This window comes from Pantherophis guttatus, chromosome 1 (genome assembly GCF_059756535.1).
Source record: "Pantherophis guttatus breed Tessera chromosome 1, ASM5975653v1, whole genome shotgun sequence".
In the NCBI taxonomy this organism is placed as follows: Eukaryota; Metazoa; Chordata; class Lepidosauria; order Squamata; family Colubridae; genus Pantherophis; species Pantherophis guttatus.
The window spans coordinates 292,367,350-292,434,328 of record NC_142063.1 but is presented as its reverse complement, the minus strand read 5'-3'; the positions used below and the strand labels follow the sequence as shown (position 1 = coordinate 292,434,328).

The 66,979-nt window shown below is 39.6% G+C and overlaps 1 long non-coding RNA gene across 1 annotated transcript; it reads right to left on the bottom strand.

Moving 5' to 3' along the window:
- Positions 1-29,637: 29,637 nt before the first annotated feature.
- Positions 29,638-62,586, bottom strand: LOC148116885 (uncharacterized). The gene is made up of 3 exons (XR_015731486.1): positions 62,471-62,586; positions 57,037-57,159; positions 29,638-29,932 (listed from the first exon to the last, which is right to left on the bottom strand). It is a non-coding gene; the product is annotated as an uncharacterized LOC148116885 (long non-coding RNA).
- Between the last annotated feature and the right edge of the window lie 4,393 nt (positions 62,587-66,979).

The following is a 66,979-nucleotide window of genomic DNA, read 5'->3' as shown; positions in this document are numbered from 1 at the left end:
TGTGATTTAAATCCATAGGAATGTTTAAATCTGTATACAAACATGCAACAGGACAGGATTGGATAATTCATTATCTTTCAACCTTAACTTCAAGAGTTGTATTGCAGAAATACATTGGGAAAAGAAAAAATGGAAACTTGCCTAGAAAACCCAAGAGAAGGCAAGGATAAATTTGTGTATGTGTAATCTAAATAAAAATTAAAAGAAATACAGAAATATAAAGAATGGCACAATTTACATTTTCATAAACACTATTTGGTCCTGAAGATTGAAAGTTGAATAAATAACTTGACTGAACTCACTAGTATGATACACAAGGAACTTCTAGTGCTTCACGAATCAGTTCTAAACCAATACTTTCAGTCTCAAGTTTTCGTTGTAAGAGCTAATATAGAAACTGAACAAATATGGTTTTCCTAACCATAGCATGCTTTCTCCAGTTTATTGTTCATTGTATGATATCATTTCAGTTGCCTGGCTAGATGTTTGAAACTTAATGGGAGAAGAACAAATGACCCATAATCAATGGCAAAGAATCAACACATAAATAATTTTGTGGCTGAGTGATGAAACAGCTGCTCATGCACAGGCTCTCCTAAACTCAATGCAGAAATGTGGAAGGCTTTGCTGGCACAGCAAAAGGGATCAAGGCAGGGCAGCCCCTTTTTCACCTTCAACTTATCTGGGAGAAAACAGTGTAGAGTGAAAAATCCTTTCTTGATTAGGACTAGTTTCACAAATATTTAATTTGTGCCCTGAATCACCAGTGGTCTCTAAGTTATCGAGTCATGTTTTTTCACTATTTATTGGCTCCTATTTGCATTAAACAACTTCCTTGAATTGGTCTTGCAATTTTCATGGAACTCAAAAATATATGGTTCCTAATGTAAATTTATCTAATTCTGATTAGATAAATTCTGCCCTGAATCACCAGTGGTCTCTAAGTTATCGAGTCATGTTTTTTCACTATTTATTGGCTCCTATTTGCATTAAACAACTTCCTTGAATTGGACTTGCAATTTTCATTGAACTCAAAAATATATGGTTCCTAATGTAAATTTATCTAACTCCTTCACACTGTGATCAGTACACTGTCACAAAGAGGAAAGAAAATAACAAGAAGCAGCTTCTTACTGACCTCTAGCAAAATGGGATATATTATCATCAATAGCAACACAACGATGCCGTCATGTGGAGGTGTGTTTTCACTCTCTCTTTTAATGTTTGGAAAATTAATAGCCGAAACCCATTGTTCCTTTAATGTAGTGACAAGGTCATTAGTGGCTGAAAAGTAGTTACTTGGCAAAGCACTGGGTTATTTTTGTTTTCCTTTTAAGCTAATTAAACTGGATTTTTCTTCAGCTGTCAAAACAAGCTGGGAACATGAGGAAAACAGATACGAAAAACAGAATAGTGGAAAAGTTTTTGAAGATTAGTACCGGGCTTCAGAGATCTTGTCTAATATCTCTTGCACTGTGAATGATGCACTATGTTAAATATCACGGACATAATTTTTTTTTATCATCCTGATGGGAAACATTGTGCATTTGACTATTAGTAACATTGCAGGTATTCAGTTTGGTGCTAAGTACCGGTATGCTGTTTTTATCCTGAACAGCAAGATTTAGAATTCAGGTCTTGATGTCCAACTTTCCAGATCTCATGACTTTATGTTCGTTACGAATTATATAGAAAATCAAAAGCAAGCAGAGTTGTTTTCTTTATTTCCAGTGCTTATATACCACCTACTTACCAAGCTTTAGGTACTGCACAATAATAGCAAAAAACGTACAATAATAAATCAGCACAGTACTAAAACATCATTGAAATCTACCAAATTCAATCAAATTAAAACAGAGCAACATAAACATAAATTACAGTGGTCTTTTTGAGCAAGTTTTCATTCTGTTCCAACAGGTCTTTGAAAAATCCATGCATTCACTGATTTTTCTAAAGATGACAAGTGTCAGGGTGGTCCCTATATCTCTGCAAGCAGCTTATTGTAGAAAGTTGGGGTGCTACCAGAGTGAAAGTCTACCTTTGACCTCCTGCTTCCTGACCATATAAGGTGAGGATTCCCACAGCTTTCCTTCTGGGCTAAAGGAATACTTTGGACAGATTGTAACTAGAGGAGACAGTCCTGCAAGGAGTTTGGGTTTGAAGGCCATTAAGGCTGTGTACTTTAATATTAGGACTTTGATTTGTATCGAGAAACATACTGTTATATAATACAGTATCCATAATATAACTGTCACACTGAAATAGAGTGCAAGATTATGTCAATAGTTTCCAGGTGATCTTTGGAAACAGATCCAAATGAAGCTCATTGTAATCATAACCCAATTTAAAGGTGATATGAAATTGGATTATTGTCACAAGATCTCCAGGTCCAAGAAGGGCTGCAACTGGTGCACCAGTTAAAGCTAGGCAAACACACTATTTGGCCTCTACCTGCTGATCCAACTACGACCTTGTATTAAATTTGTGCTTTACAGGGATTCAGTTTGCTTCATCTCACGCAGCCCTTTTCAGCTTCCAATTTGAAAATGATCTCCAGATCTGAATGGACACTTATAACTGAGTATCATCAGCATATTGATAATATTTAAGTCCAAACTAGTATATGATCTTTCATAATAGCTTTGTGTAGATGTTAAATTTAAGAGCCTCGGTGGTGCAGCGGACTAAAGTGCTGTTAAGTGCTAGCACTTAGCTGCCAGCTGCCTGCAATTAGTGCAAGTTCGAATCTCACCAGGCTCAAGGTTGACTCAGCCTTCCATCCTTTTGAGGTAGGTAAATTGAGGACCCGGATTGTGGGGGCAATAAGTCAACTTTGTATAGAACAACACCGCTTGTGGGGGGGGGAAGCCCTAATAAGCAGGTATATACAAAAAAGTATGCAGGCTATTGCTATAATGCATTGTAAGCCACCCTGAGTCTACGGAGAAGGGCGGCATATAAATTAGACTAATTAATTAATTAATTAATATCATGTTGCTGAACCCTATTACAGCTAAGAGTTGGGATACTAATTTCCAAACTTGGGAAGTATTAAACCAGTGCAACATAGACCCCCCCCCACATTCTCAGTCCCCATAGAAGCTCCAGAAGGACACCATGGTCCATAGTATCCCATGTGGCAGAGAGAATTAATTGAATCTGAAAAGCTCTATTCTCCCACCCAGTATCCAACCCACAAAAATAACTAATCATTTCCATACCTGAGTCTGAACCCTGACTGAAAGGGGTTTCCATTCATTTGAATTCTAATGGACTCAGGATCATCCACTAATATGCAGGAAAAGATCTTGCCTGTTTGTCCAAATCTGGAATTAATAGACACTTGTCATAGGCATTCATTGGCTGGCTATGGACTGAGGAAAGAAAGTAGTAGTTAACAAGTAAAGACACATGTCTTAGAGGATCTGGAGCATAAAGTACCCAGATGTGACAGTGCTGTGTTTGTGGTTCTTCATGAAAGCGTACAGTGGGATGTTGACAGGGTGTTCCAGACACACATGTTTTAGATTATTTTGTTCCCCAACTCTATTGGCTTAAAATTATACTTCTACTCCCTAAAAACTCATAAAGCTTCCTTTAAAAGCTCATAACGTTTAACCTACATATGTTTACAGCCTCCAGGATATAAACAGAACTCATTTGATTTTAATATATTTATACTATTGCTTAGATGTCGGTTTCTATCCAACTGAACATTTTATTAAAGTAAAGGAATTTGTTTTGGTTTTACCTCATTGAATGAGATCAATTGTAAAAGTAACTGAAGATATTCTTCTAGCCAGAAGTCTGGCTCTGTTGCCAAGTGTGCTATTTTCGATTTGAACAAGGAAGCATGGAGAAAGTTGGATTCAAAAATTTATACTTTGCTATCTTCAAGATTCAGTACTTAAAAAGGCAGTGATGTTTAGGAATAATTTTAATGTAGTATTATTATGAATCACATTAATTGTTATGGCAATAGCTTCAGCGCTGAACAACTATAGAATAGACTCATAGTCAGAAAAGGTTGTTCAGTTGTCATGTCCAAACTTTTTCTTGGTTCAGGAATCTGAATTTACATACTCCTTTGACTAGTTTCTACTTGGACATATCTAATTTTGGTGAAGTCAGCAGTTTTCTCAGAACTGAGTAAATACTCAAAACTACTCTTACAATAAAGAGGTTTCCCTTCATACAGTATTCATTTTTCAACACAGGGCATTGTGCCTAATGGAGCAGAAGACAAGCCCTGTTAGCCTGAGGCTATCTTGCTCACCCATCCATCTAATTTGTATACCAGTGAATCAAGTATAGATGCATAGCTGTTTGTAACAATCAATAATAAAGCACGTATAATATGTAATCAACATTTAGAATGTCCATGGTAAAGATATAAATAAAAATAATATATGGCAACTGGAACAAAATTTGTGCCTTTGATGTTTGACTCAACAATGATTCATTTAACTGTCCATGTCCAAGTTTCCCAATTTGGTGTGATCCAGCTGTTCTTGGACTGTATGCAACTGTACCAGATAGTCCTGCCAATATTCAATGCAGATAAGCTCAAAAATTTTGGAGACGCCACACTGCTTACCCTTGACCTAGTTCTTAATTTTGCTATTCGTTTTGAAATATGCACACTCAACATATTTCAACAAATAACAAAAATAAATTCAGCTGGCTTTTTTGTTTTCCCTTGATATTTCTTGTTACAGTTTTTTTTTTCCTTTTAATTTTGTCCTTGGGTTTTTAAGTTGATTGTGTGCTCTAAGCTTATATAGGCATCTGGACAAAGATGTAACTGGAGTACAATTTGGGGGTTGCCACCACATGTGCCATCCATGTAAAAAAGGAGTTGATTGTACAGTCACAATTTACCTTCTTGAATTTTTGAAACTGTCCCCCACCCCAATGGATGCCCCAAAATTTGATGCAGTCATTCTAGGAGCAGAGGTTTTGTGAAATAGCTCCTCCCTTTTGTCTGTTCTTCAAATCTTTTTTCTGATCAACATGCTTCTTGAGAGGCATGTTTCATTAGATTCAGTTGTGCATATTTTTATATAGTCGTCCATAGAATTGGATTATTAATCTTTGATTTCTCCTGCTCCTATTTCCATTCTCATCCCCGAAACCCAACATGGGATTTTTAAGCCTATGATCATCTTTTGAATAAAGCATCTTTACTGATTATATGTTTTTTTAAAAAAAAAAATCCAGCCATTGCATTTCTTCCCCACGAGTTCAGATTTATAAACAGGATTTCAAGTGGAACAAACTGGGCAGCGACTGCATTTTTAACACACTCCTTTCATTTTTGTCCTTTCTTGCATGAATAGCTACCATTGTAACCTTAAATCAAAAGAGCTGCTAAAGACATGACTTGTGTGTTTTTCCATCAGTATTAAACTCCTGTCCATTATAATGCAACCCACACTTTGTGGCCGGTGCTTTCCAAAATTCAAAATAAATATCAGAGCAATTTTTTCTGGGAAAGCAATAATGGTAGCCCTTTCAACCATTTCCTTTGAAAAGAATTTTGCTTCATTCAACCACACTTGCCAGATATACAGTACATAAAGACAGACAATACAGCTAGTGGGAGTGGGTGATATTTTATTTGTTTGTTTGTTTATTTATTTATATCCCATGTTTATTATTTTTACAAATAACTCAAAGTAGTGAAGACTTCCAACACACCTTCCTCCTCCTATTTTCCCCACAACAATAATCTTGTGATGTGGGTTGGGCTGAGAGAGAATGACTGGCCCAAGGTCATCCAGCTGGTTTTCATTGCTAAGGCAGGACTTGAAATCACGTTCTCTTGCTTTCTAACCTGATGCCTTAACCACTAGACCAAACTGACCCTAGCTAACAATTTGTCTCAGGAATACTGTGGCAAGTTTAGTATCAAGAAAGCAAAAGATTTGTACGATCTGAAGTGTTGTGGAATGTAGTAGTCTAGATTCCCAGGAGGGAGGGGGTGCATTCTGGAGGAATAAGAGGCAGCTCAGTTCAGATAGTTTGTGTGAGAAAAAGCGGGTGAAGACAGCCTCTCCCTAATAGAGGATATGCTTGATATAGATGTAGAAGTGCTTTAGTTTGTCAAGCTTCTGTCTGTAGGTGTGGAACAATAACGAAATCTACTTGGAAGAATCTCCATGTGTCTTTCTTTATTTTTGAGCCTGAAGATGAGAAATCACAGTATGGATTCTTCTCAAATGGGTATGTGCCATCTCTTTTTTCTTTTTGGTTCTAATTCTGACATTTTGTTTGGCTTTCACCTTGGCCAGGTTGGATGCACTACAGTTCTGTGGGGTGATATAAAACTATCCCTTTTCAGTAGTGTTTACTATATGGCCATGTGGAGATGATTTTGTGGAATCCCTAATCCATATGTTTCCTTGTTGCTCTTTCTACAGGGAATCAAATAAGCTCTCTCTCTCTCCCCTTCCTCTCCCTCCCTCCCTCCCTCTCTCCCCCCCCCTCTCTCTTCCATTTTAAAGAACTACCCTGGTAGAGAGGACAACGTCTATCTGTCGCTGCTTCTATCTGACTAGAACCCTGACATATATTTTCAGATTTCCCAATTTTATGCTATCATGTGTTGTATCTATCCTTTCTATAGTTGACATTTAGCACAAATTTTGATGATTGCCACTACTATTTGTACTACAGTTTTCATAATAGGCATTTTATGTAAATTTATTGATTTTTACAGTTTTAGTAATAATTACAGGTTTGTGTATTTTATTGTTTTGCTACTTCAGTAGGGGTTTGAACCAATAGACTTGTTTGGTATTTGGAGACTGTATTATGGATGCCTCACAAAATTGCTGATAAAAGAGGGAGCTTGCCTGTCCATCAAATAGCTGTCATGATATTTTCTGCATTTTCCAGAATACAAATTGTGAGGTTTCTGTAGGAATTCAAATCTGTGAATCAGAGCCATTTCTCTTGACAAATAGGCACACTGGACTGTGGCCACCAGTTATTTTTATATTCCATGGACACTTCCATATCACCCACATTTGCAATCCTCAGTCTCCCCATTTCTTCAGATGCACTGGAACAAGGAAACCCAGAATTAACTGTAAACTGCCATAAAGACTTTGCACGGGAAAGTCCTAAGTATGCCTTCTGGTGTCTATGTGGGCCAAGAAGCATCTTGTAAATAAAGATGAGACTGTTGCTTTACCTGTTGCATGCAATTTTTAAATTAAAGGATTCTAAATAATCATGTTAAATGGATTAAGGAGATGAGTGAAACAAAGGAAACTATCTGTGCTTATATTGGGATCTGTGTGTACCATGTTGCCTGTATCAGTTCCAAACAAATGTAAAAATATACTGTACCTGTTTCTGTCAAGTACCCAGGAAATCAGGAAATCCAGCACTTCAAATGAGTATGAAGGTTTATTGCAAGCTTCAGCTCTTTACAAGAATCTGAACTACTAATGGTCAAAGCAAATTGGCGGTAGATAAGAGTGAATGGAATTCAAGGTGGGCTGGACTTAGATCTCTTTTAGGCATGAAGGGACTCGAGTCTGATGATGCACTTGTCCTCTCCCTCAGCTCAGCCTGGTCATCTACAGTTCCATTATTTTCTGTAAGTACAAAGATGGTTTGTTTTGGGTCCTCATTCTCTTCAAAAAATGGAGAACCCAACTGAATCAACTCCTTGTGTAACCCAGAACTGCTGTACTTTTCTCCCATCCTTTTCATCTCCTATTAACGCCATCCTCTCTCCTCCCTGTCTTCTGATCTGCATGTTGCCTTCTTTCACCCCTCATTTCCCTCTTATCCTCTGTTCTTCTTGCTCGTCAGGTGTTTGCTGTCAGATCTAATGTAAGCTTTGTAGCAACCAGTCATGTAAAGCACTTTCTCGTGACAACTTCCTAGAGACATGCTACATTTCATTATGGTTTAATCAGGTTGAACAGCCAGAGCCTCTTGGAAGTCTCCGTACGTATCTGAGGCTCAAAGCACAGTGGGGTTCAAACTGCTCAGTTTGTAGGATAGAAGTATGATGCTTTCACTCTCAGAAAATAGTCACTTTGTCCACATTGTCCAATACATTTCTGCCTCAAAGGGATGGGAAAGATAAGGCCACCTATCTTTTGAAAGTAGCACAGCACACAGCAGCTTCTCAGTTATTTTTCTGTTAAATGCTTTCTATTGTTCCTCCTCTTTCTCCTGATCAATTCATTTTCAAAGTATCCCCAAGGAGAGAAAGTCCTGAGAAAAATTCAAGAAAATGTTATTGGAATGTGAAACAAATGAATGCATGCTGGGCTACTGGTTTGCACTCGGACATATCTATATGAACAGAGCAAACTGAAGCCCAACATATTGGTGGCTTGAAGTCTAAATCTATAGAGTGCTTCTATTTTTAGAGCAGGCTCAAAGGATTCCAAAGTTTTTGCAAATTATGATGATTCTTAAGGGACGTGATATGTCATTTGTTCATTGGATACTTTCATTGTTCTATAGCAAATACTATGTTTTATTATGTGGTGAATACCTTTGAGAAGCAGGGTAAAATTTAATAAAATTAATAATAGAAATAACTTTAGTCATTGTCATTGTCCTCGTCCTCTTCCTCACCATCATTACCATTACTTTCTCTTATAGGACAGATAAAGCCATCACTGTCTATATAAACCAGGCCCAATTCTGTGTTATGAGAAGAAAACAAATGAAGTAACAGCATGGTTTACTAAAAAAAAAAAAAAAAAGCAATATAATCTTAATTACCATTCCCATCCATTGCTTGTAAACTGCAATCTTTGCAGTAAAGAGCATGACTGTTTCATATGGATAGATGGAATATGAGTGCCAATGAGCTTGACATTTGGAACTAAGGATTACCCCATGTAGCACCAAACTGAATAAGAACTACTAAGAATTGAAGCTGTATCTGCTGGTCTTTACCTGAGTGATATTAGCCAGGTTTACGAACTACCATAAATCTGCATTAATGATCAAGTCTGGGAGACCCAAGTGGTTATTTGGCTTGTGCATGTGATCATTTTAAAACAAGATTGAGTAAAGCATTCCCTCTAAGATGCTTTACAAAGCCATAGCAACTTTACCTTCTATGCAAAAGGTGGAATTGTTGGCTTTGTTGTTAAAACAGCTGCAAGAAATTTCACTGCAGGCTTTGTGCATTCTTCTGATATTTCAGTCAGCTACCAGAAAACTATTTGCTGGGATTTTTTGCATGTTCTGGTGAGGTGAGGAAAGATGATGTAAAACAAATTGCCTCTTTGAGAAGAATCAAATTACCTCTTCACCTTGAAAAAAATCTGGTCATCTCTATATAAAGCTCAAATCCAAATTGCCTTGCAGAGGCTTGGAGGTTATCAAGATTAATCCTTTATCCATTAGATGCAAAAAAGGACACTTTCTTACCTCCTAGCACACATTCTGTCAAGAAAGAAGGAAAAAAGGAAAGGAGGGAGGGAGGGAGGGAGGGAGGGAGGGAGGGAGGGAGGGAAGGAAGGAAGGAAGGAAGGAAGGAAGGAAGGAAATGCATGAGTTTTCCAGATTCCATTTTTATATGAATCAAAACCTGTTGAATTCTGCCTCAAAGGTTTGCACTTGTTATATGATAGTTAAATCAGGAAGATTGTGTTAATAAATCATTAAGAGGAAGATAGTTAATGATACTAATCAAAATGGAAATTGTTTTATTTTCATATTGTATGATTCATAAACAGGAACTTCCATAAGGAATTAGACCCAATGTAGGCATAATGCAAACACTTAAGTAGACTTACATTATTTCCATTTATTTCTTTGAAAAACACTTTATCCTATTTTCAAAGCCTGCTTCTCTAAATCAAATGCTGCTGATCTCACACACCAGACAAAAGGGTACAGGTAATATGCATGTGGTCATCATGAATAGCCTATGATTTCTCTCTCTCCATCTCTTCTTTAGTCTTCCACTTTTGCTGTTGTCATGGTGCAGGATAATAAATCATTTTTAAAATCTAGTCTATGAATCTCTTGACAAAGTTGGATTCAAGACCGGCACATTGAGCTATATTTAGAACCCGACTCCATTCAGGAATTGATTAATGTTCTCAGATCTTCATTAGTCAGCTACTTCCAGCTCTGAAAAGGTAGCTTTTCTCCAGATGGCAGTTCAATGAGAAGAAATAAAGGATCGGGAGGTATTGTGTTGGCAGAGCCAGGGAGAAAGACAATTGCTAGAGCCTTGTGGAGCCACATTCAAACTGTTTACAGAGATAGGTCATCCACAATAGAATGGTTATCTATGCAATTCCTTCCTACCTCAGCATACCCCACCTCAAAAAAAAAATCAAAGAAAAAAGGGACAAATTTGCATTAGCCAATTAATACACATAAAAGCAAATATAGGAATGGTTGTTATAATTTAGAAAAGCTATCTATTTCCCAATGGGGGTGAAGACCATGCGCTTGACTAATATGCTTTCCAGTTTTTACTTCAGCGCAATGGCTTCCTTTTTTTTTTTAACAGTTCTTCACCCGATTTGACCAACTGTTCAACTAAAAGATCAAATTGTAACCATTCTTAACATCCCTTCAAGGAGAGAATTGATCCATATAAAGTATACCATTAAACAGATATCATAAACTTAGAAATTTCAGAGAAATGCTCTATTGTACAAAGGTTTATTCTGATACCGTTTCTGCACAAGGTGATCTCACACCATTTTTTTCCCCACCAACTCCACAATGCAATCTCATGTTCATATTAACCAATGATTAAGACTTCTATGTCTTGGACTTTTTCATCCATAGATTATATTAAATGTCTGGCAATTTTCAAACTCAGTCCTTCAGTTATATTATGTCCAATGCTTTCCTTCACCTACATTATACAATAGAGTGGACTAAAAGTGGGGAGATCCTGGTCAGTTACAGAATTTAAATGAGTGACTTCAGGTTAGTCGCTTTCATAGCCCACTTTCATATTACAGAGTTGCTGCTGTGGGGAAATTGCAGGGAAAAATGCTAGTGGAAATGCTACTTGAGGAACCATAGAATATTGTATAAAACTTACAAATAAGAATTTAAGCCTCCACAGAAAATAATTCACCGTGGATCATGGCAAAAGAGTAATCTTTTCACTTTTTCTCCCATTTCTTTCAAAGATCTGCTTTTTATATTTTTGAGCATATAGGTGGGTTTCAAAAATGTAGATGCTGTTGTTTCTTCTGTCTTTAGCAGGTAACTTAGAGAGCCTTGATAGTACAGTGGTTTAGTGCACCCTGTTATTAACACAGCTGCCTGCAATTTCTGCTGGTTCGAATCTCTCCAAGGCTCAAGGTTGACTCAGCCTTCCATCCTTTCTAAGGTAGGTGAAATGAAGACCCAGTTTGTGGGGGCAATAAGCTGACTTTGTATAAAATATACAAAAGAATGAAGGCTATTGCTTAATGCATTGTAAGCCGCCCTGAGTCTCCGGAGAAGGGCGGCATATAAATCAAATTAAAAAAAAAAAACTTTGTTTATAAAGATTTGTAGAAGAGAAGTGGAGAGAATATCTTATGGCAAGGGTCTAGTCTGTAAGTACACAAGCAGCCTCATTTCCTAAACTTTTTTGTAAGGACTTTATTTGCAAATGATCACCAGAAAACAGAGAAATAGACTTATAGAACAAGCCATAGACTTCCACGAATTGGTCAAGGATTGTAATTTGGACCAATCACATATAGGTTTCATCATACTACTAGCCCAGAGAAAACATAGCAAGATATATCTCAAGGATCTATGATAGTATGAATAAATTATTCTCAAAGGATATACACTTTTAATTTTTTTTGACACTGTATAATGAGGGCTAGGTAATAATTGCAAATATTCATGTAGAAAGGATTGTAGATATCTGATGGTATCTTCTTATATAACTCTCCCTGCAGTTTTGCATATCTTTTCCCCCTCTTAGCTCAGAAAATCCATTTCAGAGAAAAAGAAACCACAGTATGTAAAGGAGAGAGATGAGTTGTCTGGCCAGAAGTACTTTTAATAACAATATTTAGTTATTGTAGTATCCCTGTAGCAATACTCATAAAATTAACATTTTATACTGCGTAAAAACTGTTGCAATATTTTTAGGATCAGACTCAATAATAATAATGAGAGTTAGAGGTTTAAATATATTTCTCTTTAATTATAATAGGCATTCTATATTCACTGAATATTCACAGATAGAAGCAAAGAAAATGGTGAAGGTGGCTCCTTATATATACAAAGGGTGGAGCCAAGAGTGGGAGTGGTGAATTATGAATACATTAAGAGTCAAAGAATAAGTTAACCCCTGATATCCCATATATACATTATTTACACATTAGGGAATAAGGCATTTACATCTGACAAATCCCCCTCTAAATGCCGGTTCGCTATACAACACCAATTACATTCAGATTCAGGACAATATAAGACATACAATTTGGAGGTTAAGTATTTGTGCTGTTTAGAAGGTAAAGGCTTCGTCAATATGTCAGCTAATTGTTCAGAGGTATCACAATGCACTGCTTTGATAAATCCATCTTGAGACAATTGTCTCACATGCTTAAATTTTATATCTATATGCCTGGATCTTTGTCCAATGGCATCGGATCTAGATATTTCAATGGCCGCTTTATTGTCTTCATGCATAACAAAAGGCAAAGCAGGTTTTTTCCAAACATCTGAAATTAAATCATTAAACCATACAAGGTTATTTGCAGCTTTGGATAAACAAACATATTCCGCTTCTGTGGTTGAAGTGGCTACCAGTTCTTGTTTACCAGTGTACCAGTAAACTGGACAGTCATTTAACAGAAAAATATAACCAGAAGTACTTTTTCTGCATGATATATCTCCAGCCCAATCCGCATCTGCGTAACATGTAAGTCTTGGTTCTTTATTATCACTAGGTTCTAATACTAGGCAAAAGTCTAATGTACTTTTCAGATATCTTAAAATTCTTTTGACAGCTTCCCAGTGATACATTGTTGGTTTGCTAACGTGCCTTGATAATAAATTGAGTGGTAATGCAATATCTGGCCTGGTCCAATTAGATATATAAAGAAGTGAACCTATGACTGATCTATAAAATCTATTATCCTTGAATTCAGGGGAAGATTCATCAGTATTTCTAAGGAAATCAGTTTGCATAGGAGTGTCACAGGGTTTGGCATTGTTTAAATTGCATTTGTTTAGAAGTTCAATAATCTTATCTTTCTGAGTAAGTTTGAATCCCCTTCTAGTTTTGTTAATTTGTACACCAAGGTATTTGTTTACTTTACCTAGAGATTTCAACGAGAAATGTTCATTTAACTTGTTTACAAAGATTTCTCTTCTCTCTTTGTGTTTTCCTATATATAAAATATCATCTACATAAATCAATACAAATTCAATGTGATCATCACTCTTTTTGACAAAGAAACAGTTATCAGCAGTGGTAGCGTTGAAATCCATGGTCTTAAGTACTTTTACCAAGCAATCGTACCATCTTTTGCCAGATTGCTTTAATCCGTATAAACTCTTGTTCAATAGCCAAATTTCATTTTTATTAGTGTATTGACTGTGAGGTGCTCTTACATATATTTCCTTATCTAGTTTTGCGTGTAGGTACGCAGTCTGTATGTCATATTGAAATACATCAAGATTGAGTGCGGATGCTACTACTAGAGCTGTTTTAACACTCTCTGTTCTTACTGTGGGGGAGTATGTGTCAGTATAGTCCTCCGGATATTTTTGTGCATAACCTTGTGCAACCAATCTAGCTTTGTATAAGGTATTGCCTCCTTCTAGGTTCTTAATTTTATAAATCCACCTGGTACCAATAATTGTTTTATCTTTAGGTGCAATCGCAGGTGTGAATACATTTAATCCTTGCAAACTTTCCATCTCTTTTTTCATAGCTAGTTCCCATTTTTCCTTTTCTTCACGAGGAGTTTTAATACTTCCTCATATGTATTAGGTGTTATTTGTTCACCATCCATATGCATTATGTAATCTCTGTATTTATTTGGTATTTGATTTCTGTTGTTCCTAATAGCTCTTTCTGGTTTGCTATGGTAGTCATGCAAATATCTTGCTTCCTTTTTTGTTAATGTGTCTGTCTTTATTTTGTGTTGACTATTTGTCCATGTTTTGGTTTTGTTTTTATTTTTGTTGACATTTTGATTTTCTATTGTCCCTTCCTCACGAGATTTGGTATCTTTGCATTTATTTGGAAATATTTCATTAAGATGTAATTTAGACCAGTTGGCCTGTTCATGGAACACAGCTGTTCTGGAAACTATAAATTTATTATTATTATCAATGAATCTGTACCCTTTGGTGCCAGTTTCATATCCCATAAATCTTAGTCTTCTGGATACGTTTTCTCCCTTTCTTCTCAACTGTTTGGGTATGTGTACGTCTGCAGTGACCCCAAATATGTGCATGTGTGCTAATTTTGGTTTCCTATTATACATCACCTCATATGGTGTCTTATTCACAATACTGGACCAGGTTCTATTTTGAGTGTAATTTGAATAATGTAGGGCTTCTGACCAAAATTGTTTGCCTAAACCAGCATCCTCTAATGTGCATCTAATCATGGTTTGTAATGTGGAATTCTTTCTCTCTGCAATCCCGTTCTGGAACGCAGAAAATGGACTAGACGTGTAATGTAGCATTCCTCTATCCTTTAACCATTGGGAGAATTCTTTAGACATGAATTCACATCCCCTATCTGTCATAATTTGTTTTATTCTGATATTATGTTGTGTTTCTATGCGTTTGTAAAATTCCTTAAATTTTTGAAAGGTTTCATCCTTGTGTTTTAATGTGTAAACAAAACCATAGCGACTGTAATCGTCTACTATTGTTAGGAAGTAACGTTTTCTATAAGTGATTGATGGAGTTAATGGGCCAACTAAGTCCATGTGTACTAAGTCAAAAATTTTGTTAGTTGATCTGGTGGATTTTTTTGGCCTGGGACTAGTTTTTAATTTAGTAGATTTACATACTGAGCATTCCAAATAATTTTCACAATTTTTTATTTTGACACCTTCTGCGTGTTCAGTCATTTTTTGTACTACAGGAAAACTTGCATGTCCTAACTTCCTATGTAAGATATGAGCACACTCGTCATGAATTGGTTTACCTATTTTTGGTTTCTTCTCATTGTGTGTATCTGTGTGATCATGAGATATTTTACATTCATCATTGTCACTGTTACTAATATTTTCATCATCTGCCTCAATACAATCTTCCATATTTGAATCAATGTTATGTAACCATCTTTCTTTTGTTATCAGATAGGGTAGGCCTCCTTTAATCATCACAGTGCCTACATTTGTTTTATTCTTCTCTAAAGTTGCTTTTCCCTTTGAGAAAACTATATTGATGTCAGAATCTCTGCTTAGTTTTATGGCACTTAGTATGTTATGAGGTATTTCTGGTATTAACAATACCCCCTCTATTTTTCCTAGACCAGGCAAGGTCACATTCCCTCTGCCTAATACTTGAACTTTTTCTTGATTAGCTACCTTTATTACAAACTTATCTTCTGTAAATGAAGACAATATATTTTTGTTATTAGTGGTGTGATTAGTTGCCCCAGAATCAATAAGCCAATTATTGTTCTCATTTTGTTGCGTTTTAGTGCTGTCTTGTTTATTTAGTCCATTCAGTGAACCAGATTTTCTCTCTTTTGAATTTTCTCTGCCCCCTCTACTTTCTCTGTAATTTGGTGGGCTCCTATATTTATGTCTATCTGTGGAAGACTGTCTATAATTGCATTTATTCCTATATTCTGACCTATGTCTTTCCTTTGAAATTTTGGGACAATCTCTTCTATTGTGTTCCTTGGACCCACAATTGTGGCATTTAAAAGTTTCATTATATTTTTCTTGGAAAGCTACCTTCCTAAAAGATTTGTGTTCTGTGTGATTGCTATAACGATTTTTTCTTGAATTGTCTTCTGCTATCAATTTGTTAGACAGACTTTCTATTGATAAATATCCTAGATTGATGGTGTCTAAGTGTGACATAAAACTATCCCATGATGAATCAAGTGAGTTGATAATAACACTTTTCATTGTTTGATCTGAAATCACTTCCCCCCTCAAATGCAGCTCAGCTCTTATTTTGTTTAAAGATATTAAATGCTCACTTATGGAAACCCCTGGTTTTACTCTGGAAGAAAAGAAGTCCTTAGACATTCTTGTGGTGGTAGCTACACTATCGCTGTGAAACAAATTAAACATGCATTGAATTATTTCTGAAACAGTTAGATTTGGTTTGATGCTATGATACATTGCAGGAGACACGCTAGATATTATTAAGAAAAATGCCTTATGGTGTAAACAATCTATTTTTAAAGTCCAAGGTCTTCTTGGGGGACTAGTGATAAAAAATAGTAAATTTTCTTTCATAAAGACAACCTGGAGCTGTTGATACCATTCTTGTAAATTAATGCCATCAACCCTAAGTTTTGGGAAGTCACTGGGTAAGTTACCCACATTATTTTGTCCATTACTTACAACCTGAGGTAGTCCGTGGTCTCGCAAGTGTAGGAAATTGCAAAACGGCATGGGGATGCTCGCAACGAGTCTGCGCGGTTCTCTGGCCAGTTCAAGTCTTTCCGGACCGTCTACGTAGTTTCGCACATGCGCGTTGTTCATTTCTTCTTTGACGTCGTCGTGGAAGGTTCTCTCCATTGTAGCTCGCTCGCTCCGCTCCTCTTCAGACGAGTCGGTCTCTGGCTCGGTCTTAGGAGTTCTGATGGCGGCGACTGTTCTTCTCTTTCTTTTGGGTGCGTTGGCACTTGCTTCGGTCTGCGGTGTAGGGCGGAATCGACATGGCTCTCTGGGCTCGGGCGTTGTCGTTCTCGAAGTCAGGATGGGAGCGTGCAGGTCTTGAAGTATCGGCTTGTTCGCTTGCTTCTTCGTTGGCGCTTTGGAAATTTTTAATTTTGGCCCAAATGCAGCAAAAAGCGTCTTCATTGCTGACTTTACTTGGGGTTTCGTTAAGTCGTCTTCATTTTCTGATTCTGGCTCTTCCGAAGAGTTTGAATCCTCCTTTTCACTTTCGTTGTCTGATAACGTTTTTCGCGCCAGAAATTTTGAACTGAGCATTTTGATTGGCTCTGCTTCGCTCACTTTGGAGGCTTGTTGAAACCAAGATGGCTGCCATTCAAAATTTCGCGCGGGATCACATTTTTTCTTTTTCATAACGACTTTCTCTGTAGTCATATCACTCACAGTTTTTTGGTCTTTGGGTTTCTCTTTAGCGATGTTTTTCTCTCTCGCTGCTCCGCTGTTCTTCAGCATTTCTTGGAGGTTCGCGATGAGGCTTTCATCATTCTTCTGGCTTTTTAATAACTTCAGTATCTCTGACCTGAGTTCGTTATTTTCTATTTCGATTTCCTCCTGGCCATCATTTTCATTTATTAATTCTTCTTCTTCAGTGGTGTATTCTTCGGATTCTCTCGAAATCGCGTTTGTGGATTCGTTGATTATTTCTTGTTCAGTTTCTATTTCTTTGCTGTAGGCCCTGGTGTTGGGCCTATCTTTCTTAGACATTTTTAGGTATTTATTGAGTCAATTAACCATCCTCTGCTACCAGTTTGTTGCAATATTTTTAGGATCAGACTCAATAATAATAATGAGAGTTAGAGGTTTAAATATATTTCTCTTTAATTATAATAGGCATTCTATATTCACTGAATATTCACAGATAGAAGCAAAGAAAATGGTGAAGGTGGCTCCTTATATATACAAAGGGTGGAGCCAAGAGTGGGAGTGGTGAATTATGAATACATTAAGAGTCAAAGAATAAGTTAACCCCTGATATCCCATATATACATTATTTACACATTAGGGAATAAGGCATTTACATCTGACAAAAACAAAAAAGACATGTCTGTATGATATAGGCAGAAACATACAATAGAGAATGTTTAGGAATGACATTTGCTTTATGATTACAATTCTAGTTACACTTTACCAGAGTACCCATTATTGGTGTTTTCAGGCATTCACTGAAAAACATATTGAGGAGAAACAGAGAAATGCACTATAGCAATAGCAATAGCACATAGACTTATATACCACTTCATAGATCTTTACAACACTCTCTAAATAGTTTATAAAGTCAGCATATTGTACCCAACAATCTGGCTCCTTAGCTTTCCACCCTTTCGAGGTTGGCAAATGAGTCAATCTTGAACCGGTCAGAATCAAACTCCTGGCAGTGAGCAGAATTAGCTTGCAATACTGCATTCTAACCAATGTGCCAATGTGGATATTTTTATTTAAAAATGATTTAAAAATTACAGAAACAAGAAATAGAAATATATTATAAAGAGTAAAAGAAAAAGTAATGAATAACAAAGAAAGAAAAAGAAAGATAGCACCTACCAATCTTTCTTGCAGTGGTTACAAACATAGCAATTATCTTCTCAAACCAGAATAATCAGGCATGCAGAGAAAACATACTCCTCTCTCTGAAATAAAAGGAAACACATTTTTGATGTGTACACCCCTCCTTCCTGCTTGTATACTCTACATAAAAGTATTTCTGGATTAGGAAATACTACCAGTTGCAGAACTAAGGGTGTGCCTTCTCCATTCTGGTGCCTGTGTTGTCGAACAGCCTCTTCCCTGAAGACCTGGCTCTACTGGAAGCCACTGGAGTCAGGAGGTTAATGGAGGTTAAAGGATGATGGTGTGGGTATGTGTCCAACAGGTTGATTTTGAGATTTCTCCAGTGGCCTCAACTTAGTTTCTTTTGTTTGTGAAATTGCTTTTTTTTTTGGTCTTCTACCTACCAGAGTTTCCTTGATAGATTGGCAACCATATAAATTTGTTCAATAAATAAAAAATGATAAATGAAATAGAGGAGCTGCTGTTGGTCATGATGTTGGTAAGAAAGACTTTGCTCCAACTCCTCTCAAAAAGCTAGCAGCCAGGAGGCAATGCAGTCATTTTGCAGATGTACAAAGGATGTTTAAAATCAGCAGGTCACAAAAGCCACATAAGATCCACACACACAAAAAGGGCAAGGTCTAGGCATTTCAGACTTGGACAATCTGACCAAGCCAATGTACAATTACCGTTTTGGTAATTATTGGGCTCAGCCTAGATAAGTGAAAGCTGCTGAAAGCTACGGTAATTATAGCTTATTCAGTATGGGAAGGCTGGCTTGCTCAAACATGCAAGCAGGCATGGAAGAAGCTCATTTTTTCCGCTCATAAAACAGTAACAGTGTGATGTTAAATTTGCTGATTATGCCAGACTTTCCAGATTTTTCTTTCTTTCCATATCTTAGTCCTTTTCCTGAACTTCGGAGCTCAAGCAATTTTCCAGAAGTAAATTTTTCCACTCTCTGCCAGGTATCCACAGTCAGCAGAGCAGGAGATGATCCTTCTGAAAGATGAACTCTGTGGGATGGGAGTATGTCTACATTTCTATCCCAAATCACTGTTACCCACTCCCAGATCTAGTCTGGAAGGAATCTCAAGCTTGTTGAAATTGTTTATCTTTCTACTTCCTCTCAAAAGCAATTGGCTTCATCTTGGACCATAAATAAAAGAATAATAGTTACCTATTTTCTAGGTTTTACTCTGGTCATTACATTAATTGGTATCCATTTTGTCACCTGGAGGGTAAAATGTCAGAAGTTAAAACAACTATTTTAAAGAATGGGCCTTGTAAAAATAAGTCAGAACTAAATCACATTTTCAAAATGTTCAGTAGTGATCTGTTGGTTGAAGTTAAAACCAGGCATGCTGGATTTTAAGGACTAATCAGGTGATTCATAAAACAAGCTTTTGTAGACCTGACTCTTATATATTAATAAGCTTCTTCTTCTTCTTCTTCTTTTGCTTATTATTTTGAAGGTGTTAGGATTGAGCTCTGACCTCATTTGGCCCATATTCAAGCTTAGAAAAAAATTAAAATAAGGAGGGTTGTTGGGTGAGAAAGCAGACCTTTAATCAATGTTTTAGCACACAGAATTCCAGCAAGTGAATCATTTTTCAGGTTTTCATAGCCAGCTGGCATCTTTCAACATGTCGACAAAATTTCATTGTTCATAATATAAGTAGCTTATCTTCTTTTTGTATTTCATTCTCTTATATAGGATTGGACAATCTTTTGTTGACCTGTGGCTGTATTTGGATTAGTCCTAGTACAGCCACAGAATTGGGTATAAATTGTTATGGGGAAAGGCCAAACTTCATAAAGGGATAACACAACATGGATTAGGCCAATCAGAAGTGTTGGTGGGACTAGGAATTTCTTCCCACATTAAAATAGAAAAATCTTGGAAATTTGTTGGGATGTTGTTTTTTTAATTAAGCCTACATTAAGGTTTATGATACAGTATTGTATGTGATGTGACAGTATTGTATATCACATCAGGGTGGTAAATCCTAAAGCTCATTTTCAGCATCAAAATGCCTAATTTTGGAGAGGGATCCCATGGGTGCAAGAACAGATAACTCACCCAACTGTAGTCTCTTGAAAATAAGGTGGCATACTGTACCTTGGATGAAAGCTTCCTGAAGAAGAATTTAAGAATGTTTCCTATGAAGCTACATTCACAGTATATGGGAACATTATAGCCAGCCTAGTTTCTAGAGCTAGACCCAACTTCTCTACTTGATAGTCGTCCAAGACTCCAAACTCCCTGGCTGCATTCTTCAGCACTCTGTCTCTCAGGAGAGTTTATTTAAGTTCAGAGCAGTCAGCTGTTTATTTATTGCATTGTACAAAGGGTTCAGAAGCTACTGTTCTAAAATGTGCTTTACCTTTTTATACAATGCAATGAGCTGTTACAGAGAATTTAATCACAGATTAATAAATATGAAGACTCTGGACATCTCTGCATCTTTACTTTAATAAGTGTTCAATTTCACAGGCTTTTCAAATGGAGAAGTGTCTTTGGAGTTTTTCCTACAAGGTTAACTAACAATGATTTAAGTAATGTTCCAGTTACTTAGTTTTGCTAATTTGGCTGGTTAAATGTTAATGTTAACTATAATGTTCACTTTGCGGAGATAAAGTGAGGTTAGAAATCTTTACTGGTTAAATATTATACAATGGCTGCATTAAAATTTAGATATACAGCACTGTAATAAACATTAAATGACAGAAGGATTTCCTTTCTACCAGTCACACTTAAACAAATTGTTCTGCTTATTGCTTTTTCCCTCTTTTCAAACTCAACCAAGTAATCTTTGATCTGTTTTAGTAAATAAATATTCACGAAATAAACCAGTTGAACTTTGCTTGACCTATATATATATATTTTTTAAAAAAAATCTCCAGAGCTATCATAGTCTTCAGAGGGCCTGCAAAGAGAAGCAAATACAATGTGCTATGGGAAACATCAGCCTCTCAATCAGAACTGCCAACTGCTGAGTCCATCTATGAAAATTGTTTTTGGAGAATCCAATTAGCCAACAGATCATGCAAACATTAAATGGGTACACTGTTTAAAACCAGGAAAGTCTTAAGATCTTCCCAAAACATTCTTTTATTTTCACACATTTATGGAAACCAGTTTTGACATGTTTTCTTCAAGATGGACAAGCCCATAACTAGTGGATCCATCAAGGCTGTTGGTATTGAATGACCTTCATCAAGGTGCTGCCATCCTCAGGAATTCATTGCCAAGCCTCAAAACCCTCCAAATAGTGTGCCTTGAGCTAATGGCTTGTTGCTGTTGTTATTGGATTGTTTCTACCGGTTCTTACAGCTAGTGCTACATAAGTTGTAGAAACGGTTTATAAAAAATTGATACCAGACTACCAATACCAAATGTCATGGGAATTGCAGGCCATTTCAACCATATGCAATGATGCCCCCTTAGCCCATGTTTTTGTTGGGCAATTTAGGTTCTAAGTTCTATTTAAGTCCATTCAATTTGTGAAAATAAAATGGCTCATCTTCCTACCACTATCATACTGTGAAGATTATTATTATGCCCCAAACAGAACAAACGCATGTTTTTTTCCCCTGCTTTAACTACTTAGTATTAATTTGTGGAAGTGGAATCAAAACACAACTCCAAGAATGAATCATGGTTCCTTCTGATAGGAAATGTTGTAACTGCCATCTGCCTTATATTAAATACAGCTGCTATCTGTGAGAATAACATGTGAGAATAACAAAAAAGAATGAGTTATTCAATCCCTTCCAAGTCCCCCAGCAGTCAGATTTCTCTAGCAAAATGAAGTTTCTGTGAGAAATATCAGGAATTCCAAGATATGGGTGGGAGGGAGTGTTATTACAGATTTCATATTAGTTTCCTGTTTCAAACAGGATTTGTCAATCCCAGGAGCTCTTGGGGTCTGAATTCACACTAGCAAGCTATGTCATGCTAAGAGTTGAGATTATTGTTGTTATTTTGCAGTGCAAGGATCTTCAGGGAAGCTGCTTAAACTAACTAATCTTGTATAAATTGGTATACATTCAACTGGTAAAGTAGACAAGATCCTCAAAAGCTTTGGTGATGATAAAATGGTGAGACTTTCTGCTGCCACCAGACTTTTTCTTGCGTTTGAATTATATCATGTTGCTTTAAAAGAAAGGTTTGTTTTTTTAATCCTACCCTAAAGAAAATAACAGAAATTTGTCAGGTTCAAAGAAGATAAATTATTTTGAGCTGCCACAGAAACCATGGAATATCTTAAAAAATAATTTAAATCTCTTTTTGGCTGTCAGTCATCAATCTCGACACCAGATTTTCCTACGTCCAAGACAATATATAATACTTGCCAAGAAATACATATTCTCCATCCTGCATTCTTTCCAAGAACACAAGTCATTCACAAGCCCTGATAGCTTTATATGGCTGTTGAAAGAGTCATGCTTTATTATTTCCTTTCCTCTAGCTAGGGACTAATGGATTCTTTCTCTGTCTTCCTTCAGTCTGTTTGGTGCATTCATTTTTAATGGGAATCATTCCATTTTAGCTTCAAATTTCTTTGATAATATTTTTATGGAAATATTCATTTTATTAGCCTTCAAAGGGGCCAATTACTCATGCATTTTTCAGATTAGGCATGTTTCTTGAAAATCATTCTGTGAGTGGATTGGCAACACTTTGTTGCACTCTGAAATGCAATGTGAGGAGTTCATAAAAGTCTCTGACTGGGATACAGTTTAACCAGAAATTGTAATTGACAGAAAGTATTAATTATTCAGGATGTCTACATATACTTGAGAATGAATGTCTATAAATAAGAATACCAGTTGAGAAGTTCTATAGAAGGGCCATAGCATCAGTGGTGATCATGATGAGTGCACACCATTCCTATTTTGAGCCTGGAGCATCCTTTACCCTTCCAATGGAGGAGGCAACTCCACATGTGTAAATAACTATTTATCAGGAGTGTCTGGTACATGAAAAGAATGGGATTCTTGGGGATAAAAATGGTGCGGTATGGCCGTAATCTTAGAACAGTCAGAAGGAAATGCATGATTATAATCTTTCCTTTGAGAAATGGTGATGCCATAAAATCTAAGCTGATTCCTGTTCTGTAGCAATAAAACTAACCTCAGTACTGCTAGACACAAAAAGGAAAGGAAAAAAACCCCCACAATAACTAGGTTCTTCTGCTTAAGAAAAGGAGGAAACCAACAGACACTTGTATCAATTTACTTTGGTGGTGTTCAGCTTCTGGACACTGTCAATAGGAAGACACCATATATTCTTATACGTTCTGTTCAATTGCACAATCGGAATTGGCTAGCTTTTCCATGAGTTAGAATTGCCAATTCATGCATCAGTTTTTTCTAATCTCTAATGTACTCTTTGGAATCAATTAATCTTGAAATTACACCTGAAGTGTGAATTCCTAAAATTTAAAAGGTGCTTAAAGAACTACTTTTTGCAAGACCCTTCTGTGGTTGTAAGAAGTAAGAATAATGTTGTTTAAACTATAGTAGAACTGAGGGTAGATGAAAATTGCAATATTTGTTTGTTTTGGTGGTGTTGTATTGCACTTACACATAAGCACAGACTAAAGGAAAAAGTACTACTACTTTTATGTTAATTTCTTGTTACCCCCTTCCATTTCTTTGGGATACATAAATTATGGAACCAGTTGGTTTCATTCTTTTTTATCTGGTTATTCTGGAGATGTGAAACTCCAGTCTTTGGCAAGCTCATTGCACCATATTTGGCCTGTGCATGAGCTATCAGAGCAACACAAGGCAAAGCAATGCATAAGCTTTGCTTTCAGAATGGACTGGGTTTCCCATTGTATTTAATTTGGCCTTTTCTCAAAAAAAAAAAAAAAAAAAAATCCGCTCTCAGAACCATTAAATAGTGATTGTAATTCTTCCAGTTCTAAGTCACATTGAACATCATGGTGTATATATTACATTTCTGCTAAATGCTACACTATCTGTTCATAGCAGTCTTGTTAAATATTGAATAGTTGAATGACTTGGACCAGGGTATCCCGAGTTTAGGATTTTGGAATGGTTCTGGATAAGTAACCATTAAGACAATAATAAGAAATTATTGTAATCTGTCTATAAAGCTCTGAGCGATGACCATGGTTATGTTAGCAGTTAGATTGGAAGAGATTTAGGGAAACATTCTAAACAAAGCATTCAAGAAGAAAGTAAGAACATAATGCTGTGTCTTGGGAATTGGGGAATGGAGAGAATCAGGAAGCATATTGTGGCAACCTGGCCCAACAAAGGAACATAGATTATCCACAAGGTCTATATAGCCACAGCAATTAAACCACAAAGAACTGAATGCTAGCTTGGTTGTGATTTCAATGAAAGCACAAGGAAGTTAGAATTAAATCAACTCTAATCCCCAAAGAAACCAAGTCACAAGATCAATCAGGTTCAAAACCAGCCTCAAAGATAAGCCAGTTCTCCAAAAATAATTTGAGTCTTATTGCAAAGAGATATGGCCTCACCTCTAAGCTAGTCTTGGTTCACTAGTTCACTGGGCGATGTAGAAAAATAGAAGAAATCGAAAATCTGTCAGCCTGTCAATCATGCACAATATGGATTTCTTATTGTTGTGAGCCAATGTCAAATTTTACAGTTCTGTGCTGGGCTTTTACATCTTGACTAGAATGACTGTTCTCCGGTTGCTTATTTTGACATGTTTCCTTCCGCATCGCTGTTAGCAGAGCCGAGGAAGGAATTTTTATAGGCACAATAGAAAAAATGCTCCTCTTAGGAATCCTTGTTTGGTTTATTAAGTTTAGACTCTGTGGTGCCTTTTTAAAATATCTGTTACAGTATAGTATGTTTTCTTTTTTCTAAGACCTTCTTTTCAAAATCATAAAGTGCCCAATCAGGCATTTTAGGAAGAAACATTTTAGGCAGAATCATTTTCTTCACTCATGTCCTGAGAAATCTGATATAGCCAAGTATTTCACCAGTAGTGGATGTGAGTTTGTGCATACACTAAGCTCTTCTTAATTTAAACTGCAGATATGGGACTCCATCTGCCAACAGTGGCAACTGTTTGATCAACCATATTTTTTTCTGCATCCACAACACAGCTTTTTCATTAGGACTGGAGCTATCTCACGATAAGAATGATTCCTTTATTTCAATGGTGGACTACAACTACCTTTTACATTTTAAAAGTATGTGCTGTTTATAAAGGAAGGAGGAAACTATTTTTGTTCAAATCAGACCTATGGTCCATTTAATTCAGTGAAAATAATTCTGGCTGAGTTTGTTCAGCCAGAATTATTGTGTTATGTTATGTTAATTCATAAGGTGGGTTGCTTGCCTTGGCTTAGTTTGTTGCACAAATGGCTGGGTTTGTGCAACATATTAAGCCAAACCAAGCAAACCACCATTGTGACTTATAGATTGTTATTTATGGTTTAATATGCAAAGCATAATGGTTGTGCAAGTCAAGGTCACTGTGGTTTACTCAATAAAAAAATATGAAAGAAACCATGACTAATTGGATTGTGTGAATCCAGTTATTTCTACCTGTTCTTTCCTGGACCTGCCTGCTATGGCCGTAGAAATAATACTATTTTCAGAAATACACGTCATTCTCATAAAAACGCCCCAAACAAGACCCATTTCAAACAGAAAACAAAATGAAGCATTCAACACTACTGAATCTTTTATTTTATTTTGTAACTTCACATTTCAATTTGATTAGTATTTGTACCTTCTCCTTTCATCTATAAAGTGGTACAGAGACTTCCCCTCAACCCTTGTAACAACTCTGTGTAGTGTGTTGGATTCAGAAAATATAATTTGAGAAGCTTTGAAGACAGACAAATATTTGAATCCAACTCCCAATGTAGACACTGCTGTGTCTAGTGGCAAAGTGGTAACCTGATTAAAAGTGATACAGGTAATCCTAAGAGTTACAACCACAATTGCAATCAGAACATCTGTTACTAAAGAGGTTATTAAGTCATGCCCAATTTTACAACTTTTTTTGTCATGGTTGTTAAATGAATTGCTCTATTTGTTAAATGAATTATGCGGTCATTCAGTGAATCCAGCTTCCTCCATTATGCTTGCTGGAAGTCAACTTGGAAGGTCGCACATGTCAATCAAATGAGCCCTGGATGCTGCAACCATCCAGGTATATGCCAGTTGCTAAGCAACTGAATTTTGATTATGTGGCCATAGGGATGCTATGACAGTTATAAATACAAGAATCATTCATAAGCCACTTTTTTCAGTGCTGTTGTAATTTCAAACGGTTGCTAAACAAATGGTTATAAGTTGAGGACTTACTATTCTAGAAAAACTGAGATGGGCTACACCTAGTCTGCAAAAGAGATAGAGAATGCAACTATTGGCATTCAGTGTAGTCCATAGATCTACGCTGGCACTCCATTGCAAAGTCCAGTAGATGGGTGGTTGTAAAAGTACTAAATCAAAGGAGCACCAGGAACTTATACTATGTCCTGTTTTGAGGAAAAGAAATATGGTGCTTAGTATGAAACTTGTGGGAAGTTTGATGTATATTATTAGTGCATGTTTGTGCTATGTGAAAGGGCATTTGTTATGTATTATTTTGCTTCTATTAGCCAGTGAGGTAACACGGAGGTGGTGCTTGCACGAAACATAGCATAACAATGTGTAATAAGTTACACATAAAGAGAGGGAACTTGACCTAAAGCTGTGTTCCAAAGTATAAGTAATTTCATTTTGCCTTCAGTTAAAAGCTTTGCGGGTTATTTTTATCTATCTTGATTAACAATGGTTTATTAAAAGCTATTTTCATTTTGAACGAGGTCTTGATGCTCCTGTTCTCTAGCAGGAGCATTGTCATTAATGTTTGACATGTACTCTGCTGTGAATAAAATGTGAGAGCATTATTGTGAGACAGCTCTGTGGGTCCCATTATCAGTGTTTCTTGCATAGCAATGATAGTGTTTTACACTGACGGAGAAGGATGCCTAGAATTCTTTCCAAACCACAAACACTCTCTAACCCATCACAAAGATACTGTCTCTGACTCCACTCTCTGGAACTCTTGAAAAAGCAATTAAAATTCACAGAATTGGAGACTGATATAGCTCCAGTTCAGGCAAGTTCTCTGTTTCTATGATATTCGGTTAACAAAGCCAGTTGTATATGACATTGATTCAACAAAGGCAGCTGTCGGCCTCTGGCTGAGATCATTTAAAGTTCATTAGAGCTCGGTTTCAAAAAAACAGAACCCAGCTCTGAATTAAGAGCACTTTCCCAGAGGTTGTGGAAGAAGCTCATTTAATGGTTTAATGACCTTGAAATTGCCACTTATGGAGCTGACGCCACACTTCAGTGCTACTCCACCCATTCTCTGTTGAGCTGTAAGGGTTGCAGATTGAATCAAGAAAAGTTGGAGCAGATAGGTTGCTCTAGTTTTTCACTATCTAGCATGTATCCTATCTGTAATATGATCAGCACTATTGGTAATTGAAATTTATCAAAAGACCATTTTAAGGGGTGGGCTGAGAGGTTTTTTTTTTTTTTAACCCCTGTACTTTGGAAGTCAGTCTGGCAGAATTTGCTCATTACTTTTTCCACCATGTTTGCAGTGGCTGCCTTTCTCCATTCATACAGCTAGCAACATCTCATAACAGATTTATCTTCGTGAAGTGTGTAGTTTAAGCATACTACAGGCACACAAATGTCATCTTTCCTTCCATATGCAGTATTATTGGAAGGCAGGTACTGTATACAAATCTGTAAAGGAGGAACAAGAAATCTCGGGGTTTCTGAACTACAACTACAACTAGCTAGCCTGACCAATAGTGAGGAATGGTAGCAGCTATCATTCAGTAAAACTGGAGGGTTGAATGCCAGGTGCAAAAATTCAGGTCCAACTATGAAGGTTCAAGTTAACTGATTTATTGCTAAAAGCCAATGGAATCTTCTCAACTAATGCCCAGCATCTGGTTAGAGGTCGATGATGGTCAAATGCAATCAAGGGGTGCAGTGGGGGGTTGGACTTAGTTCATTTGTGGCTATGTAACAACACTAAACTGCTCTCTCTTTTCACTCCTCCCCCTGGCTCGACCAGTCCTTCTCCTATTGATTCATTCATTGTCCACCTTGAATTATATGTGCATTTAGGAGGTAACACTCATAGTTAGCAAGAGTCTCATGGAAAATCACAGGGACAGGACTCTTTAATGATTCCCAAATAATGTGTGTCTTTTCTCATTGTTGTTAGTGCTAGTTTATCACTTGCCTGATATGCTACTGAGTAGTCAAGGGCAGCACTAATAGTACTCATCAGAAAACTCAGTATAGCTGAAATACAGTATTGACCAATGGCAGTCTGTTCTTTCCTAAATGGCCTCCAGAAGCCTGTTTTAACTGCAGCATCCAATGGGAGTTTCTGCACTCTTTTCTGTTGGAAGTGTGACTTTGGTGGCACCTCTTCTTCAACACCTAACAGTCTTTTGGCCACAGGGATTGTGGAGTGCAGACAGAGAGGTATGGATTTACTCTCTGATTTCTCTCACTCTTCAACTCCGCCTGTTTTTGTCTATGAGATTACTAATCCCATAGTCTTTCTTCTGCCTTTGTTCCCTGCAGCTGTTCTTTGTACTTCTTTAGTGTAAGATTGGCCTGTTCCTATCATGCTTTTAATTACATTAAATTAAAATTTTAAATTAAATGCTGTTATAGTTATAAAGCCTGCTTTATTAATCATGATTCAGGTGGGATCTCTGCTCTCATACACATCCAAAGGTTTCCCTCCAACATTTTCAAGCATAGCCCCTCGTTACTCTTTTCACAATTTTAAGGCAACATTTCTATGTACTAGTTATTCTTGCATATTTGTCTGTTGAGATTGGCTCGCCTATCTTTTTGTACCTTTTTCCATGTCTGGGTCTGTTCTTATATTTAGCCTTAATATTTTCCTAGACAGCCAAGCTTTAGTAGCTCTAACCCTTTTTGTAAAAATATATGGGGGTGATGGGACAAGTTTCTTTTCTTTTTTCTTATTTTTTTTATTAAACATTTTTTAAAAACAAACAAAAGGAAAGCTTTAACACTTTTTCTGTTTCAACAGTTTTGCATCCGACAAAATTTTCATAGTTGTACATTTTTCCCTCTCTTATTTCTACTATATCATTTATATATATATACTTCTAATCTTTGTTTATTTACATATATACATAACAATACCCGTGTACCCGTTTTCGTTTCTACAATTTTTGTTTCCTCCTATTAACAATTATACTTCAACTCCTATTTCTACTGTTGTTTAATTTTTCCCTTCCTTTTATCTCTCTCCTCCAACCATTCATACCATTTCTCCCACACTAAGTAATATTCTGTTTCCTCTTTTTCTTGTATCTCCTTTGTTAATTTATCCATCTTCGCACATTCCAAAACTTTTCCAATCAGATTTTCTTCGGATGGTAGTTTCTTTTCCTTTGTCTCAGTTGCTCAACATACCATCAGACTTAGGGAAGAAGACATGAGCCCTGTAAGGGAAGCAAAAGAATCATATTGCTTTGTATCATTCTGCTTGGAAGCACCTCTAAGCTTCCTGTGACAAAGCTCACACTAAGAGAGGAGGAGATTGAGAAGTTAAGTAGTTGAAGCCATGGAGATAACATGATTTGTTTCACTGAAATAAAGAAGCTTTCAATTCATGTTCTCTTTGGGCAAACACTGAATGAACAGGCTCTTCTTGGCTCTTTCCCACAGCTCTGGCCAAAGGAAACCTGGAGAGAGAGCACTGAGAGATGCCTTCTTCTTTAGCAGTGGCCCAAAGTAAAGGTGAATTGGTGGCTTCTTTACTTCAACAAATCAGATCATGTCAATGGCCCGAACTGCTATCAAAAGCCTTTGCAAGATTCTGTTAAAGTAACCTTGCAATAAAGTTAGAGCTGGTATCTAGAGTATCTCACCAGGCTGACAAACCCAGACTCCCTCTTGTGTTCCTTGCATTCTTCCCTCTTAACTCACACACTCATACTGTAGGACCCTTTCAGTGGAACTTTGCTACTTCAGCGTCATGGAAGGCTAATTCATAGCATGAATAGGGTGTCAGTCAATAAGCATAATGCTCAATAACTTTCCCTCTCTTGGGCAGTTGTATTAAAGCACTGGAGATGAAAGATGATCTGTGATCTTTTTTTTCCCCCCTTGTAATGAAACATATGATTTGATAGCTGTGTTAATGCTTGCTAAGCCTGAACTGACTCATTATCATCACTGGGTGGTTAGCAGAATTGCATGACAGCATTGCTTTTGTGGTGCTTGAAGCAAATCAAGCAATTACTTCATGTTGAAGACTGGCTTTCCCTTAATAATATCCTGTCTTTCTATGAAAAGCAAACATCTTTCAGAAGTACCTTTTCCAAAGACTTTATGAAAAAAAGCCCAAACTAGAGATTATATTTCAACATGAAAGCCAGAAGACCTGAAATCAAAGTAGTCCACATAATACCTTTCATTCCCATATTTATATCCATATATCCATATCCATATGTATGTATAAAGTGTGTATACAATGTGTGTGTGTATAGTGTGTGTGTATACACACACATACACACACACACACATACATACATACGAAGGGAGGAGAACTTGTGGCTTAGAAGGTTAATTCAACTGCCTAACATGCAGGAAGCCCAAGTTCGAATCCAAGTAAGGGTATGGCTAGCTGATGAAAGCTAAAAAGCTTGAAATAGATCTATACTAGTTTCCCTTTATTTCTTTACCAGCAAAATATAAATTTTGTATTCATACATGTATATGTATATGTATATGCAAGTTTTGGTGTATTCAGGTCTTTTCCCGTGTAAGATTGAGAGTATCATTAGTTGATGGAGTTGATGTTTGCAGATTAGTCAGCTGTTTCGTAATACCCTGTGGGTGGCTGTTACAAAACAGCTGACTAATCTGCAAACATCAACTCCATCAACTAATCAAAATGAAACAACACAGGCAACCAACCCGCTCACAGCAACAATGCCAGCACCCCACACCTCCCCACCAGTATTTATAGAGAAATGGCAGCTCCGATCACGCTTTCCTCGCACAAGCATGAAGCTGGAGACACCAGCCTGAAGATGACGAGTGGGACCTCATTGAAACATTGCCAAGATATTCTCAATCTTACATGGGAAAAGACCCGAATACACCAAAACTTGCATACCACTACCCATGAAAATCTACAAAAACACACACACACACACACACATATATATATATGTATGCATGTATGAATGTATGTATGTATGTATATGTATATATGTATGTGTGTGTGTGTGTATAATTTATTTATTTATTTATTAGTTTGATTTATATGCCGCCCTTCTCCAGAGACTCAGGGCGGTTTACAATGCTTTTAAGCAATAGCCTTCATACTTTTGTATACACCTGCTTAGTAGGGCTTTTTGGCCCTCCCCCAAGCAGTGTTCTATTTTATACAAAGTCAGCTTATTGCCCCCACAAACCGGGTCCTCATTTTACCTACCTTGAAAGGATGGAAGGCTGAGTCAACCTTGAGCCTGGTGAGAATTGAACTCGCAGTAATTGCAAGCAGCTGGCAGCTAAATACTACTTTAACAGTAGTTTAGTCCACTGCGCCACCAGGCTCTTACATATATACATATATTATTTTTATGTATATAAACAGTTAAGAGGCTGACATGTTATGTGCATAGCACACAGGTCTCACCCAATATTGGATGGCTGCCACTAATACTTAGAAAAAATTGCCCATACACCAAGAAAGAAAGGGAGGGGGGAAGAAAGGTTAACTGGTGCAATACTAGGCATTACAGGGTAAGGAGAGAACAATGGTGGGAATAACCTCACAGTTTGTTTTGTGATTGACCTTATTTACATGCCAACCATCTTGACAGGTTCCCAAAACTCTAGATATATGTACCTATTCAAAACAGTAATCTAGATCAGGCTTAAGTTTAACCCTTCACATCATATCACAAGGATTCAATTAGCTGAGTGGTATAAAAGTAATATAAATCAAGATAGAGAACACTGTGCTTTCTGCAGTGAATTCTGATTCACATAGAGGTTTTAGCAAACTATTTGCACAATTACTTATTCATTTTCAAGGAGACCTGTTATAATCAAGTAAACTTTTAAAAACTTTGTCAGGTGTAAAATGGTGGCTTCCAAGCAACTGACTCAGCCACAGTTCCTAGCAAATCCTTTCCTATGATCTCTACCCTAGATTCTGCCTCTTATTTATTAAATATTTTTAAACCCCACCTTTATTACTTTATAAGTAAATCGACGCAGTCAACATACATACAGGTGAAACTCGAAAAATTAGAATATTGTGCAAAAGTTCATTTATTTCAGTAATGCAACTTAAAAGGTGAAACTAATATATGAGATAGACTCATTACATGCAAAGCGAGATAGTTCAAGCCTTGATTTGTCATACTTTTGATGATTATGGCTTACAGCTCATGAAAACCCCAAATTCACAATCTCAGAAAATTAGAATATTGTGAAAAGGTTCCATATTCTAGGCTCAAAGTGTCTGACTCTAATCAGCTAAGTAAGCCATAACACCTGCAAAGGGTTCCTGAGCCTTTAAACAGTCTCTCAATCTGGTTCAGTAGGAATCAGAATCATGGGAAAGACTGCTGACCTGACAGTTGTGCAGAAAACCATCATTGACACCCTCCATAAGGAGGGAAAGCCTCAAAAGGTAATTGCAAAAGAAGTTGGATGTTCCCAAAGTGCTGTATCAAAGCACATTAATAGAAAGTTATGTGGAAGGGAAAAGTGTGGAAGAAAAAGGTGCACAAGCAGCAGGGATGACCGCAGCCTGGAGAGGATTGTCAGGAAAAGGCCGTTCAAAAGTGTTGGGGACTTTCACAAGGAGTGGACTGAGGCTGGAGTCAGTGCATCAAGAGCCACCACACACAGACGGATCCTGGACATGGGCTTCAAATGTTGTATTCCTCTTGTCAAGCCACTCCTGGACAACAAACAACGTCAGAAGCGTCTTACCTGGGCTAAAGAAAAAAAGAACTGGTCTGTTGCTCAGTGGTCCAAAGTCCTCTTTTCTATGAGAGCAACTTTTGCATCTCATTTGAAAACCAAGGACCCAGAGTCCGGAGGAAGAATGGAGAGCCACACTGCAAGATACTTGAAGTCCAGTGTGAAATTTCCACAGTCTGTGTCGATTTGGGGAGCCATGTCATCTGCTGGTGGTCCACTGTGCTTCATTAAGTCCAGGGTCAATGCAGCCGTCTACCAGAAGATTTTGGAGCACTTCATGCTTCCTTCCGCAGACGAGCTTTATGGGGATGCTGACTTCATTTTCCAGCAGGACTTGGCACCTGCCCACACTGCCAAAAGTACCAAAACCTGGTTCAATGACCATGGGCTTACTGTGCTTGATTGGCCAGCAAACTCGCCTGACCTGAACCCCATAGAGAATCTATGGGGCATTGCCAAGAGAAAGATGAGAGACATGAGACTGAACAATGCAGAAGAGCTGAAGGCCGCTATTGAAGCATCCTGGTCTTCCATAACACCTCAGCAGTGCCACAGGCTGATAGCATCAATGCCACGCCGCATTGAGGCAGTAATTGATGCAAAAAGAGCCCAAACCAAGTACTGAGTACATATGCATACTTATACTTTTCAGAGGTCCGATATTGTTCTATGTACAATCCTTGTTTTATTGATTTCATGTAATATTCTAATTTTCTGAGATTGTGAATTTGGGGTTTTCATGAGCTGTAAGCCATAATCATCAAAAGTATGACAAATCAAGGCTTGAACTATCTTGCTTTGCATGTAATGAGTCTATCTCATATATTAGTTTCACCTTTTAAGTTGCATTACTGAAATAAATGAACTTTTGCACAATATTCTAATTTTTTGAATTTCACCTGTATTATTCCTTCCCCCTCTTATTTTTCCAACAATAACAATAACCCTGTGAGGTGGATTAGAGAGACAGAGGGGGGGAGAGGGAGAGGGAGAGGGAGGGAGGGAGGGAGGGAGAGAGAGAGAGAGAGAGAGAGAGAAAGAAAGAAAGAAAGAAAGAAAGAAAGAAAGAAAGAAAGAAAGAAAGAAAGAAGTCCAAAGTCACCCAACTATCTTTCATGCCTAAAGTGAGACTAGAACTCACAGTCCCCTGGTTTCTAGCCTGGTGCAGATTGAAGGTACTCATGAAGTTCTTCATTTCAAATGACTTGAAGTACTAAAAATAAGAGGGAACTACAGCAACGATACCCTCACTCCATCTCAGCACCTCCAAAAGACCAAGAAAATATCAAAACTGAAAAGCACATGGTCTGATATTTTGCAAATGGACTTCTTTGTTCCAAAAAGTGGGATAAACTAGCAGTTTCACCTTTGCTTGTTTAGTCTGAGATACTGAGAGGGAGCTGCCTAGCCAACCTTCTATTCTTGACCAGAAGTGAGCAAAGAGTTCCATTTTAAGCATAGCCAAATAGCAATGATAATCATCAGCTCAGCCTTTCAATACCTCTGTTATAATGACAAAAGAGATTTGGATGTGTTTTCAAACAACACTGAATTATTTTGTGTGGAAATGCCTTCATCTAAGACATCTAGATTCATTAGGTAAGGGTCATTCTCCATAAAACATTTCCCATACCATGATCCCTGTTTCTGTTTTCCACATAGGACATATAGATTGACACGAGGAAATAGAGTCAGCAAAGAAATGGTCCCTGGTTGCCTCTAATGCCAATCAAGACTGAGATAATGCATTCTCAGCTCTTTAAAGGGCATACAAATAACTGAGCAGAGCAAGCCATGGCAATAAATGGGGGGAAGGCTTGTTTGCTTTGGAAAAAGGCCTATGAAATACTAAATTTATAACCAGATCCCTAGGGTAACATTATCTTCTTCTGTTTAATTATAAGGCATTGAGCAAAACTCCCTGAGTCTGTCAATTTCAGTAACCAGATCAGCAGACAACAGAACTGGTTTCAGATTTCCATAGTTCTCAAACCTAGAGTTTCTTTTTTTCCCTTGCTGTATTTTCCTTTCTGCATCCCATCCCTTTAAAGCATCCCTTTGTTTGATCAGGATTCACAAGCTTGCTGGAACCCGGGAGGCACATCTACCCGAGTGATATAGTGAAACAGGAGACATTGGGTAACTCGCAGAGCTGAAAATGATTGGAAGAATGTTTCCTTTGAGCCTTTCCGGGAAGATGGAGGCACACAATTATTGACAGCTATCAAATGTTCTCATTATAGCCCATTCAATGCTGCCCAACAGGAGTGCCTGCATTCTTTAAAAGAACAGTTTCATTAAACAATCCAGGCAGCACAAGAAAATCAAGCTGAAAGTAGCCACATAAAAGTTAAAAGAGTCTAAAAAGAATTTCTCCCTATCTCCAAGAAAAGTAACAGAGAAGCTAACACATATAGTATTATAAACCTACTTCAGGATATTCATGACTGACGTATAACATCTCCATATATCTCCCAATGATCACTGATGCAAGACCTAATCCTAAACCTGTTTGTTTGTTTGCTTGTTTGTTTGTTTGTTTGCTTGTTTGTTTGTTTTGTCAAGCATGTATAAGATAACAGATATAAGTATAAACATGATTATGAATACATGAAATGGGGACAAATGGGACAGTAGGATAGGGACGGTAGGCACGTTAGTACGCTTATGCACGCCCCTTACAGACCTCTTAGGAATGGGATGAGGTCAACAGTAGACAGTCTAAGGTTAAAGTTTTGGGGGGTTGGGGATGAAACCACAGAGTGAGATAGTGCATTCCAGGCATTGACCACTCTGTTGCTGAAGTCATATTTTCTGCAATCGAGTTTGGAGCAGTTTATCTTAAGTTTGTATCTATTGTGTGCTTGTCTAATGTTGTGGTTGAAGCTGAAGTAGTCATTGACAGGTAGGATGTTGTAGCAGATAATTTTATGTACTACTCTTAGGTCAGACTGAAGGCGGCATAGTTTGGCACAAAAATATGGGATAAATGTTGAAAGTGCTATGGGCTCTTCCTTGAGATAGCATTAGCTACTTGGCTTCTATGATGAAACTGAATTGATACCCAGATGTCAATTCAGTTCCTCAGCTTTGGTAGTGATGCTGTCAAGGTGTTCAGTCTGGATGCTGGTTACCATAGTCCTCCCAGTGGAGTTCCCTATTTCTTCTCCCCTCCCACCTATGCCAGGAAGGTAAGTACCATTCTCTCTGTCTTACTGTCAACTTCAAAACATGCCTATGCTGTAGCAGCCATTTTCTCATTTCTCAGCTGCCACAGAGTAAGAGGGGAGGGAAAGATTTGGAATGCTAGCCCCTGATGACAACAAGAAATCATCCCGTGGGAACCAAGGTCAAAGACTTAGCAGAGTTGCCATAGTGACACCAGAATACCTTATTGGACAATGTGACCTGTGCTAATGAAGGTAGTGAAGAATCTATTCTTTACTTATGGGGAAACCGCGGGAAGTAGGTACAGTTGGTTTTGCTTTCATGTGTGCTGAAGTGATGTACTCAATAAAGATTTGCTTAAAGAGATTGGATCGTCTCGACTTTGCTAGCTTGGTTGGGTTCATCAGTTGGAACCTTGACACTTTACATGGATGGCGGAATGCACGGCCCTCTCTGCCTGTCCGTTAGCCGCTGGATGTAGCGGTGCTGTTTGGGCATGGCGGATGCCCAGCCGGGCCAGAAACAGCTGGAAGGGTGCTGAAGTGAACTGTGGCCCATTGTCGGTGACGATAATATCCAGCAACCCATGAGTGGCAAACCATCCCTCTAACACTTTAATGACGGCTGTAGTAGTAGTCGATTGCATGATAGCAAGCTCCACCCATTTATAGTGGGCATCGATGGCGATTAGAAAGGTTTGGCCTAGAAAGGGCCCTGCTAAATCTAGGTGGACCTTTGCCCACAGCGCCCCGGGAGGTTCCCAATCCTGTATGAGCGCTGATGGGGGAGCGGGACGTGTGAGTTGACATTGTCGGCAATGGGCAACCCAGTCCTCAACCTGCCGGTCAAACTTCGGCCACCACACATAACTGCGGCCGAGGGCTTTCATGCGAACTACCCTCGGGTGAGCAGTGTGGAGGCCAGCCAAGACCTGTCCCCTAAGATCTGGGGGCAAAACCACCCGGTTACCCCAAAGGAGGCATCCCTGTAACACTGACAACTCATGGCGCCTGCAGAAAAAAGGGAGAAACTCCGCAGAGCCCTGCGAGGTCGGCCATCCCCTGCGCACCCAGTCCAAGACTTTGGACAGGATCGGATCCACTACCGAGCGGGCGCTAACATCCGCTGTAGTCACTAAGGAGGGCAGTTTGTCCACTAGAAGGACGGCTGCCGCAGGGCCAGGGTCATGGACAGGCAATGGGAGGGGGCAGCGGCTGAGGGTGTCAGCATGCCCAATAGCTTTACCTGGCTTATACAGCAATTGGTAGGAGTAAGCCGACAAGAATTCCACCCAGCGCGACATGCGCGGGGAGAGAATTTGGGGGGTCTGCCTGTTGCCGGCCACAAGCCCAGAAGGGGCTTGTGATCGGTGACCAGGTAGAAAAACCTGCCATAGAGGTAGTCATGGAATCTCTTGATTCCAACTACGGTGGCCAAAGCCTCATGATCTATCTGACTGTAGTTCCTCTCAGCAGCTGACAAAGTCCTGGAGTAGTAAGCAACAGGAGCCTCAGCGCCGGTAGGCAGAATGTGGCTCAGGACAGCTCCCCATAGGGGGAGGTGTCACAAGTTAAAGAGAGAGGTAAAGAGTCGTCATACTGCACCAGGACAGCGTCGGAGGAGAGGATGTCCTTAACGGCCTTGAATGAGTTGGCAGCGCACTAGTCCCAGCGCCATGGGGATCTAGAGTCAAGGAGCCGATGGAGAGGCTCAGCCAGGGATGCTTTGTGGGGCAAGAAAATAGAGTAAAAATTGAGAAGGCCAAGGAAGGCTTGGAGTTGGGGCTTGGAGGTGGGAGCAGGGGCGTGTTTAATAGCTTCCACCTTGGCCGGGGTGGGCCAGATGCCAGAAGCATCAATAAGGAACCCCAAGAACTCCACCCGTGGAACCCCAATGCGACACTTTTCTTTTTTTAACTTTAACCCCGCCTTCCTAAAACGTGCAAGGATAGCCCTAAGCTTATTGACGAGATCTTCCTGATCCACAGCCACAATCAGGATGTCATCAAAATAAGGGACCACCCCCTGCAACCCATGGAGCAGCTGCTCCATAAGGCTTTGAAAGATCCCCGGGGCCACGCTTATACCAAACTGCAGCCGGGTGCATTGAAATGCACCCCTGTGTGTAATAATCGTCTGAGCCAGGGCCGTTTCGCTATCAACAGGAAGTTGTTGATAGGCCTGGGCTAAGTCGAGTTTCGCGAAGACCTTTCCTCGGCCTAGGGAGTGCAGTAACTGCTGGACAACGGGCACCGGGTAATGATTGGCTTGGAGCGCCTTGTTTAGGGTCGCCTTGTAGTCGGCGCAAATTCTAATGGTGCCATCCCGCTTGAGGGGAATTATTATCGGAGTCTTCCATTTGGAGTGCTCTACTGGTTGAAGGACCCCCTGGGCAATGAGCTTATCCAACTCCCTGTCAACCCTGGGCCTCAGAGCGAGGGGCACCCTCCGCGGTTTCAGTCTAATGGGCGCCATCTGGGGGTCTAAATTGAAAGAGATAGGGAGGCCGTTGTATTTGCCAAGACGGCCATCAAAAACATCAGCAAATTCCCGCATAATGTCAGCAGCAACATCACGGCTCGTGGTGTGAATACCAGAGAGACCGAGGCAGAGGGCTGCAAACCAGTCAAGGCCAAGGAGAGAGGGAAGACTGTCACGGACAATGACCAGGGGCAGGCGGCCAGAAAACAAGCCATAGGCTACGTGGAAGGAAGCATACCCGAGAGTTGGTATGGGCTTCCCCTGGTAGTCTTTTAAAGTGACGGGGCAAGGCTGTAGCCGCCGGCGGGAAACAGAGGGAAGTAAGGCTTTGAGTGCGGGCCATGCAATCAAGGACTTTGAAGAGCCTATGTCAACTTCCATTTTACACGGAGCTCCCTCCAGGAGGATGGTGAGGTAAATCTTACTATCAGAGAATGGGGAAGAGGCGTGGCTTATGGAAACCGCCAACACCTCGGCATCCTGAGAGATGGCAAAACTCTCTCCCTCACTCTCTCTGCGGCTGGGCCGTCTGGTCTTTTGTCGCTTGAACCTCGGCTCCTCAGTACTATCTGGACTCGGGAAGGTGGCACGGCAGACCCTGGAGAGGTGCCCTCGCTTTCCGCAACGCTGACAAACGGCAGACTTGAATCTGCAATCAGAATGGTTGTGCAACCCACCGCAGCCCAGACAGCTGCCCTGGGGCTTCTTAGAGGTGGGCGCCCACTTCTTCCGTTGGGTAGACTTCAGGCGGCTCACATCATCAACATCTCCCTCAAAACTGCTATCATGGTCCACCGCCTCATAGTGGATGGATGGATGACCATTGGTCTGGCCTCCACCCCCACTGGTAGCGTTGAATTTCTGCTGCAGACTTTGCAGACATCTTGGCAGCCTGTGCCTCGTCCAAGGCAATTGGGAGGGTCAGGTCAGAACCGGCCAGCAGTAGTTCTTGTAGCTTCAGGTTCCTCACGCCACAGACTAATTGGTCTAGGAGCATGTCGTCCAGCTCACGAAATTCGCAGTGTCGGGCAGCTGACCTCAGGGCAGTCATATAATCATTAATAGACTCTCCCTCATGCTGAGATCTCTGGTGGAATGCGTGGCATTGCACAATTTTCGAAGGGGCAGGAGAATAGTGATATTTAAGCTTCTCCACCAAAGTTTCCCAGGGAACTGTATACACTGGCTGAGGGGCATCCAGGGCTCTGGCAGTCCCGAAAATCTCGCGGCCACATGCACTGAGAAAATAACCCGCCTACAGGAAACACTCAAACATCTCGAGGTAATCCTCCCAAGTTTCTGAGGCAATGTTGAATGGCGTGAAAGCTGGGAGGCCCGTTGTCATCGTGGTTACTATCCCATTTGGCTAAGGACAGCTGCAGATGGTCTAGCGGCTGACAACCGTCACCTCAGGCCGATCCCACCCTCGTCGCCACGTGTAAAGTTCAGTGGGTAAATTACAGGCGGAGGCTTAGTTGATCTAACCCAACTTTATTAACGAACCACAAGAACTAGAACAGCAAACATGGCAAGCAACAGAACTCTGAACGAGCACTAACAGCCGCTTAAATAGAGAGCTGTCAAAGCGCCAGAACCAATGAGTAAGCAGCAACTTTCCCTCCACTTCAGCTGCTCACGTTAGAACCAATCAATTAAGCCCGGCAACAGCCGAGGCATGAGGAGTCGTAACAGAGAGGACTCAACAGATAGCTTCTAGAGGATATGCAGTTTCAACAGATAAATCCTTTACATATCTTGCCTCCCTCATTCTTGACATCTTCCCATCCTACATAACCAGTGGAGGAAAAATATCTTACATAGGAAGTGAAAATAAAAACTTCCTAGAAAAAGGTTTCTGAACTGTTTCCAAGAAAACTGCAAGATGTTCCTGCAAAGTCATAAAGGAGCAAGCTTGACTTGAGAGAGATTTTATATTTTTATTAAGGAACAAGAATACAGTGATTCTACAGACAATTGCTGCATTCTTTGCTCACTTTAACCAATATTACAAGCAGGGCTATGATTGTGCAGAACAGGCATAATCTGTTTTTCCAGATTCAATATTACTTGGTACCATAACTGTAAGTATTTCTGTTCTTGAATTTAACTAAATGTGTTTGCTGTTTCTTTAAAAGCATCTCTTTTTCCAGTCTGATCAAGCTAGAACCAGCTAAGATTTAAGGAAGTTCAGCTCTGGAAAATCAAGGAGTAGGAGAGAGAACAACTGATTTTACAAGATCTTAAAGATCTATTTTCTATAATCCTTATTGATGTTTCTTTCCTGGGTTGGCCATTCAACAACACACTAAATACAACTGCTCAGAAATAAATCTAGGTTACCAACTGTACTTAGTAAGCTATCATTTTCAGGATTCTGGTATAGCTCCTCCTCCTCCCCCTCCTCCTCCTCATGAAGAGAATATTTGGGATACTTTTCTTTTCCATACTTCACTTCTATCTTCTAATAAGCCAGTATGACTGCTTTGTGAAGCCTCAGATGGCTGAATGCTAGTTCTTAAGAAATGCTCAATCAATTTCAGATTTTCAAAGCTTGTCCCTTGTTCAATTCATATTTTACATTCCTGTGAAATGGAGAGAGCCTGTTGTTACTCAACTTAGGTTTTTACCATTAAAGGCTCAAAACAACCTCATTGCAGAATTACAACTATGTGGATTAAAAACAAGACAGAGCCATCTTTTATTGGTACACATATTAGCTGATTTGAAATGCAAGACACTTTTCTTTCAATTTTTTAAAACTTGGTTCTTCCAATGCTTGTGGTTTGCAACAGCTTTTAAAGAGGAGCGGGCAACTTATCTCTACTAAATGTTGCTGGACCACAACTTTCAATTACTCAAGTTAAGCAATGGAAGATACAAAAGATCAGGACCTCACAAATTAATTTATTGAAAAAGGTAATTAAGATATAAAGTAGTTTGACTGAGAAATAGTGATTAGTTCATGGAGACTCATGAGTATTGTGGAGAATTGGAATAAGAATGTAGCTTGAATTAATTCTCTCAGTCTCTCCCATATATATAAATGTGTGTGTGTGTGTGTGTGTGTGTGTGTGTGTGTGTGTAATCAGTCTCTTTAAGAGTGAAATTCTTGCTGCCTGTTTGTTGATTACATGTCTATAGAATTTACACTGTGATATGTGATATAGAGTCCAAGATGTATATTGCTATCCCTCCTTATCTTTCTCCTTCCTTGTGCAGTAAACCACAGTATCAGGTTGTTAGAATAACAATTAAAACCTTGACACCTCTCATAGATCAAAGCAGCTATGCTGTACACCAGAGAATGTATCTGTAATGAGTTTATATCATGAATAATACCTATGTCTCCTTTAGAGTTATCTTGTTTCCTTATCAGTACAGCATTGCTTTCTCTATGGCAGTCTCTTCTTAAATGCTCAAACTGCTTTTGATATACATTATATAAAACATAAGTAAATTTTGGGCTCTTGGCTCATCTGGGTACAAGAAACTGATGACTCAGTGTAATTTTAGAGAGTAAAAATTTGGATCCTCTCCAGTTCTTGATGTTTTACTGGGTGAATTTTCCACCACATTCCTTCTACACCCTACAGGTAGTCCTTGCATAATGTTTACAATTGAGACCTGAATCTTGGTTGTTGAACAAAGCAGTCATTAAAAGAGACATTGACATAACTGTTTTGCTCAGTGACTACAATCCTGGCACCCTCTGTTGCTGTCATTAAATGGTCATATGGAGCTAAAATCCTCCTGGCAGGCAAGTCTTTGAAAGGGAAAGGGCCACCTGCTAGAGGGTTTCAGCTCTGCAAGGAGCTGAAATCCTCCCTGCAGGCAGCCCTTTTGCTCTCAAAAGCTCCTGCAGCCCATTGAAGGATTTCAGCTCCTTTCCATACAGGGAAGCAAAATCTTTCATGGGGCTGCAGGAACAGAACTGAATCTTCAGGATTTTAGTTTTGTTCCTGCAGTCCACAGAAAGATTTCAGGTCCCCTCCACTTGCCTCTTCCCCATTTACTTTCTGGGGAAGCTGGCAGAGAAGATTGCATATGGTGATCACATGATCACAGAATACTTGGCAGCTGGTTGTAAATGTTAGCCAATTGTCAAATACCCAAAGTGTGGTTGCATGATCACGAGGGGGGTGGCACAACATTTTACAACATCTGGAAGTGATTTATAGAACATAAAATGCCCTTTCTGAGACTTTGTAACTTTGAATGGTCATTACACAACTGGTTATAAGTTGAAGACTACCTGTATAGTATTTATTATATTTAAGAAGAAAGCTAGATGTTGGGGATCCAAGATCATAAAATCACTTACCAGAATCTGACTGCTCTCTTGCTGGCCAGCTGGCTGTATTAAAAAGCTGCTTTCCCAAAATGATGCTTTCCAGATGTGTGGGGTTTTAACTGTCACAATCCTTTTGATTTCGAAAAGATTGATCAAGATATCTATTGCAGTTCTCATGAGTCAATACCGACTTGAAGGCATACATACAATCTCGCCATGGTTACCATACACAATATTAATTTGAATTTTTATGTTGTTAAATATATTATCCCATTTAAAAAAAATTTTTTTTTCACTTTTCAAATAGTTGTACAATCTTTAAGACAATTCTTAAAAGCAATTGATTGTCATTACATTTTACTGTGATGTGTAAAATTACCTTGTAAGTAATTTTACTGAGATGTGAATACTTGACTGGATTTATAGTGTGTGCATATAAAATCAAGATGACGAGGAAAGGAGGTGAATACAATGGCTTCTGACTTGTACAAATATCTAAGCTTATTTCTGTTAACAAACTTTACTGTAGGTATTATCAAATGTCCTTCTTTCTGGTGCTTCTATTATACTTTAATATCTGAATCAGCATTCCTTTATATCTAAATATTTTATGACTGAGCTGACAGGTTATTGTCCCTGGGAAAGTGTTTTGGGGAGGAGATAATTTACTTATCTAACATAATGCCATATTTTCTCTTTTGTGTCCATCCCTACATGTGCACCCTGAATCTCCTTGTGCACCTTTGAGAAATAGCAATCTTCATTTTCTTTTCTTTGTTTCCAGGGAATGATAACTCATTAAGATAATAAAACTATAAAAGAAGAGCTATAATAGAAAGGAACAGAACTAACTCCCTGAGTAATTAAAGGTTATATCAAGTCACAGCATGATTAATAATGCATTTGCTTTGTGGAGGAACTTTAATGTACTGCTTGATTGTGTTTTTTCCCTGGCATATGTGCATCAAAGCTAGGTCTCCTCCTTTTCTTGGTTTGCAATGGGTGTTTTGCAAGAAAGTTGGGGGCTTTTTGTGTCCCTGATATCTCCCATGAAAAGAGTAAAGCAGCAGGTGACATAAAGCACTTCTTTCCCAAACCTTATGTCACCACCATACTAGCATAGGGCCACTTTCTGTCTTTCATGGTTATTTTGTCTAGGTTTAGCACATAGATAATGTTCCTTGAAGTAAATCAAAATCCCATTGCTAGGCCTCTAAGATTGTTGAGGCTTGTACAAGTGTAGAATGCTGAGAATACATTTGTACTGAAGGTGCTTCTGTGTGGGAGGGGTTAGGGTTCATAAAATGACAACCATCAGAGATACAATAAATGAACAAGAACCATCAAGAAAGAACAATATCCCAATCAAGGCTCATAAGACAAGCTACTACATATAAACAACCAGCAAACATAACTCTTCCATGCACTGATGATGTTATTTAGACTGGTAATCAAATGTCTGCAGGAAGACAAGCAAAAAACCCAAAAGAAATATTAATTTATTAAAAAATAATTTTACAAAGCACCAGATTATAAGAATATACTTTTTATTTCTCCCCTGTTGGAAGACAACCCCCTACTTATCAATTTCAGGTCAACATAACTCCAAACAAACCACTGCACGTCATCTGCTCATCATTTTTATTTTCTAAAATGCTCTGGGCCCAGAAGCATTGTTGACAAGGGTAGAGATGGCTATAGCACACCAACTACACACTTTTTTAATTACACGAATTCGTTCAAAGATATATAAATCAGGGATCCAGCAGTCACCATGGGAGAAACCCATAAGTATTTTGATGCTCTTTGAGCCCATGTTCTAAAACCTAATGCTAATTAGTTCCCTGTTTAATTAGAAGAGTAGTGTAGGCAGTTCCATAATCAGACCTGATCAATCCAGGGAAGGCACATGATAGGAGATTTTAAGAAACAAGTGATCAATGCCTGTTAATACTGATGACTGTTTACTATCGCCTGAATCACAGGCAGCATGACTTAAAAACTGGACAATGAGTAATGGCAGAAAGGCAGTCATTAAATAAACAAGGATGTTCCTATATTCCCTTCAGAAATGTTGGATTATAAATCCCATAATCCTGACAATATTTCTAGGACTGATGGGAAATAAAAACAGGATCAACTGTTCCTCTACCTCAGGAATTGTTGTTTCCTTGGCTTCCCAATCAGTTCTCTTTACCATGAGATCATACTGTTTCCATATCTATCTCAAGATTCTGGCACACTCTTGAAATTACTCATGTTTTGTCTTCGCAGTAAGATTTAAGTTCACTTCGATTTTGCTTTTTGTGATATCCTTTTGCAACTCAATGAAATTTTGCAATACTTTTAGTTGCGCTAACTTTTTATTTTTCAGATGTTTTGCCTCTCTGGATTCTTCCAAAATAAAATACAACAGATTTTTTTTATTAGATAAAATTGAGAGACCAATTTTAAGTTAGATATATTCACAAATCTGTCTTTTGCCACCATGCAGAAGTGAAAGTACAATTGATATATAACTAAGAGGATAAAACTTAGCTGCAACTGAAATTAATGAAAGAGGTAATTTCTTCAAATATTTCCTGTATTATCCCCAACACATTTCAAGACATCTTCCAAAAGGAAACTAAGAGAGTAGAAATTGTTTCCTACACGTGCATTTCATCAGGTTCCCTTCAAAAAGGCTATTTTTCAGAAATATGTTGAGGGTTATAAAATATATATTTCAAGCAACTATTTCTGTGGTTTCTTATCTTGTTTGTTTCCTGATACATCCAAAAGTATCCAAGAATCATAAAAGTGTGAGTTATAGTAGTACAAATTATTATGATGGTTGGTTGCATAATCAGTCAGATATTTAGACTGGATTTGGATTTTTTACCCATTTATTGAGTTGCTTGCAGTCCAGTAGTATTTCATGCAGATACTCCAATTCATCATTGCTGCTACTTTGTTATGCCATTGTTTGTAATTAGTCTATGCAATCTTCTTGCAATAACTAAAGTATTATTATGGTTTTTCCATCCATCCATCCATCCATCCATCCATCTATCCATCTATCCATCTATCCATCTATCATCTCTATCACCTAATGCCTCCTATTTTCCCCACAACAATAAGCTTGTGAGGTGAATTGACTGGCTCAAAGTCATCCAGCCAGAATTTATAGTCTCCTGGTTTCTAGGTCAGCATCTTAACCAATATACAAAATTGACTCTTGTAAGAAAACTGTAAAAGTATATTTGAAAAATTATCCCGTTTTGAGACTTACTCAATGCTTACCAAGAACATAGAAAAATAATCTATTTTCATGGGGCTAGTCAGGATCCAAATTCTGTGAATATCTATGACTTAGTTAGATATAAGAAAAGGGCAGAATAAACAAATACTGAGGTTAGCGGTATATTTCCCTGTTATTAATACTGAGGCACTAAAATATCTCTGCTTTTAACTGTGCTTTCACGGTAGTATAATTAGCAATGCTTCTCTCAGAGGAAATGCCAGCAATTCTGCCTAGAAAGAGATGGGCTTCCACAGAAGTGCTAATTAGCTGTTGCTTGATAAAGATGGTGCAGACAAGCAAACAGGTGTGGATGAAAATGGAAATAATAGGTACAAACTTGCTGTCATCCCTTGCAATGGTGGCACTAATTATATTTTACTGGGTCACCATTTCATTTTACACTATATTTTAGGCAAAGGCAAATGACTGCATTGTATCTGCTTTTGATCAGACACATTGTTAGGATTAACTCCATTTGTACTTTGTTCATCATATCAAGTCTGCTCTTGAAGCAAAATATTTCTGTTCCATGATACTCTCCTATTATGCACTGAACTAAGAAACTTTTAGAAGTATGAGCAGCACATACAATTTCTAAATATGCAACCAAGACAGGTTCTTGAATATACCATATTTTCCGGCATATAAGACGACTGGGCGTATAAGACGACCCCAACTTTTCCTGTTAAAATATAGGGTTTGGGCTATACTCACCGTATAAGACTACCCCTCTTCCAACGCACACCAAATAAAAATTAAAAAACATCAACTGGCTCACTCACAATGTAAAAGCAGCTGTGCTAGACCCAAAATGGCCCCTGCAACAAGCAGGAACCTCATACAGCCACAAAAAGCCCCAAAAAAACAACTTTCACACTTTACACACACACAACACAACACAACAGGCTCACCCACAATGTAAAAGCCGCTGTGCTAGACCCAAAATGGCCCCTGCAACAAGCAGGAACCTCACACAGCCCCAAAAAGCCCCAAAAAACAACTTTCATACTTTACGCACACAAAATTCCACATACAGCTTTGTGAGATTTTGTGTGTTTGTGTAGTTAGAGTGAAACACTACAGAAACACACTAAATCTCAGAAAGCTGCACAAATATTATTTTATTTTAATTTATTTTTATTTTTATATAAAAGCAGCTAAATTTAAAACTTCCTAAACTTTAAATGGCTAGGTCTAAAAAAGAACAACTAAAAAAAACCCCAATTAACTATTTTTTTTAAAGCTCCCAAAGGGGAAAAAAACTTATCCAATAGAACAGAGGTCTCCAACCTTGGCAACTTTAAGACTTGTAGACTTCAACTCCCAGAATTCCTCAGCCAGCTTTGTTTTGCTGGCTGAGGAATTCTGGGAGTTGAAGTCCACAACTCCTGCCTGCTTGAATGCAGGCAGGGAGTTGCTTGCTGATGGAATGGATTCAGGCAAGCGAAGCAAGGCAAGCGTTGCGATTAGCAGCTAAGCTGGAGGGGGGAAAACTTTTTTCCTTTTACAGGGCTCTGGGCTCTGGCGATCCCAGCTGCGTTGCCTGATTAGCAGGCGAAGCTGGGATTGTCAGAGCTTGGATCGCTAGAGCCATTTAAGGCTCGTCAGAGTCTTTCGGGCTGGTCTGCCTGATTACAGGAGAACGACACCTGGCGTATAAAACGACCCCCGACTTTTGAGAAGATTTTCATGTGTTAAAAAGTCATCTTATACGCTGGAAAATACGGTGCTTCCTAAAATTTTACAAGGCTTTTCTCACTAATCACACAAAACCCATGTTAACACCACGATAAAATTCATACCGTTTACTAAGTTTATAATGTTGACTGTTGCTGATTTTAAGTTAGAGTGGTGAGTGATGAAACAAAATTTCCTTTCAAAATTTCTTTCAAAGGGGAAATCAAGAAGCAGCCAAGAGGTATTAGGAAAATGTCACCATGCTGTGCCCAGGGGTAGGGCGTTCTCTGTGGGTGCTCCCCCCCTCTGGAATGAATTACCTACTGAGCTCCGGACGGCTCCTGATCGCCGCTCCTTCCGATGGGACTTGAAGACTTGGCTTTTCAAACAAATAGGCTGAGACTGATTCCGGGCTTTATTATTTACTACTAATTAATTATTTGGATTAAATTATGATTTTATTGTACTTGTTTCTTAACTTGTGTTCGCCGCCCTGAGTCCTTCGGGAGAATGGTGGCATATAAATACATGTAATAAATAAATAAATAAATAAAATCCTGTAATCTGTATTCTCTCTAGTAATCTGCAGCATCACTGGGTTCCCATGCTTCAGTTAAATACTAAGGAAATATATACTATGTTGGAACTAATTAGTATATTGCCATAAAAATGTCTAAAATCTCATTATAGTTAATTGGTTGGTATATAGTTGGTAAACCTAATTTACCTTCATTACATTGCCAATGTCATTCTGATTAGCTAGTTAACTCTGGCTTTATTACATGCATTTATTTATTTAAAGCATTTATATAGCCACCAATCTTATATCAAACTCTAGGTGGCTCCCAATCTGCAGCTAAAATAACATCACTATACATGAACACATACATATATCTATTAAATCTACAAACATTAAAAACTGGCACCAAAGTTAAACTTTCATATGCAAATCGACTAAAACTAGGCAAATCTTCAAAGGGGCATTTTAACTTCTCTTAAATCGACTGCCTCTTCAGAGTGGCTCCCCAAAGCAAATTAGAGTTCTACTTGGGATAATTTGGCCACACCACTGTTTTTACTCAGCCACAGCAGTTTCTGTTGGAATTATAACCTTAAGTACTTCCTAATTTTAAGATCAGTTTGACATTGGAACCAGTTACTGAGAGTTAATGGTGGTTCTCAATCACTGGCACCTTCAAGTAGAAGCTAGATGTCCGTCTATAGAGGATGCCTTAAATAGGATTCCTGCACTGTGATTGGACCTTATGACCTTAACAGCTTTTCTAATTCTGGTTCTATAATAATGTGTATCATTTATATACAAATCTATAATAATTTATATCATTCTACCATCCCTTTCTGCCCTGCCATCACCGCCTGCTGCCACCACCGCCCCAATCTGTGGAACCACAAAGGTTAGGGACCACTGATTAAGGGTGTAATGTGTGTGAATGGTAGTTAACATTGATTTTGTCATAAGATTAATGGGTTTACAGAATATAAGTTGGAATAGGCCTTGGGGGTTTTCTAGTGCAACCCCCTGCTCAAGCTTGATAAATGTTTGTCCAATCTCTTCTTAAAAACCTCCAGTGATAGAGCACCTACGACTTCTAAAAGCAAACTGTTCCCAGGAAACATGATACTAATGGCTCAAACATGCCTGATTGCCATGGCCAATTGCCTGCGAGGTTCAGTCATCTATGCTCCATTTGGAAACTTGTGTGTGTTTGTGTGCTATTCTATTCTTGCAGTTAGTTAGGCTAGTCAGTGTTACAACATTTTTACAGCTGATATAAGTCTCAATAGGGTTTATCTTGTAAATATGAAAAGGAGCCCAAATCCTTAAACAAACATAATGCTTCTGTAAAGCTAATTCCAAACATGTTATCCCCAAACACATTTTGCAAAGAAGCCAGCCATGATACAGGAATGTTTATAGCTCTCACTAAGTGGGATCAGATGAGGTGATTTAGTAGCAGTGGTTGACCATTGAAGCTGTTGCTATCAAGAATTATTTCTTGGCACAAGACCGTGAACAAGTCCTATTTTTCTGGGGTATAAATTAGCCAGTCACCTGTTTGCCAGTTGCTTGGAGAGAGCCCAAAGGAAATGTTCACATGAGTCTCCCCATAGAGGAATCAACAGCTAAAGCAAGTAATGAGCAAATCTCAGCCACAGCATGGAAAATGTTGCCTGTTATGAACTTATCTCCAAAGGATATGAGACATGAGACAATACCAGCCTTCCACAAAGTATAACTCTTAGCCATGCCTGAATATTGTTCATTTGAATATGAATTGGGGAAAGGCCCACAGACTCTGAAGGACATTAACTTGGGACATGTTGACATTGTCATTGTCATTTTCTGCTTCTAGATCAAAGCTTTGCCAGTCATCCCTATATGTTGCTATGAGAATAAGAATATTTTTTTTTAATCCATCCACTTTCCTTTTGCTTCATTCCTTATTGGTTCTCACTTATGTTTGTTTTTAAGTGTTCTGGGACTTAATAACTTCTTTAAAATTCAAATAGTCATGTCATGTTTCCACATTCAATCTTGCCTTAAGAAAGACTTTTTGTGGAATGGAAACATAATTTCATGGGCAATTTTTTAAGGATCGCTAATTGGTATCCCATGTCCATTTTTTACTGTATCATGCACCAGCGTTCTAGGCTTAGACTGTCAGACAAGGCTAGGAATGCCCAGGTTCAAGCTCCACCCATATATAAAATAAACTGAGTGCCATCTCTTAGCCTAGGTTACCTCACAAGTGGTGATATGCTGCTTATGATAGTACTGCTCTGTCTATGAATTTCAAAGTGTTGTAAAACTCTTGAAATGAAACACTTTATTGGGATCATTAACCAACACAATAAAATTACCTTTACAAAATAAAATTGGTTTAAATTGAAATATTGAGGCTAAGGGAAAACTTGCCAAAGGAGGATGAGCATATGTTCGCTTATTACCAGGTACCAAATAACAAGTAACCAACTATTAGAAGCTATGATAGATTATATCATTTGATTCCACATGAACATGTACATGTGATAGAAATCCATGGTCTTCCATAGTATAATGATGCAAACAAATGCCTATCTAAACTATTCTTAAGCACATCTATGTTCCGTAGATGATAAAGTTTTAAGAGACCTGCATAGGCAACAGGGTTCAAATCCCCCATCAGCAATGCAAAGAGTTATCCCTTCACCAGTTCATAGGAAACCTATGAAAAAAAGAATGTCTCTACTGTTCTTTATCTACTCCTTAATGTCAACCCTGAAGCTGACCTGGCTGTGGCCATTTTGGGGCTTCAGTGCTGCCTCAGCTGGAGCTGTGGTAAATGGAGGGGGAAGTAGAGATAGCTGGGGTGATGTAGCCAAAATAAAATACTTTTCTTGGGAATCAAGGACATTCCCACCAGTTGTCCAGAAGGAGGGGACTGAAGTCATCTAGCAACTGGACTGTATCCTGATTGGACCATATAACTAATTGGAAAAAGTGAAAGAACATTTACTTTTAATTAGGTGAAAACTGTGGAAACATTTAGAGTCAGTTTTTACCAGCTCGTGTCAATATGACATATCCAATAAATCTATTCTTTGAGGAATCTACCTGCCTTGGAGTTTTGATTGCTATGGGTGTGTTACTTGAAACCCTGACACTTAATCTCAATCAATCTTGATAAAGAGATTTTGGGCATACTTGCACTTATTATTTAAGCTGCTCCTGTCCTGTGTACCAGCCAGGTTAAGAAAATCCTATTTTATTGGCAACATCTTAGACTATAATCAGTCTGGATTGCAGATTAATATATCCTTCCACTGAGAATTCCCCTGTTGCTAGACCTTTCCATCTATATGTTCTAGAAAACAATGGCCAGTCACTTTGCTTCCTGTGAACGAGGTTTCCTGGAATATTTATATATTTGAGTTAAATCTGTAACTCACTTACTCTGTCTCTCTCAGACAAACACACACATATACACACACATACCACACATACCCAAATGACACACAAACATACAGAGACACATTCTAACACACACACACACACACACACACACACACACAAAGTTAAATGTATATACAATGCAGGCATGAACAAACATCATTTTTAAAACTGAAGGTTTCTTTCTTGTCAGAACTTTTATACGTTAATAATTTCTTATTATTGTTTTGCTATAATAACAGAGTGCTTAAGTATTTTGTTTGATATGTGATAGCAAAAGCAATAGCACTTAGACTTATATTTCGCTTCATAGTGCTTTTACAGCCCACTCTAAGCAGTTTACAGAGTCAGCATATTGCCCTCAACAATCTGGGTCCTCATTTTACTGACCTTGGAAGGATGGAAATCTGAGTCAACCTTGAACTGGTGGGGATCGAACTGCCGAACTACTGGAAGCCGTCAATTAGCAAAAGTAGCCTGCAGTACTGCATCTTAACCACTGTACCACCACGGCTCTATCTGTGAGAGAGATTGCTGGTGGTTTATAACTGTGTGTGTGTGTGTGTGTGTGTGTAAGAGGGAATGGCTGCTTTCAAACTGCAGCAGAAGGTCAAATCTGCAATGGAAACCAGAAGAGTAAACACTGATTTCTGCCTCCAGAGAACAGTTGCTTTCCTGTTCTAGAGACAGGCCCATCTGACAATTTGCAGACAAGCCCTCTGTAAAAGCCTTCAGTTTTAGGAACTGCCAAACAGCCAAAGACAGGTTTCTTAACCGTAGTAAAGTTAAGATGTGTGGACTTCAACATGGTTAGCTGGGGAATTCTTGGGGGTGAAATCCACACTATAAAGTTGCCAAGGTTGGAAAGCCCTGGCCTTAAGAGAAGGAGAGCTCTATCACCTCCCCTGGAAATTAATTCTTTTTATGATTAGGATATTTTTCCTAAAGCTGGGAATCTACTTTCCTGTAATCTAATATCATAACAGTATCTGCAGGATACAGTCAAAAAGGTCACGAAGGCAGCCAAAGTGGGATGAGGGAAGTTCCACTTGATTTATATGAGCATTGTGTATGTGAGAAACTTTATTCTTTGGACCATACTCTGTGGACATCCCTGAAGATCACTGTTCTTCCAAGGAGTCATGTCCTCCTTCTATAATACATTTTTTGCCCTTTTTCCTATTATAATTTTATTGGAGTTTTACACAGAAATAAAAGATATATGTGAAATAATACAAAGTAAAGAAAAATAAAAAATAAGACAGAAAAGGCATGGCAAGTAGTGCAAGTAAAGGAAAAGGGATATATAAAAGAGTGTCTTCTGATCTTTTCTGCAGCAGTTACTACATATTTATTATTTCTCGTCTTTGAAAATTTGTATCATCTCTCACTTCCCCTAATTACAGTATATTTCATTGAGGCTAAACATACTCATTTACTTTCATCTTTTCATTTACTTTCAGCAACAAAGAAGAGCAACAAAGATTATTAGGGGACTGGAGGCTAAAACATATGAAGAACGGTTGCAGGAACTGGGTATGTCTAGTTTAATGAAAAGAAGGACTAGGGGAGACATGATGGCAGTGTGACAATATCTCAGGGGCTGCCACAAAGAAGAGGGAATCAAGCTATTCTCCAAAGCACCTGAGGGCAGGACAAGAAGCAACAGGTGGAAACTAATCAAGGAGAGAAGCAACCTAGAATTAAGAAGAAATTTCCTGACAGTCAGAACAATTAATCATTGGAACAACTTGCCCCCAGAAGTTGTGAATTCTCCAACACTGGAAGTTTTTAAGATGATGTTGGATAACCATTTATCTGAAGTGGTGTAGGGTTTCCTGCCTAAGCGGGGGATTGGACTAGAAGACCTCCAAGGTCCCTTCCAACTCTGTTATTCTAAATTCATCTCTCCTCACAGACTTAATTACCTGAATTTCCTTGTAACTTTTGCCGGACTAATTCCAGTCTATCTATATCGTTTTTCTCCTAAACAAAAACAGCTACTGCTCTATGTATTCCCACAAAGGAGATGCACCGGACTCTGATACCTTCCCAGCAAATGTTGTGCTTTACAATATCTTGTTTTGAAATGCAGTGAATTGACCTGAACACGGTATAAGTGTAGTTGCAGCAGAGATTTGTATAATAAAAGACTCATGATATGGCAGCTCATTACCAATTGCACCACCTCAGCTGAGAGATTGAAATGCTGAAAAGATTTGTGAGAAAAAGTCTTGAAAAAAGAAAAAAAGTAGCCCCAGTAAGGCTTCCAGTTCAGTCCAGAGTGAATATTATAGAGAAAAATGGCAGAAAAAGTAACATTTATACAAATGTTTGAAGAAAATATGGATTTGTTTCTTCAGTTCTTTGGAATATGTCCTTTCCTCCCTAGACTACTTTGGAAGGGGCTAGACTACTTTTACTCCGGCTGGTAAAAGCCCAAAGAAACACTTCAGAGAAAGGATGGATTGCAAATCAGTGCCTTTGTTCCAAGGGATTTGACCCAAATTGATGAGCTAATTTTTCCTGTTTGCCGCTGCATTGAATAAACTGCAAGGGTTTGCAGAACATAGCTTTATTAATAGCCTATATGTCTCAAGCATTTTTTTTCTTTCTGTTGCTTCTCAGGGGTTATTTTCTGTTCATTGCTTCCTGTGATCATTCTGTTCCTAGGCCTGATTAAACCAATTGGTGAGATGACGATAATATAGACGCTAGAAAATTAAGAATATTTCTATAAAAGTTTAGAATCTCTGTTGCATTTTGAGTAGACAGAAAAAAAAGAACCCAGATTGTATCAGCTTGTCTGTTTTCATTTTTGCCTCAACCAAAGAAGCAACTCTTTTATGAAGAGCAAAGGAAATTTGGATTGAACTATTTACTTTACCCATGTTGAAAGAGGGATGATTCCTAATTTTTATTTAGAATAGTGCTCCTCTAGCTTTTACAGATGTACGTGAAGAAGAAAGATTTCAAAAAGGCTGACTACAAAATTTCCAGAGCTGAGAGGTTGTTAAGAGAAATGGAGCATTTCCAGGAAAAACAACATTGGTTGTCCTAGTTCTACATTAGGCACAGAAGAAGGCAAGGACAAAACACTACTGAAAATATTGCCAAGTAAATTGCATTTCCTGTAGTTGCCAGGGGTTAAGACTTAAAGGCACGCACGCACATGTGCACACTCACTCACACACACACAAGGTTGGGAGTGAGGGACAAGATAGGACAAACATTCTATTGAGAATTAAATCCTAGAGACATAAAGCCATAAAATACCATTTAGACCATCCAATCTACTTCCTTGCTCTATTCAGCAACCCAACTAAAAGTATCCTGAACAGATGGCTGTGTAACCTTGAACACCCATCTGGGTAACTGATTCAAAAGTGAAATAGTTCTTATTATTACCCAAGTTTTCCCAACTTTCAAATCTGCTTTCAGTAACTTAAATTAATTATTCTATATCCTGCCTTCATGTCTTCTGTGAAGTATGCTTTCAGGTATTTGAAGACTGATATCACACCATTCTTAGTCTTCCCCTCCTATGGTTGCATAGATCCAGCTTTTTCTACTCTCTTCACAAAAAAATGCATTTATAGTCCTCTGATCATCTCCACTGCCCTATTCAATTTTTTTCCAAATGTTTTCCTAAAGTGTAGTGGTCAGAAGTGAGCATAATAATTGAGGCAGAGTCTGATCAATGCAGAATAAAATGGAATTTTACTCTGTGAACAATCTCCTTATGCAGCCTAAAATTCTGTTTGCTAGTTTTGTAGTCAATCACATTCCTGGTTTTGCCCTCTATACACTTCACATTTTTCTCTATACAATTAAACACAACGTGCTCATAGAGATATTACCAGATCAATCCCAATAAGATAAAAGAGTATATGAGGTAATTTGTCAGTAGATCAACAATATCTGGGGATGATGGAGCAAGTTCTAGCAATCACAGCAAGAAGTCTAGAAGGATAGTGATAGATCATAGGAATGAAGAAACACTTGTTATTTGGGCTGGACCAAGACATTATACTGTCTGAGACAAGGCAGAAAATTGCAATTCCCATTCTCCTGGGTCAAAATGCACTGTATCTAAAACTGGCCATGTTATTGTGGTTCATGAGGCAGGAACTCTCTCAGTCTCCTTAGCTCATTCTTGTAAGAAAAATACCATGATAAATTAAATAATTTAGATCTGGTTTGTGTCTCAGAGCAATTGTGATATGATCTAAGTTTCAGGGTTGTTAGCATTAAGATTTGCCCCTTTTATGATAAGATCACTCCCTGATTGCTCTGGAGCATATCCATTCCTCATGACGTCTAATGGAATTATTCTGTTTCCAGAGGGCATTTTGAGAATTCTCCGAGGTGATGATGGGTACTTTCATTAAGTTGCTTGTTGGAATAAAGAGGTGATATTGACCATTGCTCCTGAAAGGTTTCTCCTAGCTCGCTGGCTTGGGGTGGGGGATGATTTTTCAGGGACTACAAGGAATGAAGCAAGCCAAAAGGTGCCTGGCATAAAACAAGTGATTCTGATTGATTTGATATTGTGGACTATGCTGTACTGATAAAACTAGCAAAACATTGGTATTTCTTCTCTTATTGTAAACTGTATGCAGATTGCTGCGCAGCAGGACCTTTTAAAGTGAACTGTATCCTATCAGACAGGGAATGGCAGAAAGAACATCTAAGGGTATACTCTAGGTTTCCAGAGCACAGATTCACACAGAATTGAATGATACCTGGGCAGGTCCAGAAGTGATGTCAGTGACTTCAACTAGAAAAGTTAATTTTGCTCCGTGAATCCTGAAGAGGTGGTTAAGTTCTTCCAGCTCAGTCCCTTGCAAGTAGGTCTCCTGTCTTTCCTGGATAGTGAAAACATCAGAGAAGTGATAGAGAGTTGAGTTGGCGTATGCATCCTTGAGAGAAGGGAATATTATCATCATTACTAAAAAAGGTAATGTTGCATATCCTTCTTTAAAAAAAAAACCCTCAGCCTAAATATACCAGACAATTATTGACCTGTGTCTAGCCTTCCTTTTGAAAGTATAACGTTAGAAAATAACAGGCCTAGAGAAACAATGAGCCCTGGAGAAAATTACAGTCAGTTTCAGTCAGGTTTCAGGCTATTTTAGCACAGAGGCATCACTGATGATGCTTATAGATGATCTCTGTCAGGACCAAGATGGTTAATGTGACTCTCCTAGTCTTGCTTGATCACTCAGTGGCATTTGATGCCACTTATCATGGTATTCTTCTGAATCAGGGGTGGGTTCTACTTACCTTTACTACCAGTTCACAATGGGGGGCCCCCGCACGCGTTTGCTTTGCTCCGTGCTTCTGCACATGCGCAGAAGCTTCCTGATGACGTCAGGGTCGGTGGGCGGAGCCTCACACCAGTTTTACTACCGGTTCTATAGAACAGGTCCGAACCGAGGGTAACCCACCACTGCTTCTGATCCATCTTCAAGGGTTAAGAATGAGTACAACAATCTGCAGCGATTCACCATTTCCCTGAATGGACATTTTCAGTCAGTGATAGCAGGTACAGGAAAAGATTGAGCCCAAGCCCCTTAATGGTAGGGTCCTACTAGGTCAACAGTCTCCCTCTCCTATTTAATATTTACACAAAACTGCTAGGGTAAGATCATTTGTTGGTATGAGGCCAGTTTCTTCAATATTCTGGTGATGCCCAATTTTACCTCTTATGCCCTAGCTAAGTAAGTGATTTAATTGAAGTGTTGTCTAAGTACCTAGAGGTTGAGATCTGGATGAGAAGAACAGGTTAAGACTCAGCCTGGCAGTGGGAGTGGCTCTGAGTTTGAACACCTACTGACTCCAAGGAATTTCTATCATTAATCATATATGGGGGTTTGTACTCTCCTGAGCAAAGCTGGTTCACAACTTCTGAGGCCTATTGGACTCACAATTCCTTTTCCAGAAGTGCAGTGTCAACTTTGACCAAGAAGTTTTTGGCACAGCTCCATCTTGTATGTAAACTGCATTTTTTTTCTTAGAAAGAGAGGCATTAATTGTTGTCACTCATGCCTTTGTCATGACATCTCTCAACTGGACTGTTACAATGCATTCTACATGGGACTGTCCTTGAAGATACCAAGCACAGTTGGTCCAGAACTTGATTAGTTATAGATCAGTGGTGGGTTGCTCCCGGTTCAGTCCGGTTCTTGCAAACTGGTAGTAACGGCGGCAGAAGGCTCTGCCCACCCGGCCAGACATCATCACAGATGATCAGTGCATGCACAGAAGCATGCGCATGCTCGCTCCCATTGCGAACTGGTAGCAGAAGTAAGTAGAACCCACCCCTGTTATAGATGTACCTCATGGCAATTAATTATTTTATTTTATTTTATTTCAAATTATATAAAGCGCACCTTCTCCCGAGGGACTCAGGGCGGTGTACAGCCAGCTAAAAACATACAATACAAACATTAAAAATAATTTAAAGGATATATATTAATTTGGCCCCAATTTAAAATAACAAACCAGTTAAAAATGTTTTTTAAAAAATGTTATGTTAAGCCAGCCCGGTTTGCTGGAAAAAGAAAGTTTTAAGGGCACGGCGGAAGGCACCAAGGTCTTGAATTCTCCTTATCTCTGGGGGCAGCTGATTCCAGAGGGTAGGGGCCCCCACAGAGAAGGCCCTCCCCCTGGGGGTCACCAGCCTACATTGTTTGGCTGATGGCACCCCGAGGAGGCCCTCTCTGTGGGAGTGCACAGGTCGGTGGGAGGTCATCGGTAGCAGCAGGCGGTCTCGAAGATAACTAGGTCCTATGCCATGGAGCGCTTTAAAGGTGGTGACCAACACCTTGAAGCGCACCCGGAAGACCACTGGGAGCCAGTGCAGCTCACGCAGGAGCGGTGTTATGTGGGAGTGCCAGGCAGCTCCCATAATTACCAGCACGGCTGCATTCTGGACCAGTTGGAGCCTCCGGGTGCTCCTCAAGGGGAGCCCCATGTAGAGAGCGTTGCAGTAGTCCAGGCGCGAGGTGACAAGGGCATGAGTGACTGTGCACAGGGAATCCTGATCAAGAAAGGGCCGCAACTGGCGGATCAGGCGAACCTGACAAAACGTCCCCCTGGCTACCGCTGTCAGATGTTCCTCTAAAGACAGCTGCGTATCCAGGAGGACACCCAGATTGCACGCCCTCTCCGTGGAGGCCAAAGACTCGCCCCCAATAGTCAGTGATGGAATCAACTGACTATATCGGGATGCCGGGAACCACAGCCACTCAGTCTTGGAAGGGTTGAGCTTGAGCCTGTTCCTCCCCATCCAGATCCGCACAGCCTCCAGGCACTGGGACATCACTTCAAGGGCATCATTGGGGTGGCCTGGGGTGGAGATGTACAGCTGGGTGTCATCAGCGTACTGATGGTACTTCACCCCAAAGCCACGGATGATCTCACCCAGCGGCTTCACATAAATGTTGAACAGAAGGGGCGAGAGGACCGACCCCTGAGGCACTCCACAAATGAGAGGCCTCGAGGTCGACCTCTGCTCCCCTGCCAACATGAACTGCGACCGGTCTGAGAGAAAGGAGGAGAACCACCGTAGCACGGTGCCCCCCATCCCCAACTCCTCCAACCGGTGCAGCATGATACCATGGTCGATGGTATCAAAAGCCGCTGAGAGATCTAACAGATCTAACAGGGCTAGAACAGAGGAGCAATCCCTGTCACGCGCCCTCCAGTTGATAATTCCCTGGAGCCAGCCTCGTGTAACCTCCCGGAAAGCCAGTACTAACCAGGAGGGACACGGGTCCAGTAAACATGTGGCTGTACTAAGTCTCCCCAGAATCCTGTCCATGTCATCAGGAGTCACAGAGTCAAACTCTTCCCAGATAACATTCCCAGGACTATTCCTTGTCACCCTGCCCAAATCTACCCAGTCAGAGTCCAAATCCACCTGGATCTGAGCGATTTTGTCATACAGGTATTGTCCGAAATCCTCAGCCCTGCCCTCCAGGGGGTCCTCCCGCGCTCCCGGGTGGAGGAGGGAGCGGGTCACCCTGAACAGGGCGGCCAGACGATTCTCTGATGATGCAATAAGAGCGGAAAAGTAATTAAACTTTGCCGCTTTTATCACCACTAGGTAGGTCTTAATGTGCGACCTTACCAGTGTTTGATCAGATTCAGTGAGACTGGCCCTCCAACAGCTCTCCAGGCGTCTTTTCCGGTGCTTCATCTCCCTCAGTTCCTCGGTGAACCAAGGAGCCACGAGGGATCAGCACCGGGTCAGAGGCCGCAAAGGCACAACTCGATCCAAGGCCCCACCAGCCGCCCGATCCCAGGCAGCCACCAGGTCCTCAGCCGAGTCATGCGCCAGATCCTCAGGAAGTGGCCCAAGCTCCATCTGGAACCTATCAGGATCCATCAGGTGCCTGGGGCGGACCCATCTTATTGGCTCCACCTCCCTGTGGCAAAGTGCAGCAGTTTGAAGGTCCAGGCGAAGGAGCGAGTGATCTGACCATGGCAAGGGTTCCATGTCTATATCCCCTATAACAAGACCACTCAACCACTGGCCAGAGACAAAAATCAGGTCCAGAGTGTGACCCCCCCTGTGGGTGGGGCCATGAACTAACTGGATCAGGTCCATGGCCGTCATGGAAGCCATGAACTCCCGAACCAACTCAGACATTTCACCAACGGACGGCAAGTTGAAATCACCCATGACCATAAGCCTGAGTGTATCAACTGCCACTATGGGTATCATGTCGAGTAGTTCGGGCAGGGCCGTTGCCACATGGCAGGGAGCCAGGTACGTAAGCAACAAGCCCATCTGAACCCCATGACCCCATCTCACAAAGAGGGATTCACATCCAGCAGTCTGAGGCACAGTGGTCTCCCTTGGACCGAGACCTTCTTTAATAATAACCGCCACCCCCCCCGCCCCTCCCCTGGGCCCTCGGCTGATGGAACATTCTGAAGCCTGGTGGGCACATCTCAACTAGGGATACCCCTCCCTCCGGGCCCAACCAGGTTTCGGTAATACCCGCCAGGTCCGCTCCCCCCTCATGTATAAGATCGTGGATGAGGGGGGGCTTATTTACCACGGACCTGGCATTGCATAGCATCAGCCGAAGGCCCAGATCCTGAGTATCTGTGCCACCTAGCATCAGAGAGGAGCCTTGGGGACCGGGGTGCACAATTGCTCTCAAGCAGCGAGTGCGCACCCCCAACACATGATATGGCTCCCTGCTCATGCCATATCTGCCCCTCCCAATGACCGTGCTGATGGTACATCCCTCATTAGGATAGCTTTCCATCCCCTCCCCAGTCTCTCGTCCTGCGCCTCCAAACCGCTACCCTGTGCTGGGCTCGGCTCTGACCTTAGTGGATTTTCCCCCCTCCATCCATTGTGGTCACCACCCACCTCCCGGGTCCCCTTAAAATTTGATTAAAAGCCTTGATTAAAAAACCCCTCAGACCACGTTTCGAGGCATGCCACCACTCGGGGTTCCAAAACCCGTCCTTGAGGTAGGCCTTCGATAAATTCGAAGGCCATGTCTGCAAGAGGGGGGCATCTTGCAGAGCGAGGAGGGTTGCCGAAGTGTACGCCAGAATAAACATAAGAGGTGGATGTAAGACAGCGACAGGGAACCAAGATGATAAAAAGAAGGGCAGATATAATGCCAAGATAGGAGTAAACCAGGCTGGTATAACCACCACTCTCTCACAGCAGTGGGGGGAGTCCAAAAAGCTGCAATGAATAAGTCCAATAGAACTGGCCGCAACCGTCCTCTCACAGCGGCTAGGCAGAGAACAACCACCAGCGGAGTCATAGAACAATTCTTCAGAACATAATGCAGCAGCAATCCACCCGGACTCACGGCTCTTCAGCCAAAGGCTCCATCTCTCTGTCCAATACGTCAAGTCCAATAAAGGCAGTAATAGGGAATAAAGTATGAGATGTAACACATCGCAATGGGAGAAAAGCCAGGGATCAGATAGCAGATTAATAAGGAGGAAGATGACAAAGGTCCCAACAAACAGCTGAAGATAAATTGGCAGGGTGAGACAAACCGAGCCAGGCAGCAATCCTGGGGGGGGGGCATCAAAAGTGGGAGGGGGAGAGACCCCAGGGAAGAGCAAGATGTACAGTCACCACTTCTCCTCCGGCAACTCCCAACCCCCCAGATCTTATCCAGGTCCACTCACCCCGCAGTCATAGCCTGTCCTCGCAGGGCTATTACAGCCCAGATCTTCCCGGCGTCACGCCCTTCAAGGGCAATTAGATGTAGTCCCAGCGAGATGGTCTGCTGGGTCATTCCCCAGTAAGGCACTCTCTGCCATCAACAAGGCCTCCATACTGCCCATGACACCGCTGTCCTAGCCTCAGCAGATCCTCCGGGGGTGGGGGGCTGACGATCTTACAACAGCCACAGCGCCTATAGAACCCCCCCGATCCAGGATCGCCGAGGGCAAAGAAAACCACGTCTGGGTAGCGCCGATCCGGCCGATGGAACTCTAAGACCGCGGCACTATTACAGAGGCCGACGCCGCCCTCCCAGCGGCGCCCAGCTGATGCAATCCTCTCCGCGCTGTCCCAGGTCATCCAAGAGCCATCTCTTGCCAGGGATGGCTCATTTGAACTGCCGGAAGCTCAGCATATCGGGCAGGAGGCCGAAGAATGGAAAAATGGCCTCCCTCGGTTTCCAGTCATTCATCCTTTCATCCCCCGATCTCAGCCGACACTTCGGGGAACCGCCATCTTGCGCATGCCCAGGTCTTCCATCACATAACACCTGTACTGAAAGAACTGCACTGGCTGCCAGTTGGTTTCCAGGTACAATTCAAGGTGCTGGTTATCACCTTTAAAATCTTACATGGTTCAAGACCTGGATATTTCCAGGATCACTTTTTTTCAGATGGAGCTCTTTTTTTCATCTTCCTATCCAGTAGTAAGAATCTAGTAAATTTGAAACTGCAATTCTCAGGAGCCATGCCATGGAAGCATGCTTCTCAGTCACTTCCTCTTCAATAGAATAATATCCTCCCTGACATTCAAACAGCCCTCTCTTTCCTGGACTTCAGGAAATATGTGAAAATTGACTATTTAATCAAGTCATGCATGGAGGCCAGTTCACTAAACTTATCTCTCATCTCTCCTGAAGATTTTTCTTCTTCTGTGTATGTCTCCCAGTTCTATAGTATTCATATGGTATTGTTACTAAATTTGATTTCTACTGTTTTAATGACAATTACTATAAAATATTAAACATGTATTCATTGGGGAGTTCTATGTTGCCTCAGAATCAGCTGATTTAAGGGCCCATAAGTTCTATAAGCAAACAAAGAACAAAGAATGAACCTGTGCTCTGAGGCTATTTTCTAATTTTCTCCAATGATAGGAATACCCTGCCCATTATTGATCAGTCTCTTTTCAGATTCTGTGGCTCTCACACACTCTTCATACACACACAGTTTTAAGACTGATTGGGTAGATACAGGGGTGACATTATAATATAATTTTAATCATATTTAAATTGTATCTCAAATGATTGTATTTTATTCCAATTTCATTTTAGATCGTATTTTATTCTAATTGCATTTTTAATCGTGCGTTATTCCAATTTCATTTAAATTGTTTTAGCTTACTTTTGTAATGATTTGTTTCTGGAACTCTGCACTTTGATATGGCCCAAGGGCTAATCAATAAATAAATTCATTCATACACACACACATGACAATTGTGAATACACTTCTTTACAGTTTCTACTTTGAAGCCACGTGCACAAAGATGATTTATTAATCTTCCAGTGGATTTCATTATTTTTTTCCCTCTATGGCTAATATTTTCTATTTCAGATCTAGAACTTTGACTGGGGTTCTTCCCTCTCTCTCTCTCTCTCTCTTCTCACCCAGCATTATTTCTTCATCTGGCTTCCTTTAGATGTGTTGAGACAATTCCCAGAATTTCCAGCCATCACATCACCTCCGAAGAGGACTCCTGGGAGTTGTCATTCCCAATGCATCACAAGGACATTAGTTTGGTAAAAACTGATTGTCTGTCTCTGTCTGTCTGTCTGTCTGTCTGTCTGTCTGTCTGTCTGTCTGTCTGTCTGTTTATCTATCATCCTTCTATCGCCATGCACCTGTCATAAGCAACATATTGTTCTATCCTCACTCATTTTTCCATTGCTTTGCTAGTCTAACCATGATTATGATCTTGAACTTCCAGTTCTACTTGCAATTGCTATTTCTGATATCAGTCTCTGCATGAAAATGCCAATTTCCCATGGAAGATATTCATAAACATAGCTTGATTTTAAAGAGTATGTTGCTAGTTTTCATATGGCCATAGTTCAGCCTAAATGTGTGCTAAGGAAATGGAATTCAATTGTGACTCTATTTCATTGTGACTGCCCTCAACTACTGTACTACAAAAATTGCATACTGAGAGAACAGACTGGCTCTGCTTGAGCATGTTTTCACAATAGCCCAGTTAAGAACAAAGAAATTAGATAATTATATCATCACTGTCACTGATTAATTACATTCACATCCTCTCTCACCTCAAACCCTTAGGTTATTTAAGGAATTCAAATATGATTATGTAAAATCTTAGCCATTCAACTACTAATATAATGGGAAAAACTCTACAAAGGTTTAGTTTTACGTCATTAATCTTGGTCTTGGCAATCAGTTACTTGTCTTTCAGGTCTCGCTGAATCTTGATCTTGGCATCAACCTTGAACATGTAGAATGGAAATGTATAGCACTGTGGAGTATATTTCTCTTGTTTAAATCTTCCTTTCCCAGTCTTTTATGTTGTAGATTATTAGATTCATAATTCCCAGATAACACAATTACTCACAGTTTGGAAACTGAAATCCAACATATCTAACAGGCATCAATTTATAGAAACTACTTTAGAATCACTACATACCCAGCTTCAAGGACCTTAAAGGACACCGATTATCTGGATCCCTTTCACACTGGTTTCAAGCTGGAGCATAGCATCAAGGCCGCATTGCCCACCTTTGGCAGAGCTGGGGTGGAAGTAACACAACTTGTCCTCATTCAACTTGAAGACTAGGCTTCAATTTCAAGGCTGGTGTTCGGTTTGGAGGCTGGTGTTCCTGTTTGAGCAACAAGTGATTGATATCTCTGTCCAGGAAGGCCTTTTGCACAAGTTCATCTAGTGCTACAGTGGTACCAATATTTAGACAAGGTGGCCCTTATGATGGTTGCTCATGTTTTAGATACTATTGCAATGTGTTCTATAAGGAGCTGCTCTGAAAGCTTGAGCCATTCCAGATTTAAGCAGCATGGGCAATTAGGGGCTTGCCACAGCTTGCTCATGTATACCTATGCTTCAGAACCTTTAATAGTTGCTTTGCACGTAATAAGACGTGTAGCAAGACACATATGCACAGTGATGGGGAAACATTTGAAGTACCCACAATGGAGGATTGGATTGTGAAGATGACAGAAATCACAGAAATTGCAAAATGGACTTGTTTGATAAGGGATAAAACAATAAGTACTGTACGTTATAAAAGACTGGAAAAGACCCTTATGGGTTTTTTTTGTTTGTTTGTTTTTTTTGCTGAAAATGGAAATAATGAAATGGTGATTTCTGTATTTGTTGATTAAAAAGGATTGACTATGGTATTGAAAGAAACTATGTAATCTAATTTTAAAGAGGAAGGATACTATGCATCTGCTGTAAAGAAGATTGGAAGTTGCTTCTTTAATTATCTTCTTTATTTCTTTGCACTTTCCCTTTATATATTTTTTTCTTTTTCTTAACTTTTATTTATCTATTACCATGTTGATGTTTTACTTATGTAATACAAATTACTGTATGTGTGCATGTATGTCTGGATAGACAGACAGACAGGTACCCTGCACTGATTGCTTATAGGTTTCCAGATGAAATTCAAGGTACTGGTTTATAAAGCCCTTTATGGTATAAGGCCTGGTAGTTTCAGGGACAACATATCTCCGGTAATTTTTAGCTTGCAGGCTTCAAAGTGTTAAAAAAATTAGACTTTTATAAAGCAGCTTATGCAAATGGAGTGCAATTTCTTACAAGTTTTTTTTAGTGTAGTTTGTTGAATTACAAACATTGGAATAATAAATTGTTCAAAAAATACACTCCTTTTTCCGAAACCACATTAACTTGTAGTTTCCTCTCCATTTTCTTTCCCTTCACTGACCCAAATTTTGTGTTCTGCAGCAGAAAAAGGACTTTTTTTTAAAAAAAATCCACCTTTTGTTTTCAACATATTTGGTACTCAAAAGGACTCTTGGCACAACCACAGCTATCATTCAGGGAGGCTGGAGCTTCATAAAGAAGGAAGTAAGAGTGAATTATTCCGGCCTGTCTCAAATTGACTAGGTGACCTCATTGGCAAACAGCCTAAGAGCTCTCAGATCAGATGAGTTTTCTTAAGGCTAATCCATGTGGATGCAGTAAGTAGGGATGACTTTACGGTTCAGTGAATGGAGACAGCTGCCTCAGATGGTACCTATGCCAGCCTGATGCTCTCAGATACAGCAGGAGAGGCTATCCATTCACCAGTGTTGGAGTAAGATTCAGTTGTGGTTCCAGGAAAGTTCCTTAGGTAGAAAGAAGACATCAACATGATTGCTCTTCTGACAGAACATTGTTAAAGGAGGACGCTAATGAATATAACTAATTACTTCTTGCAATTGGGG